Source organism: Sus scrofa, chromosome 4, assembly GCF_000003025.6.
Source record: "Sus scrofa isolate TJ Tabasco breed Duroc chromosome 4, Sscrofa11.1, whole genome shotgun sequence".
NCBI lineage: Eukaryota > Metazoa > Chordata > Mammalia > Artiodactyla > Suidae > Sus > Sus scrofa.
In genome coordinates, this window is record NC_010446.5 from 113,622,722 (window position 1) to 113,694,810 (window position 72,089).

The following is a 72,089-nucleotide window of genomic DNA, read 5'->3' on the forward strand; positions in this document are numbered from 1 at the left end:
ATGAAATCCACTAACAACATCGCTACTTCATATGTTTTTTAAATTTTAAAATGATAATTATATGATTCCCTGAAATGATGGCTTAAAAATTAATTTTATCTTGTCATTTTCCTAGGGAAGCTGCAGTAGGAGAAAATTGCTTTAAAATAGAAAATTTCAGAAATTCTTCCAGTAGAGTGTATTATGTCACATTTATAGCATTTTGTTTTAGGGCATGTGAAACTTTCCATGTGTTCCGTAAAACATTTTGTACTATTTAACTTGTGTGACTTGCAATTAATCTCAGTGTAACAGAACAGCAGGAAATATTTCTGAGGTTTAAAATTGTTTTCTTTTCCAAATTTTCCTTCCAATATGTAATCTGGAGGTGTCATAAGAAAATTAGTTTTCCTAAAATTATAATGCAATATTCTTGCAACTTCTGGCATTTTAGTAGCAAGTTGCTCTTCTGTAGGTTTCTTTCAAAGTGATTATTGTGGTGAGGTGATCATTTTGCTCTAACCTCTAACAGTGAACTATATTTTAATTATTGTCATCAGCTGTATTCTACTATCTTATGGAGTATCTTCACTGCTGTTTTACCAAAACCCACAAACTCAACGTTTCAAAATTTCATTCTCTAATTGTCATAGGATTTAGTCAGACCATTTCCGTGAGCCTTCTTAATATGTGAAATAAATAATTATCCTAGTTGATGTCTCATCTTCCTCTGAGCCCCTAAATCATATGAAGTTTTGTTTTCAGTCTGGACTCCCAAAAGACTAGCTCCTCCTTATGATTTTCTTCTTGAAATGATACCACTTAAATTCAAAGTGTATCCTTTTCTTTATCCTTACTCTCTCTCTCACACACACACACATACCTCATATTTTGTTTTTCCATCCTCTTCTCATCTTTGTCATGTCAATTTAGGTCTTCATTAATTTGATCCTGAATTCCTGGCATAGCTTTCAAATCATTCTCCTTTCTATGCTCTTCCTCTTTAGGTCTTCCTTTTCACAGGGACTGTCAGAACAGCTCTAGTCATAGTCAAATTAATTCCTGACCCCTCTACATATCAAATTAACTGTAAACATAATAATACTCTGCCATTCAAGATTTCAACAGTTATTTCCAACCTTAGCCCTATTACCTGTCATAAACTACATAAACTCTAGTCCAACTGTTCAAAATAATATATTTATCTTTAAAATCATTCTTTGTGGGATCCTATTGTTTGGTGCATCTTAGTTTTATTTAGTTTTATTTGCTTTTTTAACTTTATCTCTACAAATTCCATGTGTGTGTTACATGCTTTCATTTCTGTGGAATTTCTTCCCTTGTCTTGTGAAAGGACATACTCTTTATGAAAGCACTACCCAGTTGCCATGAAGATTTTGTCATCCACAGCAGGAGCTCAGAGAAACTGAAATTACCTCATTAATATCTTTTATACATGAAAACAGTATTAAGGGAGGGGAACGAGATGGCAGTATAGGAAAATCTCTGGCTTGACTCCTCTCATGACACACAAAAACTGCACTATACATAGAGCAGCTCTAAGAATGACTTGAAGACTAGCATACAATATTGTATACAACTAAGGAAATAAAGAAAAAGCCAGGTATAAGGGGACAGGTAGAAGTGGCTGAGGCACAGTCTGTCTGGGCCCCACACCCTCTCACAAGGGGACACACAGGTAGGAGGATATCACAGACATGGAGGAACTCCCTGAGAACTCTGTGATCTGAATATTGCTTTGGACACCCCCCCCCAAACTAGGGAACGTTTACCCAGGAAAACAGTTCCCCATTACATATGGCTTTTCAAAACCAGCAGGGTTTATGTCTGGGAGGGCCAACAGGCTATAGGAAACAAGATTCTGCCCTTAACCACCACTTAGAAAAACTCGCTCAGAGTCCCAGTGCAGAGAGTGTCTGGGTCATATGTTAGGGAGATTCATTGACCAATTTAGGGCATGTGCTAGAGGGATAGGGATCTGTTGGAACTTCTCTGGGAACAGAGGTGATGGTTGTGGGTGCCATTTTTTTTCTCACCTTCTACATAGCTGGCACTCCAAAGCATCCTCCAACCCTGCCACAAATAGCAGGCATCCTCAGCCAACAGGGTGGCCATATACTACAGAGGGCCCACAACAGTTGCAGCTGTGCCTTACAACCAGTCAGGTCAGGGCCAGCCCTGTACACTAGGACACCTGAAGCAACTACAGCACAGCTACAGCAGGAGGACACACACAGCAAACACAGGGGACACTCCCAAAGCAGCTGGCTCTGGAGAAAGGGGAAGACTGTGCTACTGCCCTCCCCCCAGGACACCTTTTATATAAAGCCATTCCTTTAAGACCAAGAAACATGGAAAATTTACCTAATACAGAAAGAGAAACACAGAGACTCAGGCAAATGACAAGACAAACAAATATGTTCCAAATGAAAGAACAAGACAAAATGTCAGAAAAAGAACTAAACAAAATGGAGATAAACAGTTTATCAGATTGAGTTCAAAGAAATAGTCATAAAAAACCCACTGAACTCAGCAGAAGAATAGAGAACCCAGGGAGAACTTGAGCAAAATGGTAGAAAATATTAAAAGAACCTATCAGTTGTGAAGAGTACAATAACTGAAATATAAAATACGATGGAGGGACTCAACAGCAGATTAGATTATGCAGAAGAAAAGATCAGTGATCTGGAAGACAGTGCAATGGAAATCACACAATCAGAACAGTTTAAAAAATGTATGATAGAGACCTACTTTAAGAAACAAGAAAAATCTCAAAAAAAAAAAATCTACCTTACACTTAAAAGATCAGAAAAAAAGGAATAAACAAAACTCAAAGTTGTCAGTAAAAAGGAAATAATAAAGATCAGAGGGGAAATAAATAAAATAGAGACAAGGGAAAAAAATGGAAAAGATTAATGAAACCCAGAGCCATTTAAAATAAACAAAATTGATAAATCTTTAGCCAGACTCTTCTGGGTATTTACCTTAAGAGAACAAAAACATTGATTTTAAAGGATATATGCTGCCCTGTGTTCACTGAAGCATTATTTACCATATATGGTACCCATGTCTATATATCTATATGCCTAATAGAACATTTTAGCCTTTTTCCATAAACATGCTAAAAACCACTGAAATGAATGGCTAAGGTTACTTCTTATAGTTGTGTGTAATTGCAGTGCTAAATTAATTGTTAAGTTTGAAATTCATGACAGGAAGATTGGAGTAATTTGACATTTAATTGAATAATTAAACTTATTTTATCAGCTCTTCATGATATCAGGATTTATTTGTAGTTAGCTACCTGCTCAAGACTACATTTGGTATTTAAATATTTCCCAGACAGCAAACATTCTGTTTATTGTTTTTAAAGAAAAGTTCTCAACTCTAAGCAAGATTGCAGTTTAACTCTGACTATATTGAAACAAAAAGAAAACATACACACATGAATATAATCTACATACGTTTCTGGAGAGATATCTAAATTCTCTATTGCCTTTCCTCATGTATATTATAAAACATGTACAAAATATCTATACCTAAATGATTGTTTTATCACTTGGTATGCTTAAATATCTTGAGGTTTTATTTGTGTGTGTGTGTGTGTGTGTGTTTTTGGACCGTGTTCGTGGCATGCAGAAGTTCCCAGGTCAGGGATTGAACCTGTGCCACAACTGTAACCAGAGCCACAGCAGTCACAATGCTGGTCCTTAACCTGCTAACCATGAGGGAACTCCAAATATCTTTGATTTTTATAAATATGTATTCTGGCATGATTTAATATTAATAGATTTTTTGAAAAATGTATATTATGGGAAGAATTTGAAAAAAAAAAAAACTTAGCCAAAAAATAGCAATAGATGAAAAGAGTTTGGAGGAGGTAGGTATTTTTAAACAATGAAAACTTGGGTATTCTGCAAGAACAAAGCTATAGAAAGGTAACTATTTTTATTAAAAGAAGTATATATGTGCTTGATGGGACTGGCAATAATTATTCTTGGTCTATGTTCAAATGCATCTAAATTCAACGGGAAATTAGAGGTTGGCTCTGGACCATGCAAAATGATGTCAACTTATTCAGTGAAATAAAAAAAAAATCACCTAATTGAGGAAAAATGCTATCAGTCAAATTGGTAATTTTTCACTGTGTAGAAAAGTACTGAGATACTTAGCTGCAAGTTCCAACTAAACCAAATATTTCATCAGTGTAAAGGCATCATCAGTATCAGTAAAGCATCACTAGACAAATTAGCCTCTTGAATGAACACTGCACTCTCCAATTCTGGCATTTGTAAGATAAGTGACTTTTATACTTTCAGGTTCTCTCATACACAGTTACCTCTGTTTTAGAATGAATACTTAAGTCAAAGAGTAATTGTAAGTTTAAAGTGAAATAAATTGATTTCAAGTGGACATGGAATGTACCACATAGAAACTTCGTCCCTCTCCAGGGACTCTCAGTCAAACACATGATTTGACTAAATCACATTTCTATGGCTTTTATATTTTACTATCTATGCCAATGGAGAGCATAACAGTGTTTAAAGAATCCATAGGAGCAATACATAATAGAAAACAGCATAATTTGATGCTGCGATTCAGAGTGAATTAAGTATACTTTATATGGTTCATCTAAGCCATATCTTGTGTTTAACATAAAAAGTCTTAAATTCCATAAACAAAAAATTTTAAAGTTCTATATTGAGAATTATGCAAATTAAATTTACCACATGGAGTTCCCATCGTGGCTCAGCAGTTAATGAACCCAAATAACATTCATGAGGACTCAGGTTCTATCCCTGGCCTCGCTCAGTGGGTTAAGGATCTGGTATTGTTAGGGGGTTATAGGTTGTGTGTTATAGGTCACAGATGCAGCTCAGATTCCACGTCGCTGTGGCTCTGGTGTAGGCCAGTGGTTACAGCTATGATTGGACCCCTAGCTTGGGAACCTTCATATGCCACGGGTGCGGCCTTGAAAATACAAAATAATAATAATAGTAATAAAAGTAAAAAAAAAATTACCATATAGAAGATTCATTCAGTAAGAATCCACAGTTAATTAGGGAGTATATTTTATGCCTCAGGGATAGTACAAAGATGTAAGAAGTATAATAACAAATCATAGGCTCATGCTATTATATGACAAGAAATAATATCGCAAATTTACAGGAAGTTACATTACTGTGTTCAGGGTGGACTGTTGTGTAGGGCAGGGTTGTCACAGCCTGTATGATATGCCTTTGTGTTAGTGAGAAAAGGGTACCTCTTCTTCTGTAAAAACTGATTCCTGAGCCAGGGAGGAAGGCTTGGTGAGCTGAGTGCCAACTGAATTTTACCTCTTAAACATCCCCTTAGTCAGGGTCTTTGTACAATATGTACACAGTGCAGCAGAGCTGTATGGCCTTAGCTCAGGGATGGTAACTCAGTTTTGTTTTGATGATAGCATTGAAGAGTTTGCCTCAGTGCTAACTGGCAAATTAGTGGATAGAAAGTTCAGCTATGAATGCTGGTAGTGAAGACAACACTGCAAAGAGGAGTGTGAGCAGCAGTGGCAGAACCATTGCTCTGCACTCTTGGTTTTGGTATTGCTTCCCTCCTCTCATAGGGTAATGGGTCTCCTATCAGCCTAAGTCCACGACAGTTCTGATGCAAGCACCTTATTCCCCTTCCTCATCCCCTGTCGTGGTTCCTGATCCAGGGCACTGCTTGATGATTCACATTCTGTCCACATGTCATTCCCTAAATTTGCAGTTTTCAAATGATTTTCACCTGTCCACATCTTTCCTCAAAACATTGAATAAGAATTCCCAAACACATACATGAGGAGCTTTAGCCCAAGGTCACACTTGTTTGTATATCTGCTCCCCTGCCCCCTCCCCCCAGTATCTCTGGGATACCACTAGGGCCTTTCAGACAGAAACATTGCTGCTCCCGAACTGTTAAGATGCCCTTTGTTTGTTCCGCAAAAGAGCCATCTATCTATCTCACATTTCTCTCAGACTCTGATTTTCTCTGGGGAAAACTAAAAATATGTATTTAAGCTCAAGAGTTAATGTTTCTCCCTACCTATGCATTATTTTTAAAAATGTCTCCAATGCCTTAAACTAAAAGAGTAAGTCAAATACCATGGGAAAAAAAAAAAATATATACATTTTCATTGTATATCTTTTCATAAGGAGCTAATTCTGATCCTATTTAGAAGTCCTTTTCTTTAAGCCTGTCACAAGGACACTAGTAAAATGCTGAGGGCCTGTGATTGATCAAGTTAGTTAAATCTTCAGGTCTGAATTTCCTTATCTACGAGTGGATTTAGTGTTATCTATCCATCTAGCAGGACTGTTATAAAGCCTGCACATGGCACATGTAAGAAGCCTAGTGCAAAGCTCTCAGGAAAGAGTAGTAATAATTATTCTGGGATAGTAACAAGAATGGGTTCACTAAATCGCCTTTCCATTGGAGTTCAAAAAGTTGCTCGTGAACTAAAAGCACCTGTATTGAATAGGAAACTCATGGTCAGAAGTCAAGTACTCATTGACTCCAAGGCTGCCATTTACCCAAAAACCAGGAAGTCTTCTTAGGAGAAAAATTTGTTCTTTCCTAAGGTGACTCTGCTTACAGGAGACTAAAGATAGTGATATGATTTATTTTTATAAATATTTAGATAGGCATGACCTCAAAATAAATATGTTAAGAAACTGCATGTGTTAGATGACTTCCAAAATTCATGGCCCTTACAAAAAACTATACTTTTTGCAAGACCAGGTAATCTTATGGAAAATAAAACTGTCTTTAGGAATATAAAAATAAGCAATACTTTGGAAATAAGAAATAACATTAATCATTACTACCCCTTTTCTCTAACCACACAATATGGTCTGTAACATATATTTCCCAATATTCAGGTAAAAAGTTTTTTCAGTAATTAATTCATTCCAAGCCAAAAGTAATATGAATATTTTAAGCTGCCTTTTGGGATATAATTGGAACCAGCAGCTTTTTATAACTTAAATTTGGAAAGTTTTATTTTATTTTCACTGCCGTTATAATTATAACACAATCTAAATTCACATCTGGGAATGACTGAACCACTTTGCAATAATGTAAATATTACTTTCCAGGAAGTACTAGTCACAGGCATTTTATTTTTTTAATGTGTAAGAAGAGGAAATGAGCCACTTTCAATTTACAGCAAGGAAATGCTGAGTATGTTAAACAAATTCTTATTTTTTTTTTAATGGCCCCACTTGCAGCATAAGGAAGTTCCTATGCCAGGGACTGAATTCAACCCACAGCTGTGGCCTATGTTGCAGCTGCTAGATCCTTTTAACACAGGGCTGGGGATTGAATCTACACCTCAGCAGCCACCAGAGCTTCTGTTGTCAGATTCTTAACCCACTGTGCCACAGCAGGAACTCCTTTTTGTTTGTTTTGATTGCTTTCTCTTATACGCAACTTCTTAAACACATAGATTAATTTCCACTTTCATGCTTTAAAAAATAAATAAAATATTTTGTTTGTTAACCTATTAACTCTCATTTAATATATTTATTTGGTACTCTGCAAAGTTGTATCAGTGTGATGTTCTTTTGATTGTAGGAAATTGAAGGATGAAGGCATTTGCAAAGAGATATTCCAAGAGGAGTTTATGAGTAGCCAGCAATTTGAGGCAACTAGTTAATTCAGAAGCAGGCACAGGGGGTAGAATTAAAAAACAGAACTGGACTTAAGAGGTTTAAATTCTGGTGGTTATACATTGACCAAGCTCAGATAGTCTCCTTCTGGTATGTTCATAATTTCTATTATGTTACACCTCTCGCATTTGTCTCAAGTTCTTACACAGCCTACTCTGCTTTTCCAGTCTTTTTTTCTGATTGGTTTCAGTTTGGGAGGTTTCTATTGAGATACCTTTAAGCTCAGAGATTCCTTCCTCACCTGTGTACAGTCTAATAATAAGCCCATCAAAGACATTCTTGTTTCTGTTTTTGCTTTCCTCTAGCATTGCTTTTGATTCTTTCTTAGAATTTCCATCTGTCTGCTTACATTACTCATCTAGTCTTGTACGCAGTCTGGTTTATCCATTAGAGCATATTAATCATAGGTGTTTTAAATTCCTGGACTCATGATTCCAATATCCCTGCTGTATCTGAGCTGGGTTTCGATGCTTGCTAGTCTCTTCTGTGTTTGTTTTTGCCCTTTAATATGTCTTTATAGCCAGATATGACATACTTAGGGAAGGAACTGCTGAAAATAGACTTTTAGTCGTGTGGTGCTGAGGTGTGGGGGAAGGGTAGCATTCTATAGTCTGAAGAGAAGGGGTCAGCCTTTTAGCGATCCTGACCTCTGGATTGTGAACGTCACAGGTGCTTCTCACTTCCACTCTTCCACCCCCAACCCCTTGGCGGGATTGGATGGCTAGAGGCGGCTAGAGTTGGGTGGTCCTCTTTCATCTCGTAAAGGATAAAGCCAGCTGAGGCTGGGTACGTCCCTTTCCCCAGGTGAGCAGACACTAATGAAACCCCATCAGATCAGGCTCTAGTTAACTGGTTTCTCCTGTGCACAGGCTTTTTTAAGAACAGAGAGGGCTGCAGCGCGTTTCAAAATGGTTCCTTTCTTCCTGGACCTGCCAGAAGCGGAGATTTTTCATGGATACTCCCAGGGAGAACCTGGCCGAACCTTGGAGGTAAAACTCACAAAAACATGGGGTGGGGAGGACCCACTAAAACTGGGTCCCCCAGGTTTAAGTTCTCAGACTTGTCCACGTGAAGCCTCCATTGATTCAGTTGCAGTTCAGGTTTCCCTACCTCAGTGGTGGTTCCTGCTGAGAATCTCTGCTCTGTGATTTCTTGTATTTACTTCATTTGGGGGTCAGCAGTTTGCCCTGGGACTTTCCTTCTCTATAGGATCTAAGGAGAGTTGTTGGCTTGTTAGCTCCAGTTATTACTCGTTATAAGGACAGAGTGGTGATTTCTAAGCGTCCTGTGTGCAGTCCTGAGGACTGGAAGTCCAGATATTCTCTGTGGCCTTAATTGCCTCACCAGTAAAACAGAGAATGAACTGAGGGGTGAGGCGTGCAGAGTGAGACTAATGATGGGGAGACATAGGCATTAGTTTTCTAGGAAGAGGCACAGCTTTTCTGTCCTTTTCTGGTTTGTGACCTTCGGTCTGGGTCACTGATAGATATGTCATGTGGTGCCCTAACGTGGTAGAATCAGCAAAGCTTGGAGTCAGTTGGAGGTCAGATTCATCACTGTCTTGGTTTCAGCTGGTTCCACCAGGTTTTCTGTTTTTCTTTTCCTATAGCTGCCGTTCATACTGTCCACACCCTGTGAGTAAAGATACAAGTTAGTTCTTGTTCAAGGGAGGTGTGGGTGAGTTTTGAGCAAAAGATTGCTGGCAACTCTAGTGATGGACTCAGTTTCTTAACTCATTCCCTTAAAACTTATCATACATTGTCTATTTCTGTGCTCTCCTAATTAGAACAGACCATTAAAAAAATACATGAATGTATGCTTCAAATGATGCTCCACAATTTCTAAGATAGTAACACATTTGTGTGCCTGCAGTATTTAGGTGGATGCCTTGAAAGTGAATTTATGTAACCATTATTAATGCATTCTGTTAAACCCTAAAATTTATGGTTTAATGATATTTCTCTCCCACAAGAGATTTCTACAGTGCAAATACAGAGGTAAAATCATTTATTTTCAATAGGATAGACTGACTTTACAGGTTAATGTGCTTTCATTCCAAAGGTAAACTCTATCATTTTAGTCAATTAACTTTTTGTCCTTTGTTCAAAGTCCAGAAATGATAAGAAGTTACTTTGTCACTTTCCCCAATCTGGGAATTTCTCTGAAGTTGTAATTACTATAGTGAGAGTTTTAGATTTGTTGCATTTTACCTGTATCTAAGAGGCAACATGGTATCCAGTACAAGTTGAATTTTCTATAATGGATTTTATCAGGTGGTCAGGACCTTTTGAAAGTAATAGAACTAAGGTCTTAGTGTTCATCTGATACAAATAACTGCTCTGAAAGGAAAAGGAGTTTTGATTAATACTCTTTTACAAATGCAGCAAGATTGTGCTTTTACTGTAAATGCAGAAGCTAAAGATGGAGTCTGAATGTGCAATTGTAATGAAAATTTAGCACATACCCTAATTCAGGCATTCCACATTTTACACCTGTTCCAACTGATTCTTAACTGGTTTATTGCCACTAAAATTCACCATAAATCACATAGACATATTAATTACTTGAAATTACTACTAAGCATCTGGAAGATCAGAGTTAAAACTTGCATTGGTTGTCCAGACTCCTGTACTTGGCATTCAAGGATAAAAACCTGTTCCTTAGACTCTAAAATTTTTGCTCCTATGGTCTTCCCAAGGTGACCTATTCTGTCATTTAGCACACTCAAAATGTCATACCCATCCCTATCTAGTACTTAAATATTATCTTTCAAAACTGAGCTTAATTCTGTCTATCCTCTGCAATTCTTTACTGGCGACATCAAAGCATATTCAACTCGGTATTACTTCTCATCTTGACCAATCATCTGGCATTTATTTAATAGATTCTTAGATTCTTAGTGTGTGGCAAGTCTGCATTGACTGGTCAGTAATCTTGAGTCTATTATTAATGATACTCTTTGGAAAAATAAGCCAAAATATTAAAAATGGACTATAATAGAATAAATGGCATTTAAGTTTTTTTTTCTTTTGCTTAAATGTGCAAGTTGGTATTTTTATAATAATATTAGTTAATGATAACCATTAGTGAAGATAGAAGAACTTAATTCAAATGGAAAAATCATTAGTGCTTACTGAAGAACATACAGAGGGCTATATAAACAACAACAAAAAAAAAAGGTGAAAATTTGTGTACCTATCAGTTCAATAGTTAAACACTTTAAAAGCCATCCAGAGAAGGGTAGTTCCTGGATGATAATGAAAACACCTGAGCATAATGAAAACACCAAGCTGAAAGAGGTAAATACTTGAAAATATAATATGCATAGAGGGCTATCAGCTTTAAGAAATGAAATAGAATTATCCATTTTGCAGTTATATTGCTCTTCATTTATTTCTGTCATAATATATAACATATCCTTCACTAAATAAGGATAAAAAAACACTAGTCTTACAAAATAATTATTTTATATGAATACTGGTAATTATTCAGTGCAATTAATTAAATAGAATATTAACTACCAAAGAAATAGCCAAAATGACCTTAATACCAATCATCTTATTAACAATAATATAAAGTGCGTCATAAATTTAAAATTTTACAATGAAATATAATTCTTAAAATAATATGAAGTTTTTTGTTGTTTGTTTGTTTGTGGTTTTTTTTTTTGGTTTTGTGTTTTTTTTGCTTTTTCTTGGGCCACTCCTGCGGCATATGGAGGTTCCTAGGCTAGAGGTCACATTGGAGCTGTAGCCACTGGCCTATGCCAGAGCCACAGCAACGCAGGATCCGAGCCCCGGTTGCAACCTACACCACAGCTCACGGCAACGCCGGATTCTCAACCCACTGAGCAAGGGCAGGGATCGAACCCGCAACCTCATGGTTCCTAGTCGGATTCATTAACTACTGCACCACGACGGGAACTCCGAAGGTTTTTTTTAAATATTCATGAAATACTTAATGTTTGGAGAGACTAACCTGAAAAAACATTTGTTAAGCTTGATGTCAGAAAATGTTTGGCCTATGTTTTCTTTCAGGAGTTTGATGGTTCTTGTGTTATATTTAAGTCTTTAAGCCATTTTGAGTTTATTTTTGTGCATGTTGTGAAGGTGTGTTCTAGTTTCATTGATATGCATGCAGCTGTCCAGGTTTCCCAGCAATAGTTGCTGAAAAGACTGTCTTTTCCCCATTTTATGTTCTTACATCCTTTGTCAAAGACTAATTGACTGTAGGTGTCTGGGTTTGTTTTTGGGTTCTCTATTCTGTTCCATTGGTCTGTATGTCAGGCCAGTCTTACAAAACAACAGACACAAAAGCAAAAATAAACTGATGGGACCTAATCAAACTGGCAAGATTTTGCAGAGCAAAGGAAACCAAAAAGAAGACAAAAAGACAACTTAGAATGGGAGAAAATAGTTGCAAATGATGTAACTGACAAGGGCTTAATCTCTAAAATATACAAAAAACTTAGACAACTCAACAGAAAAAAAGCCAACAGCCCAATTGAAAAATGGGCAAAAGACCTGAATAGATATTTCTCCAAAGAAGATGATACAGATGCCCAACAAGCACATGAAAAAATGCTCAACATCCCTGATTATTAGAGAAATGCAAATCAAAACTACCATGAAGTACCACCTCACACCAGTCAGAATGGCCATCATTAATAAATCCACAAATAACAAGTGCTGGAGGGGCTGTGGAGAAAAGGGAACCCTCCTGTACTGTTGGTGGGAATGTAAATTGGTACAACCACTATGAAAAACAGTATGGAGATGCCTTAGAAAACTAATATATAGAACCACCATATGACCCAGCAATCCCACTATCGGGCATATATCTGGACAAAACTCTCCTTATAAAAGACACATGCACCCTCATATTCATTGCAGCTCTATTCACAATAGCCAAGACATGGAAACAACCCAAATGTTCACCAACAGATGATTGGATTAGGAAGATGTGATATATATACACAATGGATACTAATCGGCCATAAAAAAGAAACAAAATAGTGCCATTTGCAGCAACATGGATGGAACTAGAGACTCTCATCCTGAGTGAAGTAAGTCAGAAAGAGAAAAAATACCATGTGATATCACTTATATCTGGAATCTAATACATGGCACAAATGAACCTTTCCACAGAAAATAAAATCATGGACTTGGAGAATAGATTTGTGGTTGCCAAGAGGGGGGGATGGATTGGGAACTTGGAGTTAATAGATGCAGACTATTGCCGTTGGAATGGATAAGCTATGAGATCCTGCTGTATAGCACTGGTAACTATGTTTAGTCACTTACGATGGAGCATGATAATGTGAGAAAAAGCAAGGTATACTTGTATGTGTAACTGGATCACCCTGCTGTACAGTAGAAAATTGACAGAACACTGTAAACCAGCTATAATGAAAAAATAAAAACCATTATGAATTACAGAAAAAAATCTTATCTACAAAAAATATTTAATGTTAATCGCTTTTTGTAAAGTGTGTGAATAATAGTATTTCACATAGTCCATCTCAAAGTTAAAAATAACACAATATTTTATGAAATTACATGATACCTTAGGAATTATGAAGAACATAATTAAACTTTAAAGAATTTGATTAAGAGCAGTTACAGGAGAAGCATGAAATATGATGTACTAGATCATCAGATGAGGAAAGCATTCCAGTTTACAGGAATAGTTTAATCCAAGTTAGAGAAGCCAAAGCAAACACATGTGATCAAGATATGAAAAATTATGGACAATAATTGGCATTTTAGGGAAAAGCCCAAATAGAAAGATGCTAGCATCCAAGGAGCAGTCTTTTAACATATTGAAATAAATAGTGGAGAGCAATTGTAGACTATGAACACATGAAGTTAGGAAAGGATATTCTAAACGATTGATGAGCAAATGTAAATTAGACTAAAATGGAAGGGCAATCCCTAAAACAATGAAATATCAAAGAAAATAGAAGATGGAAATGTTCAGGACTGGGAGAGGAGCAATAAGATGAAGAAAGTATTCCAAGAATAAAAATACTTCAAAGAATAAAATTGGTGACAATTAGATGTAGAATGGTGAAGACAAAGATAGTCTAAAGATTTTCAAAGATACTGTGTAAAAAATGGAATTTGTTCTTGGGAGTTATTTTGTGGAACAAAAAGATCATCTCAAGTACGTTAAGATTGAAAGTTTGAAATGACTATTGACCGTCCAATGGAAATGACATAAAAGAGGTGTATTTTAGTGATTGAAGTGCATTTTAGTATAGTTTTACAAAAAATATGAGAAAAGCTGTATGAAACTTTGGAATGATTTTCAGGTGAAGTTATTTAGTGGGGAAAAAAGCAAAAAACAAAAAAACCTAATGTGGGAAAGACAACATATTGTATGTTTTCTGTAAGAAAAAGTGAACATAAGAAAAGGACATATATCTGGTTTATCTGGTTATCCTTATAAGAAGAAACATTAGAAGGACAAGTCATAAAGCCATGGAGTTTATACATAAAGGAATGCGACAGCTGTGTGGCGAAGGGACACAAAAAGAGGTGGTCAGATATTTCTCAACGTATACCTTTTACTACAGCCTTTACTTTTAAAAGCATGTCAATAGTGTGCCTAAAAAGGTCAGAAATGAGTAAGATTGAGGAAAGAGGGTAAAAAAAAAAAACCCTCAAACTAAAAGCAAACTGAAACGAAAGAATGTAAATATATTTCAAATGAATACCCTAACCACACTGAATGAGAAGAAGGGAGGAATAGGCAGGGAGAAAAGGGAGAAAAGAAAATAAGCCGAAAAGGAAGAACGCAGGTAACTGAGGAACACATACATATTATTTGATTATATACCCTGAGTCTGGGATTGATGGGCTGTGGGTATTAAAGATGGAAATGAAAAGAAATCCTGACATCTTTTTAGTAGATATGCTTATGGTAGTGGCAAGTGGAGAACCCTGAAATCAATTTCAATGAAATATATACTTAATCAAATGAATACATGTGCTGATGATGGTGGCAATTGAGATTCTCCATTCTGAGTGGAAGAAAGAAGAGTCCCAATCTCTAGAGTAAAATTTTCCCAATACAAGTTGACAGTTCTGGGTTTTTCTTGTCCAGACCTTGGCCAAGTAATGTTTTATCATTAACTCTTCAATGATTTCAAGCGGATTTTTTTTTTCATTTCATCCAAATTTTCTAGTTATTCCTTATCGGGGATTTTGAATTTGCCCAGTACTAGAAGGGAATAATCCATATTTACTTTTTTATGTTTATACACACACACATATGCATACCCTATGTGTTTTCTCTGCAGAATCCTGACCAATACATATGCATATATATTTTATATGGTAGTATGATGAAAAAAAATATTTACAATACAAGATAGGCAAGTATATCGGAGTATTTAATTTATAAGCAAAAATGGAATAATCTACTTTGTTGGAGTGCCTCATAACTCAGTTATTATACTTCTTATATTTTGTATGTGTGTGTGTGTGTGTGTGTGTGTGTATATATATACACACACAATGTATTCCTTTGGCAGATAATCCAGACTTACGGCTTGATATATTTTCTGACAACTGTAAATTGAGTTCCAGACATTATCCAACTGCCCATCAATGTTACAACATATATATATATATGTGTGTGTGTGTATGTATATTGTATTAGATATATATACACTCTAGGTGTGTATATATATATATATATATATATATAGTACCTCTAACATAATTTTTGAAAAATTTTATTAAAGCATCATTTATAATTTTGTGCCAATATCAATATCTACTCTACAGCAAAGTGATTCAGTCATATATATATGACATATATATATATATCTTTAGTATTTTTTATCATGGTCTATCCTAGGAGATTGGATATAGTTTCTTTTGCTATACAGTAGGACCTTATTGCCTACCAATTCTAAATGTAATAGTTTGCATCTGTTAATCTTCCCTCCCCCTTGGAAACCCACAAGTTTTTTCTCTATGTCTGTGAGTCTGTTTCTTGTTTAAGATAGTTTGTGCCATATTTTAGATTCCACATATGAGTGATATCATATATGGTATTTGTCTTTCTCTGACTTTACTAAATATGATAATCTAAGTTGCATCCAGGTTGCTGAAAATGGCATCATTTTGTTCTTTTTTGTGGCTGAGTAGTATTCCATTATATATATATACACCACATCTTCTTAATTTGTCAGTAGAGATTTAGGTTGCTTCCATGTCTTGGCTATTATGAATAGTGCTCCTATGAACCTACAGGTACATGTATCTTTTTTAATTGTAGTTTTGTTCAGATATGTGCCCAGGAGTGGGATTTGTGGATCATAGCTAATTCCATATTTAGTTTTCTGAGGAATCTCCATGCTGTTCTCCATAGTGGTTGTACAAGTTTATATTCCCACCAACAGTGTAGGAGGGTTCCCTTTTCTCCATTCCCTCTCCAGCATTTTTTATTTGTAGACTTATTTATGATAGCCATTCTGAATGGTGTGAGGTGGCACATCATTGTAGTTTTGATTTGTATTTCTCTAATAATGAGTGATGTAGAGCGTTTTTTCATATGCCTATTAGCCATCTCTGTCTTCTTTGGAGCAATGTCTATTTATATCTTTCCATTTTTTGATTGGGTTGTTTGATTATTTTTTTTAATTGTCATGTTGTGTGAGTTGTGTATTATGGAGATTAAGTCCCTGTCAGTGTTTCCTTTGCAACTATTTTCTCCCATTCAATAGGTTGTCTTTTTTTTTTTTTTGGTTGATTGTTTTTTATTTTTAAATGGTTTCCTTTGCTGTGCAGTAGCTTATAAATTTGATTAGGTGCCATTGGCTTATTTTTGTTTTTATTTCTATTACCTTGGGTGACTGATCTATGAAAAAATTTGTATGGCTTATGGCAGAGAATTTTTTGCCTAGGTTCTCTTTAGGAGTTTGATGTCATGTCTTATGTTTGTATTTAAGCCATTTTGAGTTTATTCTCGTGCATGGTGTGAGGGTGTGTTCTTGTTTTATTGATTTATTTGAATATGTCCAGTTTCCCCAGAACCACTTACTGAAGAGACTTTTTCCCATTTAATATTCTTGTCTACTTTTGTCCAAGATTACCTGAGTGTAGGTATCTGGGTTTATTTCTGAGTGCTCTATTCTTTTGGATTGATCTGTATGTCTGTTTTTATACCAGTACCATACTGTCTTGATTACTGTACCTTTGTAATATTGTCTGAAGTCTGAAAGAATTATGCTTCCTGCTTTGTTTTTATTCCTCAGGATTCCTCTGTAGATTGCTTTGGGTAGTATGGCCATTTTAACAATGTTTATTCTTCTAATCCAGGAGCATTGGATATCTTTTTTTTTAATCTTCTTAATTTTCTTGATTAATATTTGATAGTTCTAAGCATATGAGTCTCTCACCTTGTTGGTCAGGTTTATTCCTAGATACTTCATTTTTTTGGTGTGATTTTTTTTGAAGGTTTTTTTAATTGCTTTTCTAATATTTCATTGTTAGTATACAGAAATGCAGCCAATTTCTGAGTTCTAATCTTGTATACTGCTGTTAAGATGATTTTATTTATCACTTTGAGTAGTTTTTGTGTGGAGTCATTAAGGTTTTCTATATGGGTATCATATCATCTGAATAGGGTGACAGTTTTACATCTCTTCCAATTTGGTTACGTTTTATTTCTTTCATTTATCTGATTGCTATGGCTAGGACTTCAAGTAAAATGTTGCGTAAAGTTGGTGAGAGTGGGCATTCTTGTCTTGTTCCACATTTTAGTGGGAAGCCTTTCTGCTTCTGTTGAGTTTTACATTGACTTTGAATTGGTCATAAATGGTTTTTATTATGTTGAAATTTGTTCCCTCTATATACGCTTTGGCAAGAGTTTTGATCATGAATGGATGTTCAGTGTTGACAAGTGCTTTCTCTGTATCTATTGAGATGATTGTGTGGTTTTTGACTACTTTTGCTAATGTGGTATACTACATTGACTGATTTGCAAATGTTGAACCATCCTCATGAACATGGGATGAACCCCACTTGGTTGTGGTGTATGATCTTTCTTATGGCTTTTTGGCTTCAGTTGGTTGAAATTGTGTTGAGAAACTTCACGTCTATATTTAGCAAGGATGTTGGCTTATAATTTTCCTTTTTGGTAGTATCTTTGATTTTATTGTTAGGCTGATGGTGGCTTAATATAATGTCTTTGAGCATGTTGATTGTTCAAACTTTTGGAAAATTTTAAGAAGGTCAATTTAAGTTCCTTTTTGTATGTAGAATTTGCCTGTGAAGCCATCTGATCATGGACTTTTGTTTGTAGGGGATGTTATTACATATTCAATTTTATTTCTTCAATCTGTTCAAATTATCTGCTTCTTATTGATTCAGTTTTGGTGGGTGAATGTTTCTGGAAAGTTGTCCATTTTTCCTAGGTTGTCAAATTTATTGGCATATAGTTGTTCATGGTATTCTTTCTTTTTCTTTGTATTTCTGCAGTATCAGTTGAGATTTCTCCTTTTTCTTTTCTTATTTTGTTTATTTGGACTTCTCTCTCTTCTTGCTGAGTCTGGCCAGTTTTGTCAATTTTGTTTAACCTTAATAAAAAACCAGCTCTTGGTTTTAATGATTTTTTTTCTATTGCTTTTTAATCTGTTTCATTGATTTCCTCACTGATCTTTGTGATTCTTTCTTTCTTTTGACTTTATATATTTTTTACCTTGTTTTTCCAATTTTTTGAGGTGGTAGGTTAGGTTGAGATTTTTCTTGTTTTGTTGAGGAAAGCCTCTATTACTATGAACTTCCCTCTAAGAACTGCTTTTTGTGGTATCCATAAGATTTGGTATGGTTGTGATTTCATTATCATTTGTCTGAAGGTATAATTTTATGTTTAATTTTCTTATTGACTCATTGTTTGTTTTTAGTAGCATGTTGTTTAGTCTCCATGTGTTCAGTTTTTTCTCATTTCCTTTTCTGTGGTTGACTTTTTGTTTCATGTCATTGTGGTCAGAGAGGATGCTTGAAATACATTCTGTAATCTTAAATTTGTTGAGGTTAGTTTTGTGCCCTAGTTAATGTTCTATGTGCATTTTAATAGAATGTATAGTCTGTTTTTTCTTTTTTTCTTTTTTTGGATGTAAAGTCCTGAAATTATCAATTTTATAGAACTATTCTATTGTGTCATTTAGGATCTCTGTTACCTTACTGATTTTCTGTCCAAAAGATCTGTCCATTGATGTGTGTAGGGGAGTGTTCAAATCTCATATTGTTGTATTCCCATCAACTTCTGCTTTTATGTCTGTTAGTATTTGTTTTATGTATTTGGGTACTCCTATATTAGGGTCATAGATGTTGATGAATGTAATATCCTCTTCTTTAATTGATCCTTTTATCATTAACTAGTGTCCTCATTTGGGGCATTTTCATTTTTGATAATATAATTATCTACACATTGTAAATATATTTCTCTGTACATTGTAATTTGTGCACTTTTTTTTAAGTTAATGACATTCAAATATATACATTTTTTAAAAATCCTATGCTCTTAACTGCTATCACATGTATGTATAGATCAAGCGTTTATGATATTGGCTACATCTAGATATTAAAGAGTAAAATTAACTTTAAAAACTTGAAAATAATAAATACTTAGGTATGGTTAATGTAGGTGGTCTTGTAAAACCTAGAAATTTATACGTAGGGTTTATAATACCATAGTCTACATGATGAAATATTCTGTGATACTCACTGTATATCTCAACACATACAGAAAGACCTAGGTAAATTTATTTCTATAAAAATGAGTACAAAGAATTGAAAGAATCGTGACTCTAAAGTGTTTTACATACAACTGGAAGAATTAGGCATATGTTTAATAAAGTGTTGAAAATTGGAAGGTTGGCAGCTTCTCTGGTAGACACACATCAAACATCTCAGCTCATTTTTTTCAAGAAGGCAGTTGGGAGTTTGGGAAGGGATGGCCAATAAGGCAGTCATTAATTTTTGTCCAATGGATTTGCTATTGCAATTAATGATGTTGAGCTTGATAAGAACATTTGGTAGGGTGGTAAAACAAAATCTTGTATCATTCAACATTAAAAGAGAATGAGAGAAGTGTAATTAGTTGGAACTAGTTTAGAAAATAATTGTAGAAAAATCCATTACAAAGAACTGTACAGAGTTGAAGAACTAGCTGTAGGAGGATATTGGGAAAAGGGAGACTTTTCCTAAAGGGAGAGACATTAAATACTACTGCTTGTATGCTGATATAAATAATACAGTAAAGGAGCAATACTAGTAATAACAGAGAAGCAGAAATTGCACTTGGAATGCCCTTGAGTAGGAAAGAAGGGGATGGGATTTGTACAAAAGTGGATCATGGAGAATCATCCTTTCTAAGAGAAGGAGTATCAGAGTGTGTGTGTAAAGATATAACTGTAATGATGTAACTTGAGATGTGATATGGTAGAAACTCTCTTCTAATTATTTCTGTCTCTAATTAAAAATTAGATGCATAATTTTTGCAAGTGGAGAAAGGGCAATAGGTATTACGAGTTTAAAGAGGGAAAAGTTTTGTAAGAGAGTGAATATGTTCAGTAAATATCAGAATTGATGGATAGTACTGGGCATGTATTTGTTGTTGGAGGTCATAAAAATAGAATAAGAGCAGCCATAAAGTTTGTGCGTTTTTCTCTGGCTATGTTTTGCTGTCCTGAAGCAGTATAATAGACAGAAATTTGAATTTAAGTAGATTGCTGTTTTGCCCAGCCAGAATAACAGTGATTACAAAGGAATAAGGGTGTATGCAAAGAACTGATTATAATAACAATTCATGTAGGCTGGAAAAGGAGAGATGTGAGGACAATATGGGGATGTGGGGCCCTGGACAAAGTCAATAGATGAAAAGTGCAAGTGAGTTGGGTATGGAGAAGAGTAAGAAAGTGTTCCATCAGTAAGAGGACCACTAAGGCTGAGGGACAGTTTGGTCAGTGGAAATCCAAGTTTCAGTTACACTGAAGTTAGAAAATTACGGAGAAGAGATTGAGGATATAAGAGATAACAGTCTAATGACAGACTGTGAGATCCAAAGAGCACAGTGGAAAAGCTGAGGAGCTGAAAGGAGGTGGCAGTTGGAGAAATATTAGCACGTGCTTAGGTCTAGAGATGAATTGTCCTGGTGACATCTTAGACAAATTGGGTTGGCACTGATAAAGGTATTGCAAGAATGGACTTATCTCCTGACACATGGAGCTCTGTGGCTCCTTCTTTACTTACAAATCATGAAATGCACTGTTTTGTTCTTGTCTTTAAATAGTATATAATCTAGTGTGCCATATAGATTATGTACATAAAAAGTACACAGATATTACCCACATATTAAAATCATGTAAAAAGGTAAATTTAAGCTACAAATCAATGAAACATCAATACTGTGGTTACACCAGAAAGGCATTTTTCAGATCCATATATATCTCTCCATCTCCATAACCCAATGACTCACCATTATCTAATGGTAGGTATTATTTAACCTACCATTATCTTTTTCTGAGACGACTACACCATTTTCTAAGTGATCAGTAGTATCAATTATTTCCTGCCTTCAGTGTTTCATCCTCATATCACATTCCTCTGTATGATTTCTCTTGATTCTGGCTCACATGCAGCAAGGATTTAGAGGTGTGGACTGTCTGGCGGGGGACTATTCCAGCTAGGAAGTGCTGCAGCAGTGGTGCTGGGATAGAGCCAGCAGTCTCGTGGAATAGGGATGAGGCAGGCAGGCTGGCTCTACAGGCAGGCCTGTTCAGTTCAGGGCAGGGAGTGGCTCTGGGTCAAAGGGAGGGCCTTAGGTCAAAAGTTACAGCTCTCATTAGGGCGCTTTTAATGGGCCATTCCTGGTCAGTCTCCCTGCGCTAAAGTCACTCCTGCTGCAGGTTGCCTTGGAGAGGATATTGCAATCTAGCTCGAGTCAAATTTGCAGCAGTGTGCAGCAAATTTTCTTTATACCTTCAGAGAGAGAGAGAGCAGGCTGTCCTGGCATCGGGACTGGCTCTGCTTGCAACTGAGTCTTTCCTGAGTATCCCTATACAGTGGATGTGTTTGGGGATCTGATTTCTTCTGCTCCAGGCCCACTCATACTTCTTGTCCCAGCCCCGCTCCACTGTGCACGAAGGCTGAATGTTGTTTGTTCTCGGTATGGGGGCATGTTTTAATCCTCCAGTTGGTTTCCTGTGCATGGGGAACAGGTTATGGGGAAGTGCCTCTCTGAAGAGGATACCTCATTTGTATAGGGAAGTGCTCTGAAGACATGCCTCTGGTGTCTGTGCATGTCCTTACTATTTGATGGCAGACCTCCTATTTTTGGTAATGATAAATGGCCTGTTTTGAATCACCCCAGTCCAATCCCCTATCCTATCCTACCTACCTCTCACTGCAGCTAAAAGAATCTTTCTGAAGACTTCAGTAACCTCCCATTTAAGTTTAGGACAAAAATCTTTCTTTAATCATGATTCAAAAATCTTTGCAGGAGTTTACATTTACTCATTTCTAAAGGCTTTCTTTTCATTCCAGATCCTCTAACTATAGAAACTCCGCACATGTGATTACTTCTGCAACTTTACCTCTCTTCCTCTTCAAATTAACATCTTCATATCTATACCCAATTCCAGTCATTCTCAAAGAGAAAACTTCTTGTCCTCCTTGAGTACATCAGTACCCTAATATATTCTCATGCAGTGACAATTATCTCTCATTCACAGTGCTGCTACCTTGGCAATGTTACATTTACTTGAATAGCTTTTTGATTAAAACCAGTTTTTCTTTCTAGACTCAAAAGCCTAGGATGACTCTTATAAGTCATGTTTCTTTTTTTGAATTACTTAAGACATGTCCCAGGCATAAATTTGGCTTATATTTATTAAACCATTTAATTGACTAAATCTTTTTTCCCTTAAATATTTCTTAAAACATAGATTTCTGTAAAACCTTAGGGTTTAGACAACAAGCAGACAGCACTAGGGTACATTTGCATGATAACTAAGAGAAGAAAGGAAACACAGGGCATTCTTTAAGAAGAGAAATATTAGGGAAGGAGATTTCAGGAATAAAATGGTAGAGCTGCATTTGAAGTATAGTCAATGAAAAGAACAGATAATAAGAATCAATTTCGTTGTGAATTCTGCTTTTTTTCACATGACTAAACAAACCCTAACTTTGCCTTCCTCACATTTCACGTTTCCAATGTTGCTGCATATTGCAGAAAATAACCTGCTTATGCTGGCCTTAAAGGTCACCTGCTTAGTGACCAGAAAATTCGCTTATAGAAGGAACTTTATGTGCCAGTGATTTAGACCTGTTCTACTTTAAATGGAGCACTTGCAATGGCCCTGAAGAATGCTGTTCAAAGTGCAGCCTTTGCGGGCATTAGAGCCAAGGCACGAGGTCACACTCTGCTTTCCATTCACAATTCCCTTTGTTCCATGTGTTTCAGATATGTCTTTCACTTTTTATTTTTCCTAAAAATCTCCAGTACATTCACTGTGGAGTTCTCATAGTATTTGAAAACATAGCTCTTTGAGGAAATTTCAAATTATTAGAGGTAAAGACATTCTCAAAGTCTGTGTTTTCTCTTGTAGTTCTCAGATTAAATTCATTCTTTGAATAATCCCTTATTGGTTATGAAACCAAGCTTTTATAATCTTCTGACAAATACAGATCAGGAATCCATGCCGAATTAATTTGTAGATATTAGTTTGCATGTCTCTGGAAAATCTTTCTGGGAAATAGACAAGTATTCTTGTAAAAAGTGATTAAATTTGAGCACATGTTTGATTTTATGACTGCTGGATGATGTCTGTTTATTCAAAAGCATGAGTTGCACAAAGATGTGACATTGCCATTATTAACTTTTGTACATGTTTGATATCACCTTACAAAATACATTACTTTTCTTCCTTTGATTTATGTACATGTTTGTTTATAGTTAGCATTTTAGTTTATTTCTAAATAATGCATGCTTTTAAAGAGACTTTTAGATGTACTTGCCTTAGTGTATATATTTTTAATATTCAAAGATAAGAAATGTAGCTTTAAGGCAAAAACTATAATAAGCCTTTGTAGATTGAACTGAGATTGAATTATACATTATCAAAATTGGTGTTAATTAAAATACAGATGTCACTGTCCAAATCACCTCACATGGAGCATGAGCTAGGAAATATAAATACTAGCACTTCTGATAAACTCTTGGGGTTTTGAGTGGTTCCAGGTGCCTGAATCTTCATTCACATTATATTATCTCATTCACATTGTATTATCCTCATTTTACATCAAGACAGGGTCTTTATATATGTCAGTTTCCATTTATATGTGTGCCTGACCTGAGGCTTGAAATGAGGTCAGGCTTTCTGGTCAGAATGTAACTGAAGCCAAAAACATCTGGGGATTCTTGTCAAAAGTAAAGCAGTGTGTTCACTTACAATCTTGATGTTTTATCCAAGGCCCATGTACATTTACTTTAGTTAGAATTTTTCTTCTTTTATATTGATTCTTCATTTCCTCATATTTCCCAAAATTTCGTAGGGTTGTGCATTTTTACCTTCGAGTTTAGTGCACACGTACACAAAATATCCAGTAACTGTACTGTTCATGTCAACTCTGTAGATATTTGCTATTGGAAGGAGTCAGTGGTGTGCAGAGGATGTTCATGTCAGCTTGAGAGAGTAGGTTGTGAACAGCTCTTCCCAATGCTGATTTAAGTGCCTTTCCCTTAGTGGCTTGAAATTAGATCCGAGGGGAGTATTCATACTAGGAAATAATAAATTATAAATCAGTGTCTTTATATAAATCTATTTCTTCCATGCTATCTTTCTACTTGTTTATTCTGAGAGGCGAAAAGCCGTGTGCAGGATACTCAGAGTTAACAGTTTATATGCTCATATGGAATGCCAAAATTAATCATTTGGTAAAAATCAAAAAATTTTTTATTGCAGTTACTGCTTACTATCCCCACTACTCATCCTCTAGTACAAACCACTCTCATCTCACACTCAGATTAGTCTCCTGTTCGATTGTTGCTCACCCCTCTTCTGAGAACAACCAGAGTTAGTCTTTTAAACAGAAATATTACTTTTCTCCTCAAAAATGCCCAGTGGTTTCATAACATACCAAGAGTAAAATCTCAAGTTCTCAATATGGCCCAAAATATTTTACACAGTCTAACCTCTGATGATTCACTTACTTTGTCTCCTACCAATGTATCCCTCATTTGCTATTTTCCAACTACATAGCCTGCTCTCGTGGCTATTCCTCAATAAAAAACAGCAGGTTTCTGCCTAAATGCTTTTCTCTAAATATCCTGTGACATACTCTATCCTTCTTTTGCTGTTTTTTTAACTTGAGAAGTACACCTTCTTAGGGCCTTTCTTAACAATCCTGTTTGATTAACAAACTACCCATTAACTCTGTCTCCATTAATACTGTTTAATTTGCTTTACAACTTTTCAGGTATTACCTGGTGATGCTCTATATATCTGTTTGTAAAACAATCTCCCACCTCTATAATTTAACCCTTCCGTGAGCAACACCTTACTCGTTTTGTTCATAGCTACAGTACTAGAACAATGCCTAACATATATTAATGCTCCACAGATAACTTCTGAATAATGAATATGTCCTTAGACTGTGAGTGAAAGAAGTACATTTAAGGTCAAATGTTCAGATACCTCATATCTCTATATATCTCTTAATCCAATGTGTAATATTTTATACATTGAAATATATTGAAAAATTACTAACAAAACACTGGAGGGATCATTGAAATTTTAGAACAAAGATTGGCAAACTGTGGTCCTTAAATTAGTACTCCCTGGGAGGCAAGAATTTTCAAAAATGTTTCAATGTTTAAAACAATTCAAAAGAGAGATAATATGTTTTGGCAATTGAAAATGATAAGAAATTCTAATTTTAGTATCCATAAAGTTTTGTTAAAACACAGCTCTGCTTGTTTATACATTGTCTTTGTCAGTTTTCACCCTGAACATGAGAAGTGAATAATTGCAACCAAGACTAAATGGCTCACAAAGATTAAAACACTTGCTATTTGGCACTTTAGAGAAAAAGTTTGCTGACTCTTGTTCTAGAAGATACTCAGTTCATCAATACCTCACCTAATGAAACTCAGTCTTTATATTACAGCTTCATTTTGGATATTCATCTTATCTGTCATGTTGTTGGAAACATAAATTTGGATTCCAGGTCATGTATTATGCCGCCACTAGGAGATGGTGTTCTTTTTCAGGAGTACTGCTACCTATGATCATTATGATCACATTCCATGATTATAGTTAAACAGGTTGAATGAAATCTCGCAGAGCTAATAAAAACAAATCAGAACATAAAGTATTTCCCCAAGCATTTGCAGTTTAACTATAATTATAACACTGTATGCACTGGGGAAACAAATAGAAGCAAAAGTAGGATAACAAAACTGAAAGATTGCGGCTGTTTGTCTTTTGTTTACCAGGTAGATAATTGTAACCAGATTGAGTAATTGGCTACACAGAAGCAAGTACTGGAGGGTGATTCAGTGAGTAACTTCTGAGATCAAGATTTATAGATCCACTTTTGCAAATACAATGACTCCTACCTTCTATTTTAGTATTCATTATGTCCTATGTCACTCTTATAATATTTGCTGCAGGGAGCCATATTTAAATTTGATTTACTGCCTCTGATCCATGACCTGTTACTTCGACATTATGACAAAAGCATTGTTTAACTGAACCTACAATGTTGTATTTACTTGGGGAATATTTTAGTTCCTTTAATATAATTTTAACACATTTATTAAAATGTTACACATTTTTCTCTGAGACTGTTACCTTTTTCTAAGAAATATATTTAACATATTTTATATGCATTGCTAAGACAAACTACAGTTTAAAAGTACTTGCATTTTAATTTTAACTTATAAGACTTATATAATGTCTTTATATAAGACATTATATATATAAATGTATACGCGCGCACACACACACACACACACACACACACACACACACACACACACATTACACCCATGCATGCAGGTTGCAGGGCTAGAGAGGATTAAGTTTTATTGAGCTTAGACATCAGAATAGAAATAATGTCTGTATAAAACTAAATGTTTGTTACTAAAACTTCTGTGTCATAATTAAAATACAGACTGGTTTTTAACCAGTCAACTCAATCAAAACCTCCTACTTCAGAATCAATAGCTTATTTGAAGCCATAGTAACACTTAAAAATTGTTAAGACTAGAATGCAAAAATTAGGTGGGTTGCAAAGCTGGTTAAATTTGCTCCAAATAGAATGACAAAAAGGCAAACCTGTGTTTTTTCCACAGAGTCAGTCCACTGGAATCACCAACCCTGGGAAGATGTTAGACTATTTAGAATCCTGAGATAATGAATCTAGAATTCTTTTTTTCTTTTTTTTAGTGTGTCATTTTATTTTTTTATTAAAGTATAGTTGATTTACATTGTTTCATCAAGTTCTGTTGTACAACAAAGTGACCTAATCACACACATTTCCCTGTGCTGTACAGTAGGATCCCATTGCCCATCCATTCCAGATATAACAATTTACATACCCCAAGCCCCCAAAATGCCCCTCTATCCCATTCCCTCTCTTTCCCCCCCTGGAAACCCCAAGTCTTCTCTTCTTGGCCATGATCTGTTTCTGGTTTTTGTTTGCTTGTTTCTTTGTTATTTTTAGATAGGATCATCTGTTCTATATTTTAGATTCTGCAAATAAGTGATATCATACGGTATTTGTCTTTTGTTTTCTGGCTTCACTTGTTATGAGAGTCTCTAGTTCCATCCATGCTGCTGCAAATGGTGTTTGTCTTTTTTATGGATGAGTAATATTCCATTGTATATATGTACCATATCTTTTAGGCATTCTTTAGACATTTCTGTTCTGTTCTTTTTTTTTTTTTTTTTTTTTTCCTCCAATCAAAGATTTCTGGCGGGGGGGGGGAGGAGTTCCCGTCGTGGCACAGTGGTTAACGAATCCAACTAGGAACCATGAGGTTGCAGGTTCGATCCCTGCCCTTGCTCAGTGGGTTAAGGATCCGGCATTGCCATGAGCTGTGGTGTAGGTTGCAGACGCGGCTCGGATCCCAAATTGCTGTGGCTCTGGCATAGGCTGGCAGCTACAGCTCCGATTAGACCCCTAGCCTGGGAAACTCCATATGCTGCGGGAGCAGCCCAAGAAATAGCAAAAAGACAAAAAAAAAAAGATCTCTGGGCATGTAGAATGATAGCAGTTACAGATTTGATGAGAGGGTCCAATTCTTCACCTTTGCAAGTAGCAAGTTAGAATTGACTAGGAGTAATACTTTTTACTTTTAAGTAATTTGATGTATTTTCTGCCAGTTCAGTACCCTCTGCAGTGAAGGACTCCAGAATGTCTGTATTGTACACAGTAAAACTCATCATTTAACTTTGTCTGGAGAACTGACTATAGTGCTCAGATTTCAACACAGGTTTTTGACTTCTGTTTCCAGTACCAACATGTGAAAGGCTTGCAAGTCATAGTTCATGTCCTCACACAATAAAAATCTGAATTAAAAATGACTTCTCTTAAACCCATCAGAAAATTGAGGTTAGAGGACAGACTGATGCCCTGAAATCTGGAGATACAGGCAAATCCAGAGTTAGGGTCAAAATCTGCTTACCTGGAGCAGAGGTCACTACAGCCATAAACTGATTAGAAAAAATAGAAAAATTAAATGGTAGTTTAACAAATAGCTCGAATCTGAGTGTGGACTAGCTTGTGAGTGAGACTCTCCAAACGCCACAGTCTATGGAGGCTCCCACATATTGTGGGTTTTACTTCCAGGAACCCCATCAGATTCTTAGGAAAACAGAAAACTCCCCTAGTGACTTTAACAGATATAGAGAAGAGAAATCATTGTGAAATATGCTTACAGAATTATACTTCACAAAGACCTACTCTGCAAAGAAAAGACTATCAGAGTTTTATCCTACCTGGAATAGAGGGGCATTTCTCTTACTCCAGCTCCTCTATCTTTTCTGACTCAGCTGAGGGAAGGAGGACTAAAAGTCACAGCCCAGAAACACAGGCTCATTAAAAGAGTGAGATTTATTCATAAGATTGTAGAATGCTACCACTCTCCAATACTTTACCAACAGAGCTCCAGTATTGTAAAGATAGATTATAGCTCAAAGAGCTGCAAGATACAGGATCCATCTGAAGAAGTATTCTTACGGAAGCCCAAAGTCCAAAGTAGCGATTAAAAACAAGGACTTAGAGGAATTTGAAGCCTCTGGCAGCCACAGAGTTGGTTTGCTACAAAAAACGTTGAATACAGACTAACCCCTAGCCAGATTAATATAAAACCTCATACTAAAGCCTGTTACCTCCTTTCCTCTTATCTGCTGCATCATAGCTGGCTTCCAACTAACTTAATAAATAAAAGGCCAAGATAAAACACAAAGAATGAGACAAAGCAAAGTCTCAGCACCAGATTCAGATATGGTAGAGATTTTTAAATTTTCAGACAAATATAAAGTAACTATGATTATTATGTAAGGACTGTAATTCAAAAGTAGATAATATATGAGAACTAATGGATAGTGTAAGTAGAGAGATGGAAACTCTAGGAAGAAATCATAAGAAAATGCTGCAAATCAAAAACTGTAATAGAAATGGAGAACAGACTTGTTGCCAAGGGAGAGGGGAAGGGAATGGGATGAACTGGGAGACTGGGGTTAGTAGATTCAAACTATTGCTTTTGGAATAGGTAAGCAATGAGATCTTGCTGTATAGCACAGGGAACTATATCCAATCACTTGTGATGGAACATGATGGAGGATAATGTGAGAAAATGTATTATATAAATACATATATGTATAACTGGGTCACTTTGATGTACAGCAGGAATTGCCAGAACATTGTAAATCAAGTATAATAAAAAGTTTTTAAAAAGAAATGAAGAATACCTTTGATGGGTTCATCATTAGACCAGACACAACTAAGGAAAGAAATCAGTGAAGTTTAAGAATAATAAAAAAATTCCTATATGGAAATTCAAAGAATTCTATTAGTATGGCATAAGGGAGAAATGATATTAGGAGACAGCTGCCACTTTCTACTACTTAGGTGCTTAAAAGTTGTCGTATGGATAAAATAATAACTGGAATACTGAATTAGATTATAGAAAAAAGCACTGAAATTCATGACTTACACATCTGTCCTTTAAAAATACTCTGCACTTTCCTTCACTGACACCAGAAACACTTCAGCGTATTCTGTATTGTGCTATTATTTACTCTTTCTCTTTTTTAGACATTTTTTTACACTTGACTTACAATGTTCTGTCAATTTCCACTCTCTCTTTTTGGTTTTCTTAACATTTTATTATTTTCACCTGTTTTCTTATTTAGATAAATATATATTCAATTTTATAATATAGGTGTCATTTAAAATATTCCAAGTTCTAACAATCCATGTTTTTAGTTTGTTATTTAACAAAAACAGGCAAAGCAAATTAAACACACATACATGTGCAAGATGACTTGGATGAGGTATAAAAGTTTTATTAATGAGAATATAATTAGCATGTTATGAGAGAGGGTTAAATGCAGAGACAGTAACCATACAATAGTCTGAGCAGAGAAAGTTTATTATAAAGAATTAACAATGGATTAGTAATGGGAAATTATTACTAATAACTCAATAAAACTATAAAAATACAGTAATTACAGATATAGGGGATAGGACTACCTTTAGGGTTGAGATACCATGCACATGGTAGAGCTCCTCTTCCACCAGATTTGAAATTCAGAAGTTGCTGGAGGAAGCACAGCCATGGCTTACTGAATCTGCTGCAGTTCCTCACCAGAACTTGCTGAAGGACCATGAGGGTATCAGAGAAACCAGTTCAACTTAGAACTTACTTAGAACTTAGGTAAAGTCACCTGAGGGTATAGTAGGGGAGGGCATTCCCAGAAAGGCATCTCACCTGTGGCAATTCATGAAAAGCTTCTGGGAAGAAGAAAAGAAAAAAACAAACAAAAATGGGAAATTGTTGGTTCCTTTGTGTAGTTGATTGCCAAGTGCGAGGAACTAGTAGCTTCCATTGTGTGCCATTATACATACATTTGAACCTCCTTACAACTCTAAAACACTGTATTTCCTAATTAAAATGACATGGTTATTTTGTTCAAATGAGTAAGCTTTTGCCCTTTCTCCAACATGATGAGACAGGTGATTTCAACTTCATTGTGTCAAGGCTATTGATACAGTAATTATTCCTCAAATTCTGTCACATTATCACTGAATAGTAGCACATTAAGAAGAAATGTATAGTTCTGCAATAACTTGTAAATTAAAAAATGGGAAGGGAGTAAAGAAAATGGGTAGCAAATACAAAATATGCATATCTATGGAGTGAGAGGGACAGACAGAAGAGGAAAGAGAGAGAGAGCCAAGAGACAGTGAAGGAATATATGGGGTTAACTGTAGACCTCATTTCTGCATTTGGTCTCAAACCTATAATATCTGTGAGTTCCTTCTTCCACTACCCAGTTCATATATCCTCTGTTCTCAGAGCTTCAGCTGGCTAGGGGTTTTTCACCTAAGTAGGGTGACCCAATCCTTTATTCATGAAGGTCTAAATCCTCCCGCTATATTTTACACATTTAAGTTTTTCACTGTGTTTTACTGTTGGGCCTGGAAGTACTAAGAGGTACCCCAGAGAGTCATTCATGATGGAGACTTAGTAGTCCTTGACTCCAGTGGGCAGCAGCAGTACCACCTTCCCTTGGTAATTGGGGTGAATCGGTGACTCCAGCCTCGGAGCAACTACTTTCTGCCTATTGGTTCAATGGCATAAGGAACTTAAATATACAGATGAGACTCATTTTCCAATTAAATAAAACCACTGTTGTTCCCCTGGTTGAAATACTGCCCCCTTAGCAACTTATGCTTTAAACCAAAAGAGCACAAATTTGCCTGGATAGGAAAGGGAATTGTTCCAAGTAGGTTATTGTGTATGATGGTGAGAGAAGCCGAGTTCCCATTGCTACCTCTTTATTTTCAGACCCATATGTTCTGGCTTTGAAATGGTAGAATTACAGTGGTGCCATTACCACAGGTCACTTAGCCAGTGTGAATATTATGTTAGTTATAAAATGTACCTATTTTAAATATATTTTTAGGAACCTATGAAGTAACCACAGGATTTTTGTGGACAAATTGGACCTATTATAAAATGGACTTAAGACTTTCATTCTATCATTTCATGAGCAAAAGTCTCACATTTGGTGGGCCACAGTGGCATTTTGAGTTTTTACCAGAAACCTAGGGAAGACAAGTGAAAGAGGATTCTAAGGTAATTAAAGCAAGAATAGTAGACTATAACACTAAAGATCTTTCTTTCTTTCTTTGGCTGCACCCATAGCATGTGGAAGTTCCCAGGCCAGGGATCTAACCCATGCCATAGTTGTAGTCTGCACCATAGCTGCAGCAATGCCAAATCCTTAAGCCTTTGCACCATAAGGGAACTTCCAAGACTGGTAGAGTATAACACCAGATTGGGCAAATATATTGATATGGATGCAATTTTTAGAGATTTGGGTGTTAATTCCTGTATCTGGAAATGGTCTACCAGCTATCTTTGCTTTCTGGTAATTATGTTATTGAATAAATTATTTTCTGCTGGATTGAAATATATTCCCTTGTATCATGTTGAGATTTGACTCAATTAGGGGTCTAGGGACAACAGTGGGTAGTTTTGATAGGTCTTAAGAGGAATTTTTATCTTTCTAGGCATCTGTCCTAGGTGAGGTTATCATAGGCTTTCAAGCAGAGAAAGGCTAGTTTCCTCAGACACTGGAGGGCAGGCTTTATCTTTTCAGTGGTAAGGAAGACTTAGAGTAATTTGAAAGTTCAGGATTGTCAAGTTCATAAAGTTCAAATTGGATGTCTCTGTTCCAAGCTTCAGAATCACATTTCTAAGCAACTAAGCCTTAACTTTCATATAAAAACGTGGAAAGACTGAATTTAAACATTGTTTTAAAACAATGAGATACAGGTTTAAAATTGGTGTTTTTTTTTTTCTTCATTAATATCAGATCTATGGCTATAAGAAACAAGAATTGGGGGTTGTCACAAAAGCTGTGAGTTTCTCAGACTATGAGTTGATAGGATAGTTAATGGACTGGGTCTTGTCATTTTATTTTTGTACCGTAGTACACTTCAAAGAATCCATGCCATACTACACTGCTTTTAGTCATCTAACCACCATAAAAGTCAAGTGTAAGCTTCCAAAGCTTGTACTTCAATTGATATTTCATTATAGCTAATCATAGGTGATGAATTGTGATGCTGTTACCTTTCATGATCATCAACATCCTATTCTCCACGGCCACGCAGCTCAGCATTTCACTAAGCCTGGGAATTCAAACCATCCAAAATTCCTATTTTTGTGTGTCTATATCCTGGCATTACTTCTGGTACCAACTCTGTAACTGGGTTCAATTAGGAGAGACTCCCTGAAGTAAATTTGAAAAGAGGAAAGTTTAAATGAAAATTAAACAGGACTGGAGTAATGGTGAATTGGTTAATGAGAGGTAAAGAGAACTTTTAAGAATATAACTTAAAAGAAGCAGCCATTATCCATGAGGCTGAGATATAAAGCCCCAAGGAATAGATTCTTTACTTAGCAAGGTCAGGATGCAGGTCTATACTGGAGGGGACACATCTAGATGATGCATATGTTATTAAGAGGCTTGCTGGTAAAACTTGCTAGAAATTGCATTTAGTTTATCAGGACAGGTCTTCATAGGGAGGGAACATGCCTTAAACTCACTATAAATTAACAAAACCAAAATCTGATTCTTTAAAAAGATAAGATCGATAAACCTCCAGCCAGGGTAATTGAGAAAAAAAGAGAATACAAACTATTAATATGAATAAAGTGGGAGGGAGTTCCTGTCCTGGCGCAGAGGAAACAAATCCAATTAGGAACCATGAGGCTGTGGGTTCAATCCCTGGACTCGCTCAGTGGGTTAAGGATCTGGCATTGTCATGAACTGTGGTGTAGGTTGCAGATGCAGCTCGGATCCTGTGTTGCTGTGGTTGTGACATAGGCTGGCAGCTGTAGCTCTGTTTGGACCCCTAGCTTGGGATTCTCCATGTGCTGCAGATGAGGAGACTAAAAAATGAAAAAAAAAATAAAGTGGGAGAAATCACTACAGAGCCCATGGACACTGAAAGGATAAATGATTACTGTGAACAACTTTATGCCCACAAATATGATAACCTTGATTAAATGGACCAATGCTTTGAAAGACAAAGTCTACAAAACTCACACAAGAATAAACAATCTTAATTGACCTCTATTCATTAAAAAATTGAATCAATAATTGTAACCTTCCAAAACAGAAAACTCCTGGCCTAGATGGGCTCATTAGTGAGTTCTGCCAAACATTTTAGAAAGGATTTTTACCAATTCTCTGAAAGTTCTTTCAGAGCATAGAAGCAGAGGGAATGCTTCTTATTCTTTGTGACCAGAATCACCCTAATACCAAAATCAGTCAAAGATGTTACAAGAAAACTATAGACCAATATCTATCATGAATATAGATGCAAGTGTCTTCAACCAAATCCAACACAAAAAATTAGATGGCATGGCAAAGTTGGGTTTGTCTCAGTTATATAAAGGTGGTTCAATTTTAAAAATTACTGTAATTTATCACAACAGACAAAAATCACCTGATCATATCAATAGGTGCAGAAAATGCATTTGACAAAACTCAACACCCATGCATGATAAAAACTCTCAGCAAACTAGGATTATCAGGAAACTTCCTCAAATTGAGAAAAAAATCTATAAAAAACAGTTGAAATAATTCTTATGGGTAAGAAATTTGAAGCTTTCCCACTAAGGTACAAAGAAAGGACGATTTCTCTCACCACTCTTTTTCAACAGAGTTCTGGAACTTCTAGTTAGTGGAATAAGAAAAGTAAAGGAAATAGAAGGTCTATATATTGAAAAGCAAGACACAATTTTGCCTGTTTCCCGGATGACACAATTATCTACGTTGAAAGTCCAAAAGAATCCTACCACCAAAAAAAAAAAAAGAAAGAAAAAACACTCTTGAAACTAATAAGCAATTATAGCAAGTTTGCAAAATACAGACGTCAATTGCTTATATATCAGCACTAAACAATGAGAATTTAAAATTTTAAAAAGTTATGAAATTACCTTTTAAGTTAGCACCCAAAATGTGAACTCTCAGGTATGAGTCTAAAAAATGTTTACAAGACCTATAAGAGGGAAACTATAAAACCAATTAAAGTAATTAAAAGAAATAAATGGAGATTCCATGTTCATGAATAGAAAGACAATATTGTCAAGATGTTGTTCTTTCCAACTTGATTTATTGATTAAATGTAGTCCCAGTCAAAATCACAACAAATCATTTTGTGTATATTGACAAACTTATTCTAGAGTTTGTATGGGGAAGCAAAAGACCCAAAGTAGCCAAAATAATACTGAAGTAGAATAAAATTGGAGAGGTGACACTACCTGACTTGAACACCTATTATAAAACTACAGTAACCAAGTCAGAGTGGTGTTGGTAAAAGCATAGGAAAGTAGATGAATGGAATAGAATATAGAGCCCAGAAATATACCCCACATTAATACAGTCAACTTACTTTTTTATAAAGGAACAAAAGCAATAGAGTGGAGCAAAGATAGTCTTTTCAATAAATGGCACTGGAACAGCTGGACATCCACGAGCAAAAAAAAAAAAATATGAACCTATACTCTTATTACCTCACAAAAATATGAAGTTATAATTTTAGACTTCAGTATAAAATGCAAAAATATAAAACTCTTATAAGAAGATAACCTATATGAAAACTTAGGTGACCTGTGTATGGTAATGATTTTTTGTATATAATACCAAAGGCACAATCCATAAAAAACTGATGTTTGAATTTATCTAGATTTAAAACTTGTATGCAATAAACTATGTAAAGAGAATGAGAGAAAAGCCAGAAACTGGAAAAAATATATGCAAAAGACACATCTAATAAAGGACATTTTTCCAGAACACACCAAGAACACATATAACTCAACAGTACGACAGCAGACTATCCAATTAAAAATGGTCCAAAAGAGCTTAACAGACACCTTACCAAAGAAGATAAACAGATTGCAAATAGGAGGTTAAAAAATTCACTACACCCCACGTCATCAAAGAAATAGAAATTAAAGCAGTAATGAGACACTACTACACACCTATTAAAATGGCCAGTTCCAGAACACTGACAACCCCAAATGCTGATGAGTGTGTAGAGCCACAGGAACTCTCATACACTGTTGGTGGGGATGCAGAACGGTACAGTTATTTTGGAAGACAATTTGGAGAATTCTTACAGAATAAAACATACTGTTACCAGCTGTGCTCCTTGGTATTTATACAAAGGAGTTAAATACTTAGGTTCACACAAAAGCCAGCACATGGATATATAAGCAGCTTTATTCATAATTGCCAAAACTTGAAAGCAACCAAGATAGTCGTCCGTAGCTGAATGGATAAATGAACTGGTGTATCCAGAATGGAATATTACTCAGCACTAAAAATGAGCAATTAAGACATGAAAAGATGTGCAGGAATTAAATGTAGATTATTAAATAAAAGAAGCCAATCTGAAAAATCTACGTACTGTTGTGTTTGTAGACTAGGCAAAATCATGTTGAGAGTGAAGAGAGCAGTGGTTTCTAAAGGTAGTGGGGAGAGTAGAGAGATGAAAGGGCAGAGCATAGAGGATTTTTAGGGAGGATAAAACACTCTGTCTGATATAATAGTGATAGATCCATGTCATATGTTTGCCCAAACCAAAAGACTATATACCAAAAGTACACTTTAACATAATCTAAGGACTTGAGGTGATTGCGATGTGTCGGTCTAAGTTCATCAGCGGTTAAAAAAAAAAGTACCAGTTTGCTGGAGGATGTTGCTAATGAGGGATGTTACGCATGTTCAGGGTGAGTGGTATATAGGAAGTCTCTGGACCTTTTTCTCTCAATTTTTCTGTGAACTTAAAACTTCTTTTAAAAAATTTTGTCTTAAAAAAATCCTCATTGTAAACTCACCTGTAGAGATATTATCAAGTCTGTCCATGGGCAAGTGCCTTATCTGTGGCATTCCACTGGAAATCTGCCAAGGGAAATGCCAGAGGAATCTGTTCGCTGATGCTTCTCTCCCCTGCGTGAAGGACCCAGATAGCAAGGATAGGTCAGCAGCAGCTGAATGCTGGGGAAAATGTATCATGCTGAAGTCAGATACTAGAGAAAGCTATGTGCTTCAAGAAACACACAGGTGAGAATCATGTACTTTATTGATCTATGCGCTGAAGAGCGTGTCCTTTGCAGTACCTAGAAATGCACAGAAATGTGCCAACTCAGAAGCCTAGTTCCAGTAAAATCAATATTGGAGACATCTGGCAAGGAGATAAACAGCTACCAGGAAGAAAACACACCTTCCTCTTGTGTTTCTCGAGCACCCTCTACTCACTTGCCTTAACATTGTAGTAAGTGGCAAAGAAGACACTGACAGAACGACCTCCCTTATTACAGAGCAGACTAAAAAAGGTCCTTCTGTGTATGAGAGGTAATAAATTTATAACCCATAGCATTGCTGTAGTACTGGCCTACACCTTAATGTGAATTACTGCATATTAAATACTAAGGAGTCAAAAGAGACCTCATGTGATTTCTAAACATGCCCTAAAGGATGGGGCACTGGCTTCAGCGTTACTAATCATGTGCCCTTCGGCAAGTTCTCCTCTAAGCTTCTGTTCCTAAACCTCAAGATGAAGGGAGATGGTTATGTGTTGTCAATTGTAAAGAGCTATAGACATAGATTCTCACATCATTTTTATTACTGGAAAAAATATTCCATGGGGGAACATGATGATGGTTTGTGAAGAGTCTTTCATGCATGAAATAAATTAGATGTGTTTTTGAAATTCTTACTGTGGATTTTGAAATGTCTTACATATATAAAGGAAACAGGCCATCTTGAGCTCTTTCATTGCTTTAAAATATTTTTTTCCTATTAGACATTTTCCTAGGATATGTGTGAAATCAGTTGAAACTTGTGATTTTGTTTCCTCTATTCATGCCTCCATGTGCATATATGCACACACAAATATCTCCATGTCTGTATGTAGCAGGGGTAGAAAAGAAACACACGTGTGTTATAACTTTTCTCATGTATTGCATTTAGGTATAATTTCCAGAAGGAAAATCATGTGGTAATTGTAAGGATAGTTATTTAACATTTTTAAAAATTGAAGTATGATTTACAATAGTGTATTAGTTTTAGGTGTACAGCAAAGTGATTCACTTATACATTTTATCAGATTATATTCCATTATAGGTTATTACAAGATATTGAATATAATTCCCTGTGCTATACAGTAAATACTTGTTGCTTATTAATTTTACACATAGTAGCTTGTATTTATTAATTCCGTACTCATAATTTATTCGTACCTTCCTCCCTCCCTCATAAGTGTGTTTTTAAATGTCTCTTATTCTGTTTCTCTTTTGTATATAGATTGATTTATAGCATTTTTGAGATTTCACATGTAAATGATACTGTGTAGTATTTGTCTCTCTGTCTGACTTAGCTGACTAAGTATAACATTCTCTGGGTTTGTCCACAATGCTGCAACTGCCAATATTTAATTCTTTTTATAGCTGAGAAATACTCCATTGTGTGTATATCACTTCTGCTTAAGCCAAATTGTCTCTTGATGGGCACGTGAATTGATTCTATGTCTTAGCTATTGTAAATATTGATGCTATGAATATTGGGGTGCATGTTTCTTTTCAAATGAGAGTCTTTTCCAGATATATATCCAGGAGTTGGATTGCTGGATCATATGGTAGCTCTATTTTAGTATCTTTAAGGAACTTCCATAATTAGTGGATACACTGGTGTTTTCCTTCCACACTCTCTCCAGAATTTATTATTTGTAAACATTTTGATGATGGCCATTCTGACCAGTGTGAAGTGATACCTAACTGATTTGTGTTTTGATTTGCAATTCTCTAATAATTAGCAAGGTTGAGCACCTTTTCATGTGCCTGTTGGCATTTGTATGTCTTCGTTGAAAAAAAATGTCTATTTAAGTGTTTTGCCCTTTTTTTGACTGGGTTATTTTTTATGATTTTGTATTGTTTTGAGCTATTTGAGTATTTTAGATGTTAACCCCTTGTCAGTCACATCATTTCCAAATATTTTCTCCCATGTTGTGGGTTTCTTTTCATTTTGTCGATGACTTTCTTTGCTTTGCAGAAACTTTTTAAATTTGATTAGGTCCTGCCAAGACCAGCTCTGCAGGTGAGGGCTGAAGAATGGGTGCTGTGAAACTTAAGAAAAGGTTAACATAAAAGAAGACACAAAGACATTTATCTTAATCAGAGGTGGGAACCGGGGGACTCAAGGTCTCATAGACCAAGAGCCTCGCCTCAAAAAAGCACACTGCTTTTATTGTGCTCTTTAAGATTAAGTCAGGTGAGGAGGGGGCTGTAGGTGCAGAATGTAGTTTTTTTTTAATTTTTTATAGGTCACCTAGCTGGTAGCTGGTTAGCTTTTACTCTGACCTTTAGGTATTTAACCATCATTAGCATTGAGGAAGGCTGGCATCAGCTATGTATGCACAGCATCTGGAGAATCACCACTGTGCTTCAGAAGACAGCGTGCCTGTCTGTGGCAACTGGGCATGCCTAGGTTTGCACCTCATTTTCCTTGCTGATGTATATCCTGCTAACCACCCCTCATAAACTCCTTGGGACCATGAAGCTCATCTTCCTCTTATCTTAACGGCATGCCTATCTGCACAGGTCCTGCATGCCTAGACCAACGCATTCTGTCCTCATTCAGCTGACCCCATGAATAACTTAGGCCTTTTGGTCTTTGTTCTTACGCTTATTTACCAGCACTGTGACTTATTCAAGCAGGAACATAGGATAAAGGTCAAGCAGGACAAGATGGAGTTTTTAGCATAGAAAATAAAAGCAGAGAGGCTAGGAAAAGATTGTAGAAACATGTTTCCCAGCAAGGTCCCACTTGTTTGTTTTTGCTTTTATTTCTTTGGCCTTGGGAGACCGATCTAAGAAAATAATGTTACAATTTCTGTCAAAAATGTTTTGCCTATGTTGTCTTCTAGGAGTTTTATGGTATCATTTCTTGTATTTCAGTCTTTAAGCCATTTGGAGTTTGTTTTTGTGTATGGTGTGAGTTTTTGTTTTATGTTTACATTGACTTAGATCTGGCTCTCCAGCTTTCCCAAAACAACTTGTTGAAGAGACTGTCTCTTCTTCATTGTATATCCTTATCTTCTTTGCCATAGATTAGTTGACCATAGGTGTGTAGGTTTATTTCTGGACTCTCTATTCTGTTCCAGTGGTATATCTGATTTTGTGCCCATATAGCATTTGTTTTTTTGATCGCTGTAGCTTCGTAGTATTGTCTGAAGTCTGGAAGGGTAATGCCTCTAGCATTACTCTTTTTCCTCAGGATTGCTTTTGTAATTCTAGGCCTTTGGTGGTTCCATATAAATTTTAGGATTATTTGTTCTCATTCTGTGGAAAATATGAGTGTTTTGATAAAGATCACATTAAATCTGTAAATTTCTTTTGGTAGTATGGCCATTTTAACAATAATAATTATAATAACACTAATGTTTTAATAATGGATATCATTCCATTTCTTTGAGTCATCTTCAGTTTCCTTTATCAATGTATCATAGTTTTCAATGTACAGGTCTTTCACTTCCTTGGTTCAGTTTATTCTAGGTGGTTTTTTTTTTGGACGTGATTTTAAATGTAATTTGTTTTTACTTTCTGATATTTATTAGTGTAAAGAAATGCAACAGATTTCTGTGTACTAATCTTGCATCCTGCCACCTTGCTGAATTACTGTATTAGTCTAATAGCTTTTGTATGGAGACTTTAGTGTTCTCAGCGTAGAATATCATGTCATCTGCAGAATGTAACAATTTTACCTCTTCTTATCCAATTTGTCTACTTTTAATTTCTTTTTCTTCTCTGATTGGTGTGTCTAGGACTTCCATTACCATAATGGATAGAAGTGGTGAGAGGTAGCATCCTTGTCCTGTTCCAGAATTCAGCAAGAAGGCTTTCAGCTTCTCACCATTGAGGTGCATGTTGCTTGTTTTGTTGTAAATGGCTTTTATTATATCCACTTTGGTGATAGTTTTTATCATGAACAAATGTTGAATTTTGTCAAAAGCCTTTTCCCACACTACTATGATGATTGGTTTTTGGCTTTCATTTTGTTAATGTGAATGTAGCACATTGATTTATTTGCATATATGGATCCATTCTTGAGATCTGGGAATGAATCCAAATTGATTATGGTATATGATCCTTTTTATGTATTGCTGTATTTGGTTTGCTAATATTTTGTTAAGGATTTTTGCATCTATATTCTTCAAAGAGAATGGCCTATAATAAAAATAGTAATAATAATTATTATTTTATTTTATTTTTTTGCAGTGTCTTTGGTTTTGGTATAGTGGCTTCATAGAATGACTTTGAGAGTGTTCCTTCCTGTTCAGTCTTTTGAAATAAAGACAGATAGGTATAAATTCTTCTTTGTATATTTGGCAGAATTCCCCAGTGAAGACTTCCAATACTGGGCTTGGATTTGCCAGGAAGGAGTTTTTAATTACAGATTCTATTTCATTTCTAGTAATCAATCTGTTTAAATTACGTTTCTTCATCTCAGTTTTGGCTGTGTGTATGTTTCTAGAAATATGTCCATTTCTTCTAGATTGTTCAGTTTGTTGGCATTTAAGTGTTCATAAGTATGCTCTTCAGATTTTTTGTATTTCTATGGCATCAGTTATTATTTCTCCTCCTTCATTTCTTATTTTGTTTATTTGTGTCCTGTCTCTTTTCTTGGTGAGCCTGGCTAGAAGTTTGTTGATTTGTTTATCTTTTCAAAAAAACTAGATCTTGGTTTTACTGATTTTTTTTTCTATTTTTTAATTTTTTTATTTCCTTTCTTATATTTATTATTTTCTTCTGATAAATTTGTAATTTGTTTTTTTTTCTCTAATCCTTTTAAATTGTAGGTTAAGTTGTTTGAGATTTTTCTTGCTCCTTGAGGAAAGTCTGTATTACTATGAACTTTACTCTCAGAACTGCTTTTTCTGTGAGCCATGGATGTCTGAGATTGACTCTTCAGTTTTGTTTGTCTCAAGTTTTTTCCAGTTATCTCCTTTGATTTCATTTTTGACTGCCTGACTTTTTAATAGCATGTTGTTTTGTCTCCACATGTTTGTACTTTTTCTGTTTTTCTTGCTGTGCTTGATTTCTAGCTTCATACCATTGTGGTCATATTCGATGATTAAAACAATTTCTCTTTGGTTAAATTTGTTGAGGCTTGTTTTGTGAGCTGTATGTGCTCTGTAATAGAAAACATTCCATTTATGCTCAAAAAGAAAATTTATTCTGTTCTTTGTTTTTTGTTTATGTTGTATACCATAGATAGCAATTAAATCCAGCTACTTTCTCTATTGTTTCAGTGAGGACTTCTGTTGCTTTGTTAATTTTATTTCCAGATGATCTGTTCATTGATGTAAATGGGGTGTTGAAGTTTCCTACTACTGTTGTATCATTGTCAATTTCTCCCTTGTTTCTGTTAGTATTTTTTTATATATATTTAGTGCTCCTATATTGGCTGCATATATAAATATACATGAGTGTAATATCCTCCTATTGTTCTGATCCATTTATCATTACATAGTACCCTTCTATGTCTTTCCTTGTGGCCTTTATTTTGAAGTCTGTTTTGTCTTATATGAGTATTCCTCTCCCTGCTTTCTAGTAAGAAACAATACTTTACACTTGCATGAACATTTTATATCCCTTCATGTTCAGTCCATGTGTGTATTTCACCCCAGAGTGAGTCTCATGTAGGCAGCATATTATAAGTTCTTGCTTTTTAATCCAATCTCTCATTCTCTGTCTTTTGTTCAGAGCATTTGAACAGTGTCCATAGATATTTAAAATTATTATTGATAGGTGTGTACTTGACTGCCATTCCATTACCTGTTTTCCAGTTGTATTTATAATTCTGAATTTCCTTTTTTTTATTGTTTTTCCTTTTGTGGTTTGATCTTCTTTTGTATTACACTTGAGTTCCTTTATTTTTGTTTTTTATGAATTTATTGTATATTTTTGATTTGTGATTACCATGAAGTTCAAGTATGTTGACCCATAACTATATCCACTTACTTAAAGCTGCTAGTCATTCAAGTTCAAATTCTAAAAGACTGTTAGAATTCTACAATTTTCTAAAAATTTTTAAATTTTATACTGTCCTTCCTCACATTTTGTTTTTCTTGTCCTATTTTACATACATATCCACTTACTGTTAATTTTAATTATAATAACATTTCCAATTTTTGATTGTTTTTTAACCTATATACTGGTATTTAATGGATCTTTAATCCTTTTATATATTTGCCTTTTTTATTGTGATCTTCCCTTTCCTATAGATTCTTCTTTTCTATTTAGAGAAGATCTTTCAATATTTCTTTTAAGGTAGGTATATTATTGCTGAATTCTTTTCATTTTTGCTTATTTAAGCAATCCTGTATCTCTCTTTCCATTCTAAATGAATCTTTCTGGGAAATAGTATCCTAGGTTGCAGGTTTTTCACTTTTAAAACTCTGAATATATGATGTCACTCTCTTCTGGCCTGCAAAAAGTTTCTGCACAGAAATCAGCCTAAAATAGATTCCCTTGTATATGACTCTTTGTTTTCTCTTGCTGCATATAGACTTCTCTCTTTATCTTTGACTTTTGACATTTTAATTATAATGTAGCATAGTGTGGGTTCTGTTTGGGTCCATCTTGTTTGGGTGTCCCTGTGATCTTGGTACCTAGATAGCTGTTTCCTCTTTTAGGTTTGAAATTTTCAGCCATAATTTTTCAAATGCAATTTCGATCCCCTTCTCTTTTGCTTCTCCTTCTGGAACCCCTATTATGCATATGTTGGCATACATGATATCATCCCATAAATGTTGCTTTTTTTATTATTTGTCTTTCTATCTGCTGTTTTGACTGTGTGATTTCCATTATTCTGTCTTTCCGGATCACTTATTTGTTCTTCTGGGTCATTTAGTCTGCCATCCATTTATTTCAGATTGTTTCTTTATCTCAGCAACTGAATTGTCTGTTTTTAATACTTTTGTTTGTCTTTATAGTTTCTATTTCCTTATTAATTACAGTGATAATGCATTTTCATCAATATTTCTTAATTCCTTGAGTATTTTTATTACCTCTCTTTTTATCTTGGAGTCTTATAGACTGGTAAGGTCTATGTCATTATTTATTCTGGTTATTTCTCTTATTCTTTTAATTGGGATTAGTTTCATTGCCTTTTCATATGACTTAACTTTCTCTGTCTCTATAAATTTAGGAGAGACAAAATTACCCATGATATTTTGCACAGAACTAGAACAAACAATCCAAAAATTTATATGGAACCACAAAAACCCAGAATTGCCAAAGAAATCCCAAGGAACAAAAACCAAGCAGGAGGCATAACTCTTGAGACTTCAGGCAATGCTAAAAAGCCACAGTAATCAAGCCAGTGTGGTACTGGTACCAAAACAGACATACAGACCAATGGAACAGAATAGAGAGCCCAGAAGTAAACCCAGACACCTATGGTCAATTAATCTTTGACAAAGGAGTCAAGAATATAAAAAGGGAAAAAGACAGTCTTTTCAGAAGGTGTTGCTGGGAAAACTAGACAGCTGCATGTAAATCAATGAAACTGGAACATACCCTCACACCATGCACAAAAATAAACTCAATGGCTTAAAGATTTAAAATGTAAGACAAGACACCATCAAACTCCTAGAAGAGAACATAGGCAAAACATTCTCTGAGATCAACCTTCAAAATGTTTTCTCAGGTCAGTCTCCCAAAGCAATGGAAATAAAAGCAGAAATAACCAATGGGACCTAATTAAAACTGACAAGCTTTTGCACAGCAAAGGGAACCATAAAAAAATAATACAACTTAGAGAATGGGAGAAAACAGTTTCAAACGATGCAAGTGACAAGGATTTAATTTCTAAAATATACAACTTATACAACTCAATAGCAAAAAAGCCAACAACCCAGGCAAGACCTGAATAGACATTTCTCCAAAGAAGATACAGAAATGGCTAATAAGCACATGAAAAAATGCTCAACATCACTGATTATTAGAGAAATGCAAATCAAAATTACCATGACGTACCACCTCACACCAGTCAGAATGGCCATCACTAACAAGTCCACAAATAACAAATGGTGGAGAGGGTATGGAGAAAACAGAACCCTCCTGTACTGTTGATGGGAATGTAAATTAGTAAAACCACTATGGAAAACAGTATGGAGGTACCTTAGAAAACTATGTATAGAACTACCATATGACCCAACAGTCCTACTCTTGGGCATATATCCGGACAAAATTTTCCTTGAAGAAGACACATGAACTGTTACATTCATCACAGTGCTATTCACAATAGCCAAGTCATGGAAACAACCTAAATGTCCATGAATAGATTAAGAAGTGGTATATTGACACAGTTGAATACTACACAGTCATAAAAAACAAAATAATGTCATTTGCAGCAACATGGATGGAACTAGAGACTAATACTAAGTGAAGTAGGTCAGAAAGAGAAAGACAAATACCATATCACTTATATCTGGAATCTAATATATGGCACAAATGAATCTTTCCACAGAATAGAAACTCATGGACTTGGAGAACAGACTTGTGGTTGCCAAGGAAGAAGTGAAGGGAATGTGATGGACTGGGAATATGGGGTTAACAAATGTAAACTATTGCATTTGGAATGGATAAGCAATGAGATCCTGCTCTGTAGCACTGGGAACTGTATCTAGTCACTTACGATGGAACATGATAGTGTGAGAAGAAAGAATGAATATATATATGTGTAACTGGGTCACCGTGCTATACAGTAGAAAATTGACAGAACAGTGTACACCAGCTATAATGAAAAAAAATAAAAAGTAAAAATTAATTTAGAAGAGACTGTTATCTGCTATTGTCTGAAGGGGTGTTTTTAAGGCACTGTCCCTAAATAGACTACTTACGTCCACTATTTTTGGTGTGAAGACTGGTTTTGGTACGGACACCAGCCATATCATTCCTCAGAATGTCCTGGTTGTTATGCCGTTGATAGGGTTGTGGTTGGTGTTGTGGATTTAAAGTCTGCATGATGTGAGAAGAGGCTTCCTCTTTGTTTGTGGCTATTTCTATCCTGCCAGAGGCAGGGTCTTCTCTACAGTTGGAGTAGAAGCCCTGAGGGGTGGTTTACAGTTAGGTACTTTTGCACTTGATTGCATGTCCTGCCCCAAAGGAGATGATTGCTAAAGCAAGTGAAGCCCATGTGTTCACCAAGGACCTGTGCACCATCTGGGAAGGTGTCTGTGGGTTTACTCAGTAGTAGCCCAAGGTCATATCCCTTTGTCTTTTGGATTCTTCTTGAATCTGGTGCAAGGCTGTGGTATGGAGTAGGCTGGTATTGGGCATCAGGGTGTTGTGGCTTCAAGAATTGAGGTTTCTGCACTGCCACCTAAGACCTGCACTACGTCTGTGGCAAACTTCTTCTAGGATCTCCCTGCCCCATTCTAGTTCTAAACTGCTGTTTCCTGTGGATGGTACTGGGCACTCTCCCTAGGAAAGGAACCACTGTGTACCCTAGTCCAGTGCTTGTCTGCCAGAGATTCAACATTTAGCCACTGCTTGCTTTTATGGCTCCACCACGTGTGCACAGTGGCAGTGGTCTCCACAGCTCTTCCAGGATCATACCCCAGGTGCCCTTTTTGCCTGTTCACAGCTAGGATGACTCTCCGTTCAGGTCTCATGCCAGGCTGTGGTTTGGAGTGAATAGGGCAGGGTGTTTTCCTGTTTATATTGGTAAGGGCAGCAAGGCAGCAATAGCCAGTGCAAGGCTCTTGCTGCCTTGATAGCAAGCCAGTACATGCACAGGAGAGTCAATACTTTTCTAGCCCTTCTGTCTGTCCCAGGGGGTTCCCCAGTAGGCAAAGGGGCTTCTCTCCTCTGTGTAGGAAACCAGGACTGAAATATTAAATCACTTATGAGGACTATGTTAGTTTCCAAAAATTTTATTTTAGTCACACATTTATATATATTCTTTTTCTCACATTTTCCTCCATCACGTTCCATCAAGAGTGACTAGATATGGCTCCCTGTGCTATACAGCAGGATCTCATTGCTTATCCACTCCAAATGCAATAGTTTGCATCTACTAACCCTAAACTCCTAGTCCATCCCATTCCCTCCAACTCCCTCTTGGTAACCACAAGTCTGTTCTCCATGTCCATGAGTTTGTTTCTTTTCTGTAAATAGTTTCATTTGTGCCATATATTAGATTCCAGATATAAGTGATATGGTAGTTGGTCTTTCTCTTTCTGACTTACTTCACTCAGTATGAGCATCTCTAGTTGCATCCATGTTGCTGCAAATGGCATTGATTATTCTTTTTTATGGCCAAGTAGTATTCCATTGTGTATATGTCCCACATCTTCTTAACCCATTCATCCGGTGATGGACATTTAAGTTGTTTCCATGTCTTGGCTATTGTGAATAGTGCTGCAGTGAACATAGGGGTGCATGTATCTCTTTGAATGAAAGTTTTTTCTGCATATGCCCAGGAGTGGGATTGCTGGATTATATGGTAGTTTTAACCTGTATCTTGTTCTATACCTAGTTTATTTCTATACACAGAATGTAACTGTATAATGTGTCAGAAATCTTTTGTTATTTTAAGGAATTTGTTCTTCAATTTATTTTAAAACACTATTACTCCTTTCTGTATCCAGGTTTGATCTCCCTCTCTCCTTTCCTCCCTTCTTCCCTTTCTCCCTTCCTTCCCTCTTTCCTTCTTTCCTTCCTTCCCTCCATCCTTCATCCCTCTCCTCCTTTTTCCTTCTCACTCTCCCTTTTTGCTCTCTCTCTCTTTCTTTGATCACTAATTTCCCCCTCCGCCCATTTTTATGAAGTGGGGAATTTGAAGGTGGGGATTTGCTTTATTTTTCTAACTTTTGCATTTTGTGATGTAATAACTTTTCTTCCTTGTTATTTAATTAATCTTTTAATGTCAAGTGGTAATGGTAAGTGTATGATTATAGCTATATTCCCTTAATTATTAAGATTCCTATTATTATTTTGCAAACTACTATGAAAACTACTTCTACATGCAGTGTTTACTTCCTCTTTGATGCAACATATATTTATAGATTTTTTTTTACAGAAAAAATATATATACATTTTACAGAAAAATTTCAGCAACGTAGAAATAGAAATTTTATGTTTTACACTGGCAATATAATTTATTGTTCAGAATTTCAATACCGCTCCTCTGGGAATTCACTTATTTCATGATCACCTAATACAGCACCAGTTCTGTAGTTAAATATTTTTTAAATAAAATTCTCATACATTTATAATTATATGATATTTCTAGTATAGCTTTCATGAGTGGAAGAAAAGTACAAATCTTATCCACTATTGGGTTACATTGCTTAAAAAAGTGCTAAGCACATACTAATATTAATAAACACTAAAAATTACTTATTAAATTGTGAATGTGACAAATACTAAAATTAACCCATAACCATGGGTTATTAATTTAAACTTAAGTATCATGTATTTTAGAATACCCTAATCATTATTTTTACTTCCATGATCTATTAAAAGGTGATTGTAATACATTAAAATCTCCCTAACCAGTAAACTATTTGCACCATCATTGTATATTGATATAAAATGATTTTAAAAGTTACCCATGACCAGTGCAGAAGACTTAGCCAATATATGTATATTAGAATGTATAAGTGTTAACCTCATCTGCTTTTTCCAATAATTCAAGTTGTAGTTACTCTTTTTTTTGGGGGGGGGGCGATCTTTTGAGGGCTGTACCCGCGGCATATGGAGGTTCCTAAGCTTAGGGATCTAATCCGAGCTGCACCTGCTAGCCTACACCACAGCCACAGCAAAGCCAGATCTGAGCCACATCTTCGACCTACACCACAGCTCATGGCAATGCCAGATCCTTAACCCACTGAGCAAAGCCAGGGATCAAACCTGCAACCTCGTGGTTCCTAGTCGGATTCGTTTCTGCTGTGCCACAACGGGAACTCCAAGTTGTAGTTACTCTTATTATTCAAGTTTTTATCCTCTTATGTAAGCCTCTCATAATACAGAAATCACAGATGCTTTCCCTGACCAATTTTTCATATTTTAAATTATATGAAAAAAGTCTACAAGTCACTGTTTAATTTAAACTTTAATTTACCTAAAAAACCAATTTTACCTAGTGCCTTGTGCTCTTTTTCTCATAAAAATATCTTATACTGCATAACTGAGAATACAGCATTCTTTAGAATGAAAATATACATATTACATGTATCTTTGTGTACAGGTGACTATAAATGTATGTGAAACTGGTTTTTATTTTGTATGTAACTTTAATGGTAATACCATTAATACCTCATGATGGTAATACTTTCAGATTTACCTTATTATATTTAATAGCAACTTTATAGTTCACACTACAGATATATATTGTGGCTTATTTAATTATTGCTCTCGTGATGGGTAACTCAGTTGTTCCTTATATTCCTTTTAAAAAAGATTTCTTCATCAAACAACTGTAATGGAATCTCATTACAAAAGTTTCTGTGAATGGTAGTGCAAGGACTAATAGTGTAAAAATTTTAGAACATTGATAGGTAGGAATTCCCATCGTGGCACAGCAGAAATGAATCTGACTAGGACCTTGAGGTTGTGTGTTCGATGCCTGGCCTCGTTCAGTGGGTTAAGGACCCAGCATTGTGGTGAGTTGTGTGGATTGCAGATGTGGCTTGGCTCTGATGTTGCTGTGGCTGTGGCTTAGGCCAGCAGCTGTAGCTCTGATTGGGCCCCTAGCCTGGGAATCTCCATATGCCACTAGTGCGACCCTAAAAAGCAAAACAAACAAACAAAAAAACCCACAAAAAATATTAATAGGTACTTCTACCAGTCTACAAAGCAACTTTAATGTGAATTCAGAAAACATACCAGTTCTTCTAGGTAGATGCACCTCTGCCCAAAGAGAGGAGACTTGTCTAATGGAGCACAGACTTCTTCCATTTCTCTCCTTGGCCTGCCATCCTTAATAAAATAAATAACTTGCACATTTGTATATGGTGGCCCTAAATATTGTACTCCCCTAATTGTGGAATATATTCTCCTGCTAATAGAGTTTGAATATATTTTATTGTTTTAATTTGCATTTCCTTACCAATATTAAGATTGACCATTTTTTATATATTCATTACTCTTTTATCATTACATGCTTTTTAAACTAGTTATTGGCAATTAATTCAATATTTCTTTAGTAATACTGCTTTGAAATATGAAGGTGAATGAACCTACCTGTAGGTAAAATAGTAATCATTAAAGTGTTTTAAATATATTTGCATAGTAAAACTCATTTAACTAATGGCATTGAATTGAATACAGCTAATAAATTTACATGTTTTATTGTCCATTAATTTCTGCATACATGCTATAAAATTCATTAAAAATCAGCAGATAGATACAATTAGCCATGATCATGAAAACACATTATTAGGAGTGCTATGCATTGTTAATTATTGGAATGGAAAACTTAATTGCTCATATCAAAATAGTTGATAAGCCTGTTCTATGTAGTTTTGCCATACAAAATAACAGGAAACAGGATTTTCCGAAGTTCACTGGCATTTGAATGGAAGATACTTATAGTAACACAAAAAGCATTAAAATGCTTTATTTATTTTCATAAGTAGGTGAATAACTCTTAATTCAGCCTGATTAGTAAAAAGAGTTGACATTCTAAAACTGTTTCCTAGTTCCCTTTTGGTCTAGTAGTTATGGATCCAGCATTGTGGTGCAGGTTGTATCTCTGGCCTGGGAACTTCTGAATGCCAGGGTGCAGTCAAAAAAAAATGTGGTAAAACTGGTTCCTACACACCTTGTCAGGATCAATAATTTGACTTCCTGAGGATACCAACATTGAAAAACAAAGTACAAATACAAGCTATGAAGCACTTCGTGAATTGGCTTTACTTTCACTCCTTCAACACTGCCACTGCTCACCTTTCACTCTGGCTCTAGAAATATAAATCTGAGTGCAATTCCCTTGCATATACCACAGGAAATAACACAACTCATCTCTTGGTTTACATTGAAGAACTACTCATCTATTAGGAATACTTAATATAGTCAAAACAATGTCCTTTCCCATTCCTCTAAAATATTTATAAAGCACCACTGACACTGTGCTGCCAGATATTTCTAATCAATCACCACACTGTATGTGGTCTCCGAATGTGTGCAACAAATTAATTCATTTGTCTTGTCTACTCATGCATCAAAATATCTATTAAAATTTTAATATGAACCAGAATATAGTACTAAAAAGCCTCCGTTTTCAGAAGATTTACATTCTTCATGGAGTACCAAAGAGTAATATAAATAAGTAAATAAATGAACATAGACTTTTGTGTGGTGATTAATGGAGATAAGTGAAGAAAAATCAAGGTAAGAAGTTAGTGAATGAATAAGTAGGGCATTAATTTAGATGCGATGGTAACTGAAGGGGTTTTTACTGAAAGGAGTTTTAGTAAAGACTAGAAAAAGTTGAGGAAAAGAACCCAACTCCAATCTAAGGGAAGGATGGTTCAGGTAGGCAGAACATATAGGAGCACTGAAAAGAACCATGCTTACATGTTCAAGGACATAAAAGAGACCAGTATGGCTGGAAGTAGAGACTGGTAGATAAAATCAAGGGATAAAGAAATCTTTGGGAGATCACATAGAGTTTTGCATTTTAGACTGAGTGAGATGAGAAACCACTGGATTGTTTCAAAGAGAAGTCGTGGGCTAATTAACGGTCTTTTTTTGTTGTAAAGGGCAATTGTGGAAGTGGGAGGGTTTTGTAATAATTTAGACCAGAAATACTGATGGATTGAAATAAGGTGGTAGTGGTGGAACTGGTGATAAATTGTTACCTTTTTCATTTGTGAAGTTGGAGACAATCGTTGTTTGTAAAATCAGGTTTGGATGTGGAGAATGACAGAGAGAATTCAAGACTCGGGGTCTGAGCAATAGGCAAAATAGAGTCATCATTTTACGGTATGTTACATTTTAAAAAGATAAACACTAATTAATATATTTAACTGAACTGCCTGGTAAAAGAAATGGTAAATGTTCATTTTGGCTCTGGAGCCCTGAGAAAATTAGTGAAGCTCACTCAGAGCAACATGCAGTGAGAAATTTTGAGAACCTCTAGTATATGCTGATGGGGATAAGAAAGGAATGATGAGTGATCAGGGAGAAAGTGCAGACAATTACCAGAGAAACTTATGAATAGCTAAGAAATAAGGGAGTCTATGAACAAATGCAGGATGTGTTCCTAGATATGACTATCAGCTTTTCATCCTTTGAAAATATGCAGAGTGAAGTCTGGCCCAGTGGATGGTTTTGTTGGTGGAAGTGGTGGGCATTCTCTTTTAATTTTATTTTTATTATTCTTGAAAATGAAAAAGTAAGGAAAAGAACATATGGTCTGAGGAGACAGAGGCATACAGTAATTAATGAGAAGATTCATGAGAATGAACCATCTCGGTAAAAGCAATAGCTTTGCTGAGCAACAGCAAGAGCCAATTTGAGGTTAGAGTTCATTGACACTAGACAAAGTAGTTATATATTTATAATCATACACTTAGCTATTTAGATGAAAATATTAAATAGAGCGTTGTACTCAGGGTTTTTCTCTCCATGTACAGTAGAAAGTGTGAGTCTCCAGAGACATGAAAGTATATACAAAGAGTTATTAATGATTGGTCCAAACCAGATAGAGGGAACCAGACTGAAATCATAGGCAAAATAAAAGTCAATGAGAATTTTTTAAGATTAATGGATTCAATAAATTGGTATATTTAATTTTTTTGGACTTGTAGTATTAGGGTGAATGAAGTAGGCAGAAGTTACTAGAAATAGCTTCTATCAGTATATCAGAATTACCATGAAATAAAACAATAATAAGGTAAAGAAAAAGCAACAGTGAGCTTTTCTTTTTTTCTTCCACTATTTAATAACATGAAGTTGCTAAAGTAGTGAAGTGAGAAATGAGGTAGTTTTTAAAGAAATGCAAAGAACAGTGGGCGATATTATTACGAACTTCAAATGAAGGGAAGAGTTTTTTCTAATCTGGAAAATAATGAGAAGCGAGGTGAATATATAATATGTTTCTAGAAATAATGTTAGTCTGGGGAGTAGGAAAGAGAAAAAACAAAACTATTAATCAGGAGGGTTGAAGAAGAGAGAGAGGTTGTTATCTATCAAAGCAAGAAAGTACATGCAACATCATCAGCCAAGGACATTACTGAGAGAGCAAATTTTGGGGATTGGAGATTATGAGCTTCAGATTGAAAGGATGTAAGGCTGGTAAGTTATAAGATTAAGTCTTTGTAAAGCCCAGAGATGAGTGTCTAGGTGATGAGGCTTGAAGTTCGATGCCTGGGGAACCTTGGGTTTTCTGTAAATATTGGGGTTATTGGAATAGTTTTGATGGGTCTCTTAGACAAATTGAATATGTATATTGAGCAAGGATGTCCAAAGGGGTCCATGATTATTGTCTGAGGAAGTGAGGATAGGGTTTCTAGGAACCTGTGAATTAGGAACCTGATTCATGAAAACCATTAGTAATGCTGAGCCAATAGACATGCTTTGGTATTAGAAGGATGATTTAGGATAGATGAGAAGTTTTTAAGTTGATGATATGTATTTTCCATGGGTGATATTTATGGTTATATTTAACATCAAATTCCTAGATCCTAGGAAATATCTAATACTTTTATTTATGTTCCCTTTTATTTATAAAGAAATCTAAATCCGAAGTCCCTTACGCATATGATTATGATTGATGGATTGAATACAGAAGGAGATTAATTTATATTTAGTTTTGGATAAAATGTAAAATACAGAGTTCCTGTCGTTTGCTCAGCAGAAACAAATCTGACTAGAATCTATGAGGACACATGTTCAATTCCTGGCCTCACTCAGTGGGTTAAGGATCCAGCGTTGGCATGAGCTGTGGTATAGGTCACAGACACAGCTCAGATCTGCCATTGCTATGGCTCTGGCATAGGCTGGCAGCTGTAGCTCTGATTCGACCCCTAGCCTGAGAACCTTGATATGCTGCAGGTGTAGCCCTAAAAAGGCAAAAAAGAAAATGTAAAACACTTAGTAATGAACATTTCCTCACAGAGAATATTCTGCCAACCAAGGGTCCCATGCAAGCAGATACCATCATTTTCCAATGCGCTTTGGCCAAAATGAAAATGTGTGGACCTATTTACTTGTGAATGTTCAACTAGTTGCTATTGCTAAGGAATAACTGGGCAAGAAATAATCATGTATTTGGTAACTTAATTTCCTCTTTAGACTTCTGATTCATCTGAACTTTCAAGTAAAAGTTAATGGCATGTATTTTATAGCCATCAGTTAATTTACAAACAGTGATCCTAATATTCCTCAGTTCTTCAGAGATCAGCCTTCTGATCACATCAGGTACATGGAAAAGTGCCAAATTAAAATATTATAAATAAGCAAAAACAGAATATTCATCAGTAATTAATCTACTTGAGAAAGGCTGAGAATATCTTTTCACTCAATATGATTGATCACCTTAGCAACTAGAAAGAAAGGAACAATCACTTTGATTAGTGGTATTTAAAATATTCAGGCAACTCTAAGAAAAATGAGAGGAGTAAGCTGAAAGACACTGACAGAAAATAAGACCAAAGAATATGGAAAGCAGCAGTGGAATGTAGAAGTCATATGGATGCGTGACATCAAAGAGTCGACAAACTGTACGGTCTAACAGTACCTAAAAAGAAATGGAAAATCTGTGTTAATTTACCTACTGAGATAGATTTGTTGCCAGAGTGTTTACTGACTGATTATCATACATACTATTTCATTCATATTAATTATTGTCACATTTAATAAATAAAATACAAATTGGCCAGATACATTTGAATACCAGATAAACAATAATTTGCAAGTAAGTAAAGTATGTCCCATATGTTGTTGTTATTCATTATTATCTGAAATTCAAATTTATCCAGGCATCCTAAATTTTACCTGGTGACCTTAGTAATAGTGCTTATATAAATAAAATATCCACAAAATGTCAGAGTAACTCAGTCCATTTGTAGTTTTCATAACCTGAGAGATGGAATTGACTTAACCTGGTTTTCAGTTTTACCATGAAAAATGTTAGTGGCATGACACTGGTAATTTATGTTACTCTAGTGTTGTCAGCTGTACAGTGGACGTGATATCTAGTTCTTAGATTTGCTGAATAGCTTATCAGAGACACGTGTGTAGAGGACTTACTGATGCCCTTGATAAACAGCGGTTATTACCGTACACCTCAGGCTTAACTTCAGGTTCACCCTTTGGCATGACCTGTGGATGGACGATTAGGACAGTGAAGCACAGAACATTGGAAACATAAGGAACATTAGGGAAAAAAATCACTGATTCTTCATTTTAGCAGAAAATAAACTGAGACTTAGGATAAAAACGTTCACTTAAAAGAACACATTTACGTATTTAATGTTCACTTGTCTATAAATGCACTAAGCTGTGGATAAAAATTCATAGGCAAAGTACATTATTTCTCAAGAAAATGAACAAAGGTTTAGGTATTTAAAAAACATCTCCATTGCTGTGGCTCTGGCTAGGCCGGCGTCTACAGCTCCAATTAGACCCCTAGCCTGGGAACCTCCATATGCCATGGGAGCGGCCCTAGAAAAGGCAAAAAGACCAAATAAATAAATAAATATCTCACTGAGTTTCCACTGTGGCTCAAGGGTAAAGAATCCCTACTAGTATTCATGACAATGCAGGTTCAATCCCTGGCCTAGGTCAGTGGGTTAAAGATCGGGCATTGCTATGACCTGTGGTATAGGTCACAGATGTGGCTCAGATCCGGCGTTGCTGTGGCGTAGCTTGGCAGCTGGAAACTTCCATATGCAACAAGTGTGGCCCTAAAAAGCAAAAAAAAAAAAAAAAAAAAACCTTCACAAAGGAAGCTGTTATGTTCCTCATCTTGTTTAATTTATCAAGAGTCAGCGAAAGTTAGTAGTCTAGGTGAGTTAGGGATTTTTGGCCATATCTAAGAACACTTTTAATGCATTTTGCAATTTGGAAAATTGTTGAAAATTATGAGAAAAGAGAGAGACATCATGTCCTTCTTAATAATGAAAAATATTAGCTCTGACTTCATCCTATTTTGCTTGCGGGCATGTGTTTAATTTAGTCGAATTGAGCTGAAACCATTGCAGAATATAAAGTAACCAAAAATGTTCCTATAAGGAAGAAAAGGCTAACTGTTAAAGGGAAACTAGCTATACCATATCTGTATCTAAGAATCCTGACAAAAGAATGTATTCTAATTTTTTTTTTTTTTGAAATATATAGGGCACATGTGACAATTATCTCTGTGTCAACCTGGCTGGGCCACAGTGTCCAGATATTTGGTCCAACATTATTTTAGCTGTTTCTGTGAAAGCTCTCCCCCACCCCAGTAAGATTAGCATTGCTTTGAGTAGATTATCCTCCATAATGCAATTGTTTCTTCCAATTAGGCATTAGGAGAACAAAGATAACTCTCCTCAGCCAGAAGGAACCCTGCCTTTGGACTGGCTGCCTTTGGACTCCAGCTCTAACTCTTGCCTGGGTCTCCAGCCTGCTGGCCTCCAATGTGGGTTCTGAATTTACCATTTTACAGTCACATGAGCGCATTCTTCTAAAGAAATCTCCCTCTTTCTCAATCTCTATCCCTTTATCTCTATCTATATCAATGTATCTCCTGATGATTCTGTTTCTCTGGGAAATCCTAATAAAGAGTGCTTATTTTTTTCATTGACTTTTTTTTTTTTACCAAATAGGAAGTAGTGGCTGTGCAAATACATCTTATATTAAACTACCATCTGTACATATGAAATGGAAGTCAGATAAGCATGGGATAAAAGTAAAAAGTAAGTATTTTATCCTAGTCCATGTGTCTTACTATGTAGTTTAATAATTGTAATGGAAAATTACCCAAATAGGTTTTCCAATATTTTGAAGGGGTTGTATCATCCAGTAAATGCCATTATTTTCATTATTTCAGAATATTAAAAACGTTAAAACTTACATACCAACACTGATGAAAGAAATACTCTTTTCTCCTTTGGGCCGCTTACCTACAATGAACACACAATGAACACACTTGGAGCCCACGGTGTTAACAGTAGAGAGACTGCAGTTATCCTGGCTTTGGTTTCATTCAGCCCTTTCTAATTGGAGCCCCAGGCTTGGATCTGTAAGAAACCACATCATGTGCAACACTGCTCTGATAGATAAATAAGTTGGAAAAAACCGAAAACAAGAAAGGTAAAGTGCGATTTTAGGAGGCAGGCTGAGAGGGTATGACATCCAATCGCCTGAAGCTCCTCGCTGTGATGAAGGCTGTGAAGAGGTGATAATGTACCATGTTCTTCGTGGCAGACAGATTATGACAGGTGCTTCCTAGAGGCCAGGAGGTAGATTTAAAATTAAATGGCAAATAGTTACTACCAGTATGAAAGTAGCGTTCACTGCAGCTCTCTGTACAGAGTGTTGATAATACATGTACCTCCGGTCTGGTGTTCTGAGAGGCACTGAAGTGGGGGAAAAAAAATTTCAGTGTGAGCAGGTAGGCAAATGCTATGAACCAACAGCTTAAAACTGGGAAGGAGCAGCAAGACGAACCAGTGCACAAAAAAATATCCTCAGGGAATCTAGGTCAGTGCAGAGATAAAATTTAGAATCAGAGGGCCTCTGGAAACAGGTTATGATATCATTGTTTATAGCATAGATGACAGTTGTACAAATATAGCCTAGTTTGTGCTCAAATTATTTTAAGGATTTGGACACTCTTTTTAAATCTCTCTACAGAGTTATTTTACTACAAGAAATTTTGTACTTCTGTGAAGTTCACAGTCTTTTCTGGCCTCCCTGCTGATTGTAGGTGTTGGGCATGTCTAACATTAGTACATCGAGTTGTAATAAAAAATGCATGAGAACACTGGCTGTCAGAACAAGTAATTTGAAAATGTATCCATACCCTCTTTGTACACATGAATTGATTTGGAGGAAGGATTAACTACATGCTGTTTGTTAGCCTTTAGCTTGTTGCTAGTCAATGAGCAAGGTGACAAAAATGATAGTTTTTTGCATTTTTGAGTGATTCCTCTAAGAGTCAATGGAAAATACAGAATTTTAAAAAGTCATTATTTTCAAAAGTGTTGATGAAAAAAACTAAAACTTTAGCAAGTGTACTCATCAGGTAGTGGTGACATATACTGTAGTTTATGACCTTTAGTTTTAAAGTAATTGTTTGAATCTTTTTTTCTTTATACATTCTTTTTGAGGAGCTGGAATAATTTACCGCCAGAAATATTCAGATGCTGGTTCTATTCTTAAGCCTCTTAAATAGACTTTTTCTTCACATATGTGGTTAATTTTAAGTTATGGTATAACTGCTTTTACAGGCTAAATGCTTGGGATAAACTGTCTGTTGTCTTTACCACCCATTCTTATTAGTGAATAAACTGTGTCTTTTGTTCTTTGTCTTATTTCTTCCATCAAGCAAATTGATAAGGCAAAATGGTTCTGAGCAAGGACTCTGGAATATAAATATCTGGCTTTAAATCTGAATTTCTACAATTTATTTAGTTATGTAATCCTGATGATACTAGTGTCTTCTGTGCTTTATTTCTCTTATCTATAAACTGAGAAGAACAATAGTACTTAATGCATATATTGTATGAACATTGAATAAATTACATGTGAAAATGACAACACTTGTGACTTGACCCTACCCAGAACCTAGATTGGGACTTGAACCCACAGTTTTTAAATTAGAATCACTTATCCCATATCTGGGCTTATTGTGGTTCAGATTCTTTGTGCCTCAGCATGGAAGGAATTCAGTGAGAGACAAAGTGATAGGCAAGAAATAGATTTATCAAGATAACACACTTGTAAGTGAGGCAGTGGGCAGGTAACTTGGAGGCTCTGCCCCGAGGATTAGGTGGGCTCCATTTTTAATCCAAGGGAAGTGGGGGTGTGGCAAAAAGACCACTTCTTCCTCTTTCTTTGATTAGACATCCAGCTTACATCATTAACTCCCCTTTCATATCCAGTAAGAGAGTATTTGACCCCATAAGGTCAAACTAGGACCGTGATGATGCTTATTCAGATGAGCAAAAGGGTGGTCTTTAAACCCCTGCACTTAGTCTGAACTTGAATGCAGGACTCATTTTATCTTTCACTTAATTACCTGAGTCATATCTAGGGTGCTTGTATTAGTTAAGCAAGCCTGCTTCTTCTGATGGCTTTCTTGAGCAGTTATTAACTTAATCTTATTAACAGTTATTCAATTAATCAATTATTAACAGCAGTCTTCCAAAGTTCCCTAGGTTTCCTTCTCTAGCTATGGCCCTTTATTCAGACTTCTACAACTACCTGTGTAACCACCCTACTCCATCCCAATCAGATGCATTTAGAATAAATCCTGACACATTGTGTGCACTTTGTACTTATTAACTATCATTACTACAGTCTTTTTATTCTTGTCTATTTTATTGGCACTGCCTCAGTAGGTATCCATTATCTTCCGTCTAAGTTACCACAATAGCCTTCTATTTTGTATTTTCCTCTAATCTTCATCTACCTCAAGTTTATACATACTGTTGCCAGCATGATTGTCTGAAATGCAAAATTGTTTATATCATTCCTTTGATGAAAATTCTTCAGTTTTCTCTATTTTGCTCAGGAGGAGATCAAAATTATTTTTATAGCATTTACGTCCCCCTGTGAGGGGGGCAGTTGTGAGTTGACAGCCTCCTGTCTCATTAGCCTCATGTATTTCCACTTGTCATTTTGAACTTTATGTTTTAGCCATATGGAATAATTTCTCTTTCCTTAAACACATTCTCTTTCTCCCTATGAGAGAGTCTGTGCACATTATACTTAATCTTATTATACTGATTTTTTTAATAGTAAATTAAATTTATCTTTCAAAACTCAATTATCCAAAAAAGTGACTAAATCTCCCCATCCAATCTACATTTTATGTGTTTTTTGACCCCCCCAATATCATATGTTTTTACTTGTTCAAAGCATTTTCACATTGCATTGAAGTGTACTTGTTTCGCAGCATAGTTTGCGGGCACTCTCATCGGTATTCTGTATGTTATCTTAGAATTTTCAGAATCCTCTGCTGCAGTGTTCTTGATATAGTAGGTCCTGCATAAGTGTTTGTTAGGAGTGATACAGTTCTTTAAACTGGGCTGTCTTACACTGTGGTTAAACCTGTGCAGTATACACAAAACTGTGGGTAAAAGCAACTTATTCTGGAAGGTATAAATTTACTTGAAAATAAGAGAATTTAGGTCGTGAAGTGTGGGGCTGAGAGATGGTACTTGAAGAAGAAATTAAATATTACCCAACCTTGTGGTATGCTAAAAAGAAACAAACCAAAAAAACCCTCCAAACCTAGAAAACCAAAACAAAACCAAAAAACCCACAAAAAACAAAACCCCTAAGCCAAAAAAAAAAAAAAAAAAAAAAGCAGTTCAGAAATACAATTGCCTTTGACCACGTTTTCATCACAAAACAAACGAAACACAATTACAACTATATTCAACTCAGAAGTATGGTTACAACTATATACTTCTTTTATTAAAAAAAAAACAAACCTCAATATTCTTAATTCAGCCTCAAACAAGTCTTTATTTCTCTGCTTTAGGCTTACTACAGAATTGTGTGCTGCCATTTTAACATATGCCAAACTCCTTTAAATAATAATTGGAAACCATGATTAAGTGCCATCGCAATATATTATAATTTTATAAAACAATTTACACAAATCTTGGAAAAAAATTAAACCACAAACCTTACAAAATTGAAAATGAGGAGTTCCTGTGGTGGTACAGTTGGGTTAAGAATCTGACTGTGGTGGCTTGTTTTGCTGTAGAGGTGTGGTTTGATCTCCTGGCCCAGTGCAGTGGGTTAAAAGATCCGGTATTGCTATAGCTGTGGTGTAGGTTGTAGCTGAGGCTCAGATTCAGTCCCTAGCCCAGAAACTTCCACATGCCTTGAGTGTGGCCATATAAAAAAAAAAAAAATTAAAATAGGACCTTGGCCTTTATAAGACTGAATTGTGAAAAGGAAGGGGAGACACACCAGTCAGCAATATTCCAGTACCTTTCCACATTAAAACTATTGACTTTTCGTAGAAACAAATACAATTAATGACCCCTTGGGGATTAGTCTTGAGGTCAGGAGTAGGGGCAAGAGCCTTGTGACCATAGGAGATATAAGACAGCATATCCCCAATTAAGAAAGAGAGAGATGGATTTGTACTTAGAAAGTAATGAAAAGCTAAATGAGTGTGGTGCTCATAACATAAGCCACATGAAATTTGTGCAATAAATAGTTCAGATCTATTCCTGGCTTGGCTTACAGTGTTTAAACAGAAAGGCAAATATAAAAATATTTGCATTAGTTATTTTATTGTGGCTAAATTTCTCCTTATGATGGAGACTGATTTCTTTATAATAATCACTCATTGACAAATTATGTATTTTTTTTTTTTTGCTATTCTAAGAGGTACTACATAAACATCCTTTTACCTAGATTTTGGCTGAATTAATGATTGATCTTCTCATGAATAACTCCTAGTAGAATACTAAACAGGTAACGGAATTTTCTTACAGCTTTTGGTAAGTGCAGATAAACAACCATTAAATGTTTTCTTTTTTTATTTATGTTTTTGTTTTTCACAGATTAGACTATCAGCATATGCACTGTCTATCTTGCTGTAACTTCATCAATAAAATTACTTTGATATTATGGAAACTATTACCCTATTGCTTAAATTACCCATTACTTTGAGAAAATATCTTTTGTGTTTCAAAACATATGTTTGGATGTTTTCCTTCAAATATTTTCATTTCTGAGAAGTTAACAGTACTTACAACTTTTTTTGTTAAAAGCATGTATGTAGGCAAAATTTGTTAAAACATGAAATTTATTAGATTGAGTGTATATTTAGTCAAAGTTTTAGTTTATACAAATAACCGTACATATTCATATTTAACAGAGTTACAAAGGAAAACTAGAATAGAGATTACTTCTGGGTAATTTGTTATTTTCTTTTTACTATTTTGTATTTTTATACATGCATGAGTGTCTTATTTTTTATAACTAACAGAACTGTCATTTTTATTAAGCGTAATTTATACCATTAGGTAAGCAATTATGTACAATTAAAGTGTACAATTTTGTGAGTTTTGATAAATATTCACAACCATGGAACCATCGCCACAATTTGGATAAAAGCATTTTCATCACCCCCAGAAGTTTCTTTGTGGCCCTTTCAGGGTATCCCCTTTTCTACTCCTTGTTCCCAGGTCTGTTTTCTTTCATTGTACATTAGTTTGAATTTTATAAAAATTTTATATAAACATAAGCATACACTTTGAACTCATTTTTATCTGGTTTCTTACACTCAGCAAGAGCATAAACATCAGAATAAAATCGTCCTAAATTTAATAATAGCCAGGTGTCGCATTAATGTGTAACCTAAGGTGTGTTTGTAAGTGTTTATGGGCTTAAATTATCTTATTTGTAAAGTAGTGATATTAATAACTAATTTTGAAAGGCAATTGGAATATAAGAAAACATGAAAAATGTCATACATCACTGGGGATATTGCATGTTTGAATAATATTGTTTGCCTCATCACTGTCAGTTCTCTTGTTTATATTTACTTCCAGTATTATATTTTCATACAACATCTTTTATGAACATCAGTTTGTCTTCTGAATAACTCAGATTGCTCCCATTCTGTTGATCCAAGGACTATTCTCAATTGAAGGTGTAATTTCCTGACAGACTTTCTAGGTAGAATCTATGGACATTGAACTTCTTTCCTGTATTAGGATTCTCCAGAAAAACTGAACCAGTAGGATAGAGATATCTATATATTATATAATATATATGTAGGTACAAATATAGAGATAAAAATCTACAGATAAAGATATGATAGGACTTTATTATTATAAGTAATTGGCTAAGGCGATTATGGAGGCTAAGTCCCAGAAGAAGCTGAAGACCTAGGAAAGTCTGTGGTGTAATTCAGTCTGAGTCTTAAAAAGCCTGAGAACCAAAGTAACAGAATAACTGATGGAGTAAATCCCAGTCCAAAGGCCAAATAAGATAAAAGGTCCCAGCTCAACCAGTGAGGCAGGTGGGGTTAGGAGGTGGGGAGCAAATTCTCTCTTCTTCTGCCTTTTTGTTCCGTTCAGGCTTTCAAGGGATTGGAAAATGCAATCAACTTTACTGAATCCGTCAATTCAATTGCAAATCTTATGCAGAAACACCTACACAGACACAGCCCAAAATAATGTTTAATCTGAGTACTCCATGGCCAGTCAAATTGAGACACAAAATTGACTACCACATTCCGTATTTTAAAAGTTTTCATTTCATTAACTGTTTTCAACAGAATTATTTTCACTGTCCATTTTATTTTTTTCCTTTCAGGAGAAGACTTTTCAAACCCTACCATCTTCAACCTGCTAAACACCCCTGTAACACAGAGACAGCTTAGGTAATTAATACACCCAGGAATGGAGTGGACCAAGTGGCAGACTGGAAGCTATGGTCTGGCTCAACACTGGGAACTCCTCATTAAGACTGCTGTTGCCAAAGACCAAGTGGTCAGCAGCAAAGATCATAACTGAGCCCTCCACATGGTACTCTCCTTTAGGGGAACAACCAGCACTAGAAAGTCAGTACATCACACCATTTCCACTCTGGGCATCAGCAATTCATCCTTACTGAGGCTGCACCTGCTCCAGATTGTGCTATGTCTTTCTTGCATGCAGTTCTTTGGCAGCACCGTGATCCTCTGGCTTTACAATATATTTTATTTCCTGACATGAAATAATGCATAATATTGTCTCCGACAAAGAAGCACATTTCACAGTGAAATAAATGTGACAAGGAATACATGTCCATGAGGCCACTACAATATACTGCATCAAGAGAAGCAGACAACAGTTTTGAATTGCCTATAGAAGGGTTGATGCCAGCTTGGGTTGGTTTACTTTCCTCCAAGAAGAGATATGATATACTTAGTGAATCAAAGACCAGCATATCTTGATATGTCCCCCAAAGCTAGAATAGCTGGGTCTCAAAAACAAAAAGTTAGAATTGGCCTCTCCCACCATTACACCTACTAACTATCCTGTGGATTTGTCCTTCCTGTACTCATTACTCTAGGGATGTTGAATTATTGATTTTAGATCCTAGGAGCAGGATGCTTCCAGCAGTGGTGATGAGGATTACTCAACCTAATAACACTGTGACTAGTGTACTTTGGGCTTCTGATGCCAGGAGGCTATGGATACAGAAATGAGTTAACATGCTGGCAGATGTAACTGACCGTGTTGAGAAGTTAGGGTTGTTACTATATAATATCATCAAACAGAAATAGGTCTAAAATTCATGTGGAAGTCTTCTGGTGCTTCCATACCTGGTGATAATACTGAAGAGGACATTGCAGCAACTACATCCTGACCAGGGGAAGAGCAAGGGTTCAAACCACTCCTGATTGAGGTTTGTGTTATATCACCAGGTAAGTCACCTGGCCCCACTAAAGTGTTTGCCAAGGGTGAGGAATACTTAGAAGGGGTGGTGAAGGAGATAGAAAATTAATTATCCCCTTTGGACAAGCTAAAACAGAAGCTTGTTTCTCTAACCTCTATATTATTTTTTTAATTATCTTTCTTTTGTAGGACATAGGTATTCAGCACATATATATTATCATTTTTAAAGACAATAGGTGAAACCACTTTGACGAATGAGTGCCAGAGCAGACTTGAACAGGAAGCAGAGTGCTTTGCAGAGTAAAGATTTGAGACCTACAGACCAACCAAACTTGCTGTTCATTTCTGGAAGTCAAACATAATGGTTTTTTGATACAGGAAGGAAGTCTGTTCATAATCTGGCTTAATCATTCTTCAATGCATTAAGGTCAGTGCTATCCTTAGGTGAATTTTTTTCTAATATATTGTTGCTTGCTCTTCTGTGAGCTCTCCTTAAGAAGAGACATATGGACAAAAGAGACACAAGTTTCCCAGCAAACCGTCTAGAGTATACCTATGGCATCAATTTTTTTTTACTTGCATATTTACATACATTCTTCAGTTTTGATCTTGAAAAATATCCAGGACCTATCAATAAAAAAAATCTGTTTCTGCTTTCTGGAGATATCTCCCATTTTCACCTTATTTACAAGGCAGATATGAATGAGCCTAAATAACGAGTTTAGCTCCTGTTAGTGAATCTATTGACCTCCCTATAGAAAATGAAGTTATATAAGGTTAAACTGCCTAAATAAGCAAAGGAAATTTTTAAAATTTAACTTTTCCCCTATTTTTGAATAACCCATTCAGTAGTGGAAATTTAGGGCATTATTGCTAATTAGCAGAGTTGACAGCTTCTCACATAAAGATTTCATGAGGTTTTGCAGGCATCAAATTATAGATGCGTGAGAAAGTATGACCAGAAGCCATCAGGAATTATATACAGTATCTGAAAAATAATGAGAAATGCATTTATTAGTTCAGAAAACCAGTTTATAAAACTTACTGACTAAAGTGTTTTGACAGCAGTGGAAATTACAGGTAGAGAATTAATAGCATTTCCCAATTTAGCCAGAACAGACTGCCTCCCTTTAATGTGTTCCTAATATACTCCAGCTTTTTGAGACTAATGTATAGGATAAAGAAGATATATTTTATTTGAATTAGTTGGACAGTTTTGCATTAATTTAATGTCAGGAGTGTATGCAAGTAGCTACAATATGATATAAGGAAGATTTTCCATTAACCTACTGAACTGAAATTATCAATTTGAAATTTTCTAATGATGGAGTTACCACAGGCTTTTAATAAAAAAAGGGGGGGGGGAGGATCATCCAGAAGCAAAAGTGAAATCATCCCTTAACTGAAAATTTATGGAACCATTCAGAAAAACTGCATGCTAACAATCCCCTTTCCAAGTTTTATGCTTTTGTTTAATGAAAAGGATTTGTCCTTGCGTCAATGGTTAATCCCTTTACAAGTGTCTGAATCACAGCCACTCTTGCTTCTTGGTCATCTTTCATTCTCGAATATTACCTATTTCTGATATATATTCTTCCTTCTTCTCTCTACCATACCCATTAAAAGGGCATTTAAAATTTCCTCTGGAAAACACAGCTCTTCAGATCTACTATCTTATTTTATCTTCCCTCCTTCCTTGTCTTAGCCATTTTCCTAGGTCCTTACTGCGATTCTCTCACCCAACCAGCCCAATACAGTCTGTTCACGTCACCTCAATGACACAGCTGTAACTAATTCAATTCATTTCAGCAAACATATATTAATACTCTCTGGCAGTCATTGTGATAGGATTGGGAAATAAACTGAACAGGGAAGTAAAGGTAACTTCTACAGTAAAGGACAGAGAATAAGTAGACAAATGATAATATTTACAAATACTGATACATTTTAATCAAAAGTCATTTGGCGTAGAATGGGGTTACCTACCTAAGTAGTGAGGAGATTTTGGTATTGTTGCTGTTAATAGATAGGAAGCTGAGATCTAAAGCCAATCAGAATGTTCCTGGAAAGGACACAATCATGACCAAACCCTAAGGTGGCAGAGTTTGTTGTATTCTTGGAAATTTTAAAAAAGCCTAATGGAAACAGAATTTAGTGGTAAGGAGGACAGTGAAAGAGAAGAGGCTGCAACAAGTCAGGCTCTAGATCATGAATGTTTTATAATTGTTGGTAGGAAGCTAAGGTTTCTTAGGGTTGTGAAGAAAAGTCACTGAACATTTCTTTAAATAGGGAGGAGACAGTATGCGATTTCATCTTTCAAGATGTTAAAGGGAATGAAGTGGTGCAGGGGGCAAGGGCAGGGACAGGGACAGTTAGTGCAGTCCCAGTAAGTGATAATGAGACAGTGGCCGGCTAAGTCAGAGACAGGGAGAGATGCAGATCCATTTAAGAGGTAGAAGGGCCAGGACTTCTTAAAGGAAGAAGGCTTAGGAAGTAGAGAAAGGTAGGGTCAATGAGTACACCTAGATTTCCGGCTTCAATAAGGAGTGTATGAAGATGGATGGTGACAACTCAAGTGACATGTGATCATGGGGGCTGCGGAGGAAAGAAGTCAACAAGTCATGAATTCTGACAAGGACCTCAAACAAATATATCCAATGAATATTTGTAGTTTCCCTTTTCTCTTGACTCACAGTTGGTTGACCCAATTAATGACCCCTCCTTCAAACGCACTTCTCCTTTAGAGACTCAGAAACAGCACTCTGTTCTTTGTGTTTGTTTTTTTTCTTCCTGTCGGGGTTCAAATGACTGGTTTTCTGTGACAGTTCTCTTTGTGTCTGAGGGCTAGACATTTGGAGTTTCACAGGATTCTTCCCCAGGAATTGTTTCCTTCTTATCTTCCACTCTTTGCTTCAGCAACATAGTCTACATCCCTTTACATGCTGACAGATCCCAAAGGTGTATCCCTCAGATCCCCACTTTAAATTGCAGACCCATATTAACAACTGCCTCCTTAATAGCCCTACTTTGATACCTTGGAGCTCTCAACATCCATGCTTTCAAAACAAACCTAATAATCCCACGTTCACCTGGAAGAAACCATCACCTTTCTAGCGGTTTATGTCAGAAACCGAGAAGTCATCTTTTATTTCCCTGTTCTCCAGACTATCCTCCCAATCCCATCAAAACAACTTATTCAAAAAAGGGTTCTTTGCCAGACTCTGTCATGCATGGTAACTTCAGTGACAAATAAAAAGAACATGGCACCTGCGCTTGCGGACCTTATCAGCTAGTGAAAGACAGTATGTACAAAGTATAATGACATAAATAAGAATGTTTTCACAAAATTGTTATATAAAGGGGATAGGCTGTGCCTTTTAAAACATAAGGTGACCCGATTTAGATTAGAAAGATTTAGCCTGGAATTCTTGGAGGAAATGATGTGTTACTTTTATGTGTAAATTTTTTTTTTCAATCAACACTAATCTTTCCATACTTTTTGAACAAGTCACTCCAAGGGGTTTAATAAACAATTATTAAATGAATAAATGTTTCATATTTAGAGTCAGCTACAACTGGATCAGATTCAGTGCAGTGATGAAATATGTACAAATCGATCACAATTAGTCAACATATTTAATGGAATTGATCAATTTAAATATTTAAATACATGGGTAACAATGTGATATTATATAATTTCTGAAAGATCCCTGATGTGAGACAAAATGTAAATTGATTATTTTTTAATTTAGTCTAATTAAATTTTGTAAAAATTACTTACTGAATTTCAAATCAATATTTGATAGCAATACTATTTGCATTAATATTAAAATACTTGTTTTAATATTTGCTCTAACATTGCTAGGATGAAATTTGTTCCATAGTCAAAGTGGATTGATGAAGTCTGGTAACTATCACTACTTTTAGGTATTAGGAAATAATGCTATTCATTCTTCAATTTACATAAAGCTTCATTCATTTAAAAAAGGTATTGACTTGAATATATTATAAATTTATTCAACATCTTTATAATTTATCTCTTATAATACATAGTAGCATTCTAAACACTAGATATATGTTGACTTGATAATATGAAAGAAATTCTAGAAATTTTTCATGAAATGTAAAAAGGTAAGATGTTAATAAAGTAATATAAAGAAATTGTTTATGTAAATTTGGGGGGCTCTAAAATTCTATCATAAATTAGTGTGGTTTCTTGTTAGGTTTTATATCAGAAAATGTAAATTTTAATATAAAAATTGGAGTCATCTAATACAGTGATTCCTAGTACTATTCCATGGATTAATTCTAGGCAGGTTATATGAAAATCACCTGAGGAACTTTATAAAATTATATATTTATGTGCCCCAGTCCTAGACATTCTAATTAACAGGTTAAAGGAAAGCAACTTAAAAAAAAAAAAATTAGCATAAAGCTCCCAAAGGGATTCTCAGGAACACTCAGCTCATCCAGGTTTGAGAATCAATACTACAATTTAGAGGTCATAAGCTGGCTACCAGTGGGCTAGGTCTAACTCACAGAAATAATTTCTTTAGCTTATGGAGTGTTTTTTCAAATGTTTTGAATCAATATAAAATATTCACATTTGCAGCTTCTCTTGAAAAAAAAATCTGACAAAAGAGAATCTGCATTAATTGAATAACAGCAATGTATCGTAGCTGTTAACAACTGCTTCCTTTATATCTTTATTCCTCATTTGTTTGTTAAAACTAATACTCATAGCTTATTCTGCATTGTACGCATCTAGTTGCTCAGAAAATTAAAATAGACAAAAATCCCACCATTACTAGAACTCAAACTCTTATGGGGAAAACAGAAAATTCATATGCATTCTTTGGTTCCAGACTGTCCCTGTCAGTCCCTGTGGTCCTGAAGACCTTATAGCTTTGTCTTCTTGCCACTATCACCAGGCACTTCTATATTTTTAAAGACAATTTTCTCTCTCATTATTTTTGTATTAGAGCAGAGCTAGTTTCATCAGAAAGAAAGTTTTCAGTGACATAATCCCAAATTGTTTGATTTCTCTTTTATGGTATAGCCCAGTATAGGTTAGACAGAAAAGCAGCAAACACCAACAGAAAAAGAAGAGCAAGACCCAAGTGTGTGATGTTTACAGAAGATAACTTTAGATGACCAAGCAAAGAACCATAGCTGATCACAACAGGCAATACTAGAAAGAGGCATCTTCCCCCTCCCTCCCCTCTGCCCCAATACCAGGAAAGATATTAATGCCTGAGGGACCACTTGGTGTCCAGTCTCTTCCTTCAGGATGCTGAAGCCGAAAGTATAACCTAGGCCTAATATGAAGGCAACAGAGAAAGATTTTGGTTTTGAATTTCCTGTTTCAAAATAAGTAAGACAAGACTTTACTCAGTGAGAGACTCTTTTTGTAGATAGCAGATGTGGTGTCCAACTGACCTATCTACCTTTTCACTTTTGTTTTTGGAGCAAGACTGTTTTTCCTCAGATGATATATCTTTCTCCCTCCCCGCCCCAGTACTAATTACATTCTTTTTTAAAAATTGTTTCTTTTCATGGTTCTCAGTCTAGGGATTGAATCTGAGCTGCAGCTTGTGGCAACGCCAGGTCTTTAACCCACTGACCGATGCCAGGGATCGAACCTGCACCCTCACAGAGACTACGTTGGGTTCTTACCTTGCTGAGCCACAATGGGAACTCCTGCATCTAATATATTGATATATCTTATGGAAAATGAACACCTCAGTCTTTTATTCCTCAGCACCTGCTACTACTTCTGAGGCGTTCCTAATTGAAGGTGGGATCAGATGGGGTGATTGCCTCACTTCGCAGAATGTTGAGCTGTTGACAGGGGATAGGACGGCAAAACCTGAGAAAGTGGACCTGTTCATTGAGAGTCTACCACTGTGACTCCTGACAACAAGATGCTGTTTTTCGATCTGGCCCGTGCTGCTGGCCATTGACATCACTGACGGTGACTTTCTCTAAGGGGGTACATGGCTTTTGTCTCCAGTTTAGTTTCTTTTAGGTCATGAATCAATGAGTGGGATCTATACACATCTGAGAGCTAATTATAGAAAAAGAGGCAAAGGCAAAACTCGTTTCTTGGCCAAACTCATTTCTTATTTGGGGGTGGGGGCAAATTAGACTCAATATCCAGCCACCATTGCAGATAGGTATGACTATGTGACTAGGTGTTTATTTACTTGTTTGTTAGTTTTTCTTTTGGGGGCTGCACCCACAGCATATGGAAGTTCCTCGGCCAAGAGTCAAATCAGATCTGCAGCTGCCAGCCAACACCACAGCCACAGCAATGTGGGATCTCAGCTGCGTCTGTGACCCACGCCACAGCTCACAACAACGTCGGATCACTGACCCACCGAGCGAGGCCAAGGATTGAACCCACATTCTTAGAGATACTAGTCAGATTCAGTGCCACAACAGGAACTCCCATGACTATGTTTTTTTGACAGTGGAATGTGAATGAAAACCACATTATTATTTATTTATTTATTTGCTTTTCAGGGCCACACCTGCTGCATATGGAAGTTCCCAGGCTGGGGGTCAAAGCAGAACTGCACCTGCTGGCCTATGTCACAGCAATGCAGGATTTGAGCCTATATGCCACAGCTCACGGCAATGCCGGATCCCTAACCCACTGAGCAAGGCCAGGGATCAAACCCACATCCTCACAGATAATAGTCAGGTTCTTAACCCACTGAGCCACAATGGGAACTCCCATCACATCTCCTGTTTAGAAGCTTGGGCCTTCAAAACATCCCACACAGAAATTTCCATTGTGGCTCCGTGGTAACGAACATGATTAGTGTCCATGAAGATGCAGGTTGTATCCCTGGCCTCGCTCAGTGGGTTGGGGGTCTGGCTTTGTCGTGAGCTGTGGTGTACATCACAGACGTGGCTTGGATTTGGCGTTGCCATGGTTGTGGCATAGGCCTGTAGCTACAGATCCAATTTGACCCCTAGCCTGGGAACTTCCATATGTCACTGGTGTGGCCTTTAAAAAAAAAGGAAAAAACCTTCCCACACAATTCTTTATTTTCTTTGGTCTTCATCTTGCTGGCCAGATTGGGCATCCAGAAGAGAACTCAAGGGACCTAGAAGTTGGCACAACTGTGAGACAGAGCCGGAGTTGCTGTGTTGCTTATGGGAGGCTGCCTAACACAGATAACCACTCTGAGTGAGAAACAAATCATGTGTAAAGCCACTGAGAATTTGTTTGTTTCAGCAGTTCTCTACCCTAATCATAAATGATTTCTGGTATTCCTCCCAGTACTCCTGGGCCCCATAAAAGTCAAAATACTTTCTGGCCTTTGATTTTAATGCTTAGGCACAGTCAATGACACTCAAGAATTGCTTCCAAATGTGTTCTGATCTGCCGGATATTGCTGATGTGAGTCCACAGAGCACCACAAGGGGGCACAGTTGCCTAATCACATCAATTAGCCAAAGTAAGTCTGCATTTATG

General features: G+C 35.9%; 1 long non-coding RNA gene across 1 annotated transcript; it reads left to right on the forward strand.

The window, feature by feature from the left end:
* Window positions 8,558-58,548, forward strand: LOC106510211. Its single transcript, XR_001308489.2, has 3 exons — window positions 8,558-8,680; window positions 56,849-56,938; window positions 57,073-58,548. It is a non-coding gene; the product is annotated as an uncharacterized LOC106510211 (long non-coding RNA).